Source organism: Phascolarctos cinereus, unplaced genomic scaffold (genome assembly GCF_003287225.1).
Source record: "Phascolarctos cinereus isolate Bilbo 61053 unplaced genomic scaffold, phaCin_HiC Scaffold_3;HRSCAF=262, whole genome shotgun sequence".
Lineage (NCBI taxonomy): Eukaryota > Metazoa > Chordata > Mammalia > Diprotodontia > Phascolarctidae > Phascolarctos > Phascolarctos cinereus.
The window spans coordinates 151,530,998-151,603,086 of record NW_027555736.1 but is presented as its reverse complement, the minus strand read 5'-3'; positions in this window follow the sequence as shown (position 1 = coordinate 151,603,086).

Here is a 72,089-nt window from a genome sequence, read left to right as displayed (position 1 = left end):
AAACCTGTGGGAGATGAGTTTCTGGGAGAAGGCATTCTACAGTTGAGTGCAATGTCTTTCCATTATCTTCAGATCCAGAACTGCCTGCATCTTTAAAACTGCCAGACTGGGACAAGTCTCTTTCTCTTTCAGGTAGAATCCAGGGATGGAGGGCTCATTCACCCATAGCATGGGCATCATTCACTAAACTGGGTAGGGAGAAAGGGCTACATTCTCCTTACCCTTAGGCTTCCTTACCCTTAGGCCTCCCCTTACCCTGTGGCCTTGAGAAATGGTGGGCTTTGTTCTGTTTTATTTGTCCTTTTCAGCTGTGGATGCAAAGTCCTGGAGCTAAGGGGTTGAGCCATGATGATCTAGGATCCAGGATTGCACCCAAAATGTTGTTCCCAGCCTGGTGTGGAGGCCCCAAGAAGCCAGAATGCTAAAACATAAACCCAAGGGGGCTTTGGACTTGGAATCTGGTAGGACTAATGTTATGTAAGAACTGAGTTAAACTGACCTAATCCCCCTCCCCTCCCCAGAGACAGGGTGTGTTGGGGAGAATAAATTATGTCCCTAGTTGTTAGGGGGGATGTATCTATGTTTGTTCTTGCTATACCTCTGACGTAAACATACCTTTTTTTTTTTATGAAGGCTAATATGATTGTTGGGTGGTTAAATGGAGCTGGGGTTCTAAGGATCCCTAAAATTGGGAGAACACAACCTGTATGGATTTGAATCAGGGGCAGAGTCTAGAGACACTCCAATCCGCTGGATACCAGAGAATATTGCAGAAGGTGTGGAAATGTAATGGACCTGATCTTCAGGTAGTATTCCGCTTACATCATTTCTCAGCTCACCTCTTTATAGTTTCCACTGATTGTTCTTCGAGGCCATATAGAAAAGTCTAATTCTTCAGGAAAACCTTTCAGATACTAATCTGGATCATCATGTTACCTTTAAGTCTTCACTTCCTAGGCTAAACATTATCATTCTTTTAAGTGACCCTCGTATGACTTACACAGGAGGCCTTTCGGCATCCCAGAGACCCTCCTTTGGGGAGCATCTTTGTTTTCTAATGTATTAGTGACTTAATGTGTTGCATTTGCATTTTAAGAGAGGAGTGTGGACAGGGCAATGTTGAACCAATAGAAATGCCTTTCCATTGGTGGAACATAATCCTGGACAAAAGGAAATATTTTTTCAGCTAGGGGACTTTATGATGTCTCCTTAAGTCATAGCACATAGGTGACTGCTTGTGTATAAGCTAACCCTGCCAAAAATTGGCCATAAATTTTACTATATTTTAGGAGGAAGATCTTCAGATAATTTTCAAGGAAAACCTGTAGAACTGGAGACCTGTCTAACAGAGCCACATTTATGAATTCTGGCAGCTAGGGGAAAATTCATTTTGAGGATAAGGATTTACAAACCAAGGACTTAGCCAGCCCCAAAGGGTGTTCAATCTTGAGCAGAGGGTGTAAAATAAATAAAAAAAAACTGCACTATTTAACTCAACAGACATTGGACTTTGGTGCTAACAAGGCTACATATGAAGTCTCAATGTGTGCCAACTTTTTAACCAAGCAAGCCACATACACTTAACTTACGTGAACGGACCATCCTCATCACTCTCCTCAACTTGGTTAAATTTAGCCGAGACATCAGATAGGGGTAGCAGAGGGGAGAAACATGGTGAGATCCTGGGAGTGTTGGAGTCAGATGAAGGAGTAGGCCTTGAACATAGTACAAGGATGGCAGAAATGCACCTCTACCTTTACTCCTATATTCCCTGAGAGGAGGTCCCATTCTACTTGAAACTCTGCAAGACATTAGCATTGTCGTTGAGTAGCCCAACCAGCCCTGCAATCACATTTAGGTCTCGGTGAAATACACAGGTAGGAATAAGCCAACTGCATGCCTGAGTACAAACATAAATCTCTTTCCCTTTCTCCTCCCCGAAAAGTTCTTAAGTAATTCATGTTAAGAAAACAACTCTGTGTTCCCTTTCTGTGCTTGCTTAGGAAAAACATCTCTGGACTTTTTCCATTGCAATATCATGTCTCCCTGCAAAGAATGATTATTTTAGTATCTTTCTATCCATCATAGAGCTTAAATTCCTGTGCTTTTGCCTCTCCATAACAAAGCCAAGGCCTGATTATGAGTGTTTTAGTTTGAAAAAAGTGAAAACATGGATAATTTGGCACCAATGTGGTTCAAAGCTGTTATTCCCTGGCTATTGAGAAGCAATTGGGGTAGCTAGTGTGTGAAGCGAGTGTTTTCAATAATAATAATGATGATGATAATAAACCTTTATGTAATAGTTTGTGAGACTTTGTATATCTTTTCTATTTAGTTCCTCAAAACAACCCAGTGAAGTGAGGAGTTATGTTCCTGTCTTTGTTTTCTTGACTAACATAATCCATTTTTCGTCTCAAAGTATGAAAGCATCTCTTCAGAGAAATACCCTGCTTTACTGGTTAAGATTCTGAAATGTGCTTCAGATACTTATTAGCTATGTTACCCTGAATAAGTCACTTAACTTCCCTGGGCCTCAGTTCCTTGATTTGTAAAACAAGAGGACTGGACTCCATCATCTCAAAGATCCTTTTCAGCTCTGAATCTCTGATTCTAGGAAACAAGATTGACCCAAGCATACATGCAAATGAAACTAAACTTTTCAGGAAATTTTATTTTTTGTTATTCTGAACTTGACAAACACCTCCAAAAACTGAACATTTCCATAAACAAAGAATAGAAAAAAGTATTTATATAAAACTGGATTTGCATTCTGTATGGCTTGTTTTTTAAAAATATCTAAGAAATTCAACATGTTAGTTCTAAAGCAATCTTTTTCATCTATCTGAATCTCCTTCTGCTCTCTTCTGTGCATTAAAACAATCTTTCACTGATATTCCTTTCTTTCTTTTCTTCTTTTTAAAATCTCATTACTACTACCTTCCTTCTTTATAATACTTTAAAAAAATTACTTATAACATATTGACATAGTCAGGTAAAACAGATCCACACATTGGCCATGTCCCAAAATGTATGTCTCATTCTGCACAGCTTGTCCATAATCTCTCTGTCAGAAGATGGGCAATGTGCTTCATCATTAGTTCTTTGGAAATATGTTTGGTCATTGCATCAATTGCAAATCTTAAGTCTTTCAAAATTGTTTTTCTTTCCAATGTTACAGACACTGAATAAATTGTTTTCCTGCATCAGTTCATAAAGGTCCATTCAGGTTTCCCTGAATCCATCCCTTTGATCTTTTCTTCTAGTGCAAGAATATCCTATTGCATTCATAAGCCTCAGTCATTGTTCAGCCGTTCTCCAATGGATGATCATACCCTTAATTTCTGATTCTTTGCCACAACAAGAAATATTGCTATGAATATGTTTGTATATATGGTTCCTTTACCTTGTTCTTTTTTCTCTTTGTGGTAAAGGCTGAGTACGGATATCACTTAGTCAAAATTTATGCCCAAAGTTTAATGATTTCAGGCATATAGTTCCAAATTGCCTTTCAGAATAGATGAATTACTTCACAACTTCACCAATGCTGCAATAGTATGCCTTTCCCTCTAGTGCTCCACTCCCCTTTTCCCAACAGTTGTAATTTTCCTTTTTTTTTTTTGGTCTTCTTTGCCAATATGGTGAGTATGAAGTAAGACCTTAGAGTTTTTTTAATTTACCTTTCTCTTTTTGTTGATTATTGGGAACCTTTTTCATATAGTTAATGACAACTTGGATTTCTTCCCTTGAAAACTGCCTATTTAAATCAAATGGTCAATATATATCTATTATGGAATGCCTCTTGTTCTTCTATCTTTGAATCAGTTTCCTACATTTCTTGGCTATCATATCTTTATCAGAGAAATTAGCTGCAAAGACTTTTCCTCAGTTAACTGTTTCCCTTCTAATTTTAGCTGCATTGAATTTTTTACATTAAAAAACTTTTGAATTTTATGGAATCAAATTAGTCTATCCCATCTCTTATAATCCTTCTTATTTTTTATTTGGCTAAGAACTCTTCCTCTATCCATGGTTGGTTATTTATGATGTGTCCTTTTATACTGAGGTCCTGAATCCATTTGGAGATGACTGTGATATACGATGTGAATGTTAGTCTACTCTAAGCCTAATATGTGTCAGATTGCTTTCCAGTTTTCTTGGTAGTTTTTGTTGAATATTAAATCCTTATTCTAGGTGAAGTCTTTGGGTTTATTGAATTATTGAATTCATTATGGAATTATTGAGTATTACTGTATTTGTTTGCTTCAGGGTCTTGTGTACCTAACCTGCCCTACTTATTGGTTTTCCTATTTTTTAACCAGTACTATAGTTTTGATGAATACTGCTTTGTAGTATAATTTGAAATCTGGTACATTTAGGCCCCATTTCTTCTCACTTTAAAAAAATTTTTTTCTTGAGGTTCTTGACAATTTGTTCCTCTAAATAAATTTTAATTTTTTTAATAGTTCTATAAAGTAACTTTTTGATAGTTTGATTGGTTCTACACTGTATAAGTAAATTAATTTACATATTGTCATTTTTTTTTATTGGTATGGTCCAACCAAGGGCAATTAGTATCTCTCAAATTATTTAGCTCTGTATTTCTGTAAAGGGTGTTTTGTAGTATTATTTATTTAATTGCTCTGTGTTTCTTGATAGGTAGACTCCCAAATATTTTATATATTCTGCAGTTATTTTGAATAAATATTTTCTATTGCTTCCTGCTTGATTATGTTGGTAACATACAAAAAGGCATAGATATATGTTTGTTCCATATCTTGATATTTTACTGAAGTTAATTGTTTTAATTAATTTTTAGTTAAATTTCTAGGGTTTTTAAAATAAAATATGATACAGTCAACAAAATGTAATAGTTTTGCTTCTTATGCCTATGCTTATTTTCTAAATTTTTTTTAAGTTACAGCTACCATTTCTGAGGCTACATCAAATAATAGTGGTGGGAATGGACATTCTTTCCTTACAAACTCTGATATTATTAGAAAGACCTCTAGCATTTCTCCATTACATATAATGCTGATTCTCAGCTTTGAATATATACTATTTATCATATTAAGGAGAAATCCATTTGTTCCTATGATTTTAAGTCTTTTTAGTCGAAGTAAGTGTTTACCAAAAAACATTTTTTTCTACATCTCTTGATATAACCAGAAGATTTTAATTTTGTTACTAATATGGTCTATTGTATTTATAGTTTTCCTAACATAAACCAATATTTTGCATTCCAAGTATAAATTCAACATGGTCATAATGTATCCTCTTTTTCATATGCTTCTACAGGGTTAAAATAGTATTTCCTTCATTTTGGGGGGTTGTTACACATTAGGGATATTGGTCTATATTTTCTTTCTCTCTTTTGTCACTCCTTGGTTTAGGTTTCAAGACCATTATTTTCATTATTGAAGGAATTTGGAAGCATTATTTCTTTTTCTGTTTTTAAAATAGTTTATGCAATATTTGAATTAATTTCTCTTTGAATGTTTGTTCTATTTAATGTCTAAATATACCTGGTCATAAGAGGTTTTCTACCCCTTCAGAGTTCATTTATGACCTATTCAATTTCTTCTCTGAGATTATAAGTATATTAAGTATATAAGTATATGTTAAGTATATATTAAGTTATATTTCTTGTTTGGTAAATCTGGATATTTTATATCTTTTAAAATATTGGTCCATTCATTTATTATCATTTTGCTGGCATGAAATTGGGCAAAGGAGTTTCTAATACTTTCCTTAATTTCCTCTTCATATGTTGTAAACTCTCCTTTTAAATTTTTAATGTTGGCAATTTGATTTTCTGCTCTTTTAAAAAAAGATTAATTAATTAATTTATTTTCACTTCCATAAGATTTTGAGTTCCAAATTTTCTCCCCCTTCTTCTTCTCCTCCCACCCCAAGATGGTGTGCAATCTGATATAGGCTTTACATATACATTCATGCTAAACTTATTTTTACATTAGTCATATTGTGAAGAAAAATTAGAACCAATGGGAGGAATCATGAGAAAGAAGAAACTAAAAAAAGAAAAGAAAGAAAGATAAAAAGGAAGAAAGAATAAAAGAAAGAAAGAAAGAGAGAGCGAGAGAGAGAGAGAGAGAGAGAGAGAGAGAGAGAGAGAGAGAGAGAGAGCAAATAGTATGCTTCGATCTGCATGCAGACTCCATAGTTCTTTTTCTGGATGAGGATACCATTTTCCATCATGAGTCTTTTGGGGTTGTCTTAGATCCTTGCATTGCTGAGAAGAGATAAGTCTATCAAAGTCAGTCATCACACAGCGTAGCTGTTACTGTGTCCAACGTTCTCCTGGTTCTGTTCATTTCATATTTTTGGAGCCTCATTTTTTTTTATTTCTAAATTGGGGGTGATAATACATGTGCTGTCTTCCTCATCGGGTTGTTGTGAGAATCAAATGAGATTGTGTATGCAAATCACTTTGTAAGCCATGATGTGCTATATAAACATCAGCAATGATTGTTATCATTGTTATTATTGTGCAAGCTATTAGCAAAGAGTTAATCTTTTCCTACCTTTCTTTGTCTTCCCTTGGCAAAATTCTCTATGTTCTTGGAATGTCCTAAAGAAATCAACAGAAAATAGATTCATGTTCCACAAGATGACTATAAATATCAAATCATTCGACATTAGTTCCTTATGTACACATTATTATTTATCCCAGCTTCAAGTTAGAAATGTTACATCCTTATAGCCCATGGCTGCAGGTTCCCATGGTGAAGGAGATTTGGCTGTCAGACAACTTAGCAATTGGTTTGAACCCAAGTTGGTAGTGCCCTAGGGAGACTTGGGGCAGCCTTGAATGGTGTATGGCATTACAACCATGTGCCTTTCTAACCTTTCAAATATTCTAGATCTGAAGGCCTAGAAGCCTTTTGAATTGATGATAGCTTCAAAAGCATTTCAAGATAGATGAATGTTTGAATTATCAAACCGATGTTCACATTGAATGAATGAATGCTAATAGCAAGACAAATGATTGGTAGGAAATGTTAGACGTGTTACATGGGCTCTTTTTTTAATCTAACCCTCCCAAGCCCCATTCCTATATATATGTACATAGATAGATAGATATAGATATAGATAAATATAGATATATAGACATAGATATATAGATATATAGATAATGATATAGATATAGATAGATAGATATACTTGCTCCTCCATGCCTCTTCCTGTCTTCCTGGGCTCTTATGTTCTCTCTGTGTGTGTGTGTGTGTGTGTGTGTGTGTGTGTGTGTGTGAGACTCTCATGTATAATTCTTATGTGTGCCCACTTTCTTCACAGAGAGCATAGATGTGTTGATAAATACACTTTAGATTCACGTGGAAAATGTTCCATTTTAACTCCTCGTACTATATCACTTCATTAAATAATCTTGCTTTGAATTAATTGGGTCTTATGGATGATAAGAGAAAAATCAAACACACCAGTGGGGTCTGTAATCTATGGTTGTGAGTACATGCAAACCCACAAAACTTCTTGAATTTATTTCATTTTTTTTTATTTTGTGAGGCAAGTGGGGTTAAGTGACTTGCCGAGGGTCATGCTTTAAATGAGCATCATGTGTCTGAGGTCAAATTTGAACTCAGGTCCTCCTGACTCCAGGGCCATTGCTCTATCCACTATGCCACCTGGCTGCCCTAGCTTCTTGCATTTAACAGAGCTATTCTGAGAACTCCTCGTGTTAGTAGGGAGTTGGTGCCCTGCATGCTATTGTTATGTGCTAGTATTTTTCCTCCCTTAGGAGAGAACCTATTTCTAGATTAAAGTCCTTCCTTACATTATAATAACCAGGTCTTGAGAAGTACATCCAGGATTTTAATGCTCTATACTTAGTAGGAAGGTATGCTCAGAAAATTTCAGGGCAGGGACCAAAAAGGAAAAAGAGTATGTGGTTTTGGACTAACTAGGAAATGGTCTGCATGGTTTTAGTGAATGCCATATTTATATCAAATTTCTGAGAATGTCTGGGGAATTACCACAGTTAAGATAAATTGAAGATAGTGTAGTTCACAAGTGACCCATGAGAGTTACATATTTATCTATAGCCTAAGAGCCTTGACCTTGGGAGAAGACATCTTTCAGCTTTGGGGGCATGGATGAAGATTGTGCGGGGTCTTGGTAAACTAAGCAGGATTCCTAGTATAAGAGGAGTGCCAGACTTGGAGTTATAAGAGAGTTTTGGTTCAAATTCTTCTGATATTTAGTAGTTATATGACCATGGGAACACATTTTGCCTCAGTTTTCTTATCTGTAAAATGGAGAGAACAATATTTATAGGCTCTACATTAAAAGGTTAGTTGTGAGGCTCAAGGGAGATAATATGTTTAGGTAAAGTGTTGTATGTCAGCTATTATTATTATTATTATTGTTAGCAGTATTTTATTTATACCCCAAAGCAGGAATGAAAGCTAGTTCTTCCCATCTGTCTCTAAAACTACTGCTTATTTGTAGTTATGGTCATTTGTATAAATAATTGACTAGTTACTTTTATAATAATGAGAATAATGAGATATGATAATGAGAAACAATAATGAGATTGTTTGCTATAGGTCATAAATTCTTAACCTTTTTTGTGTCATGGATTCATTTGTTTGTCTGATGAAGCCTAAAAAACCCATCTTAGGATAATGTTGTTTTTAAAAAATTTGAGATGGATAGAAATGCTAAATTTAAGTTAGAGGTAAGTAAAAAATAAAGATATTTTTATTCCTGGGGAATGGCTGAACAACTTGTGGTATAGGATCATGATGGAATATTGTTGTGCTATAAGAAATGATAGGCAGGATGCTACCATAAAAAACCTGGAAAGGTTAGAAAGTTAAGAAAAGGTAAGAAAGACTTACATGAACTGATGCAAAGTGAAATGAGCAGAACCAGGAGAACACTGTACATTGAGAACATTGTAATAGCAACCTTGTGTGATGATCAGCTATGAATGACTTACCTATTCTCAGCATTACAATGATCTAAGATAATTTGGAAGGACTTAAGATAAAAATGCTACCCACTTCCAGAGAAAGAACTGATGGAGTCTGAATGCACATTGAAGCATTTTTTTTTACTTTATTTTTCTTGGCCTTTTTTGGGGGGGTCTGTTTTCTTACATATGACTAATATGGAAATATGTTTTTCAGGGCCACACATGTATAACCTAGATCAAGTTGTCTGCCTTCTCAATGAGGGGGAAGGAAGGGAGGGAGAAAATTTGGAACTGAAATATTTTAACAATGAATGTTAAAATTGTTTTTTACATGTAATTGGGGGAAAATAAAATATTAGATAAGAAAAAAATGTTTTTTTCCCATTTAAGTTCATAGACTCCCTGAAGTCTATCCACAGATCCATTAAGAACTCCCACTCTAGCGGTTAGTATGCTTGAATTTCTTTGTGGTGCTGGCTTTTTTTTTTTTCCTGGCAAAAGATAGGATGCTATCCAACAGAACTCTAGAGAATGGATCTGCTCACACGTGTTTGTTTGGCAGCTTCTTCACCAAATCTTTCACAAATGGGATGAAACACATCTATTTTCTACATAGCAACTCTGGAGCTCCTCTGACTCCCTTCTTGTTTAGGTTTTGCTCCTTGTTTATAAAATCCCTTCCTAATCAGCTTTATTTCCCACTGCTCTGATATTTCTCTCTATTTCTGCAGGTTTACTCACTTTTTCTCAAACACACACACACATACATGTATGTATATATGTATGTGTGTATGTGTATGTGTATACACACATGCATGTGTGTGTATTTGTAGTTCTGCCTCAACACCTTGCTCATGTCTTTCCTGTCTTGGAATAGCTTTTCTCCTCTCTTCTGCCTATCCAAATCCTGACCATCCTTTGAGAGCTGGGTCGGAACCACCCCTTCCATGGACTTTGAACGTACCAGCTCACAGTGATCTTTATAAGAACTTGATTACACCCTCCCACCTTCACCCCCTCCCCAGACCAATAACCTAGAGAGTAGGAGGTGGTAGTGGTTGATATGTATTATGTTCCATTTGTGGCAAAAAATAGAGGAAGCAGTGGTGGGGCCATGAGAACTGGAATCCAGCCATAACCACAGCCTCTGCTCAGTCTGATTCAATGTGTCATTAACAAATGGGGGGGGGAGTAGAGGGAGAGAGAGAAATATAGAGAGAGGGAAGGAGGGAGAAAAGGAGGGGGTGAGGGAAAGAAGGAGAGAGACAAAGAAAGAGAGAATATTGTGATATTCTACCATATTCTCTGTCTCTTTTCAGAAAAGTAAGCTAGTCCTTTCTCAGAATGAATTTTGTCTTCTCCAGTTCTCAGCTTGAAGTATTCTCAAATCCAAATTACAAGGGGGAAGCAGTTTGGCCCATTCCCCAGCTATCATTTTGTGGCTGGACAAAGAAACTCAGAGAATCAAATGCCCCAACAAAATATATGTCTCTCTGTGATTCTATAATTTTATTTAGAAAGTTAATGAATGGTAGATCTGTAGGCTGCCTTTACAGGCACCCCATCATCCATATATCTATCAATGACCATGTTCAATTGTTCAAAAAGCCAAGGGTAAAGAGTCATTTGATCTGGTCATGCATCCATCTCCTCCCTCACCCCCTAATTGCCCCTTAGCTATTTGGTTTGGCTATTTCACTCAGCCACCTTCCACACTGACTTGCCAGCCAGTTGACTTGCCTGATTATAACCAGTAGTGAGTTCACAAGGCAATCTTGTGACTTCCCCATTGCTTAGCACATCATACACACTGTTCCACTCTGGCATCTTGCCATTGAGGATTTTGTCGCTATTATCTTGATGTCTTGATGAGTGCCTTGGAACACCGTTATAAATAATAGGCCGTTTGGTTTATAAGTGTTGTGCTTATGGACATGGCCCAACTCTCTCACCAAGTCTTCCACGCCTTTGGAACCCTTCAATGACTAGAAATTGGTGATTCCACATTTACCTTCTTTCCTCTGCCCTCTGCAACACATATACATACTTCTGTCTTTGAAAGAATTTGTTTCACCCCAGGAAAATTCATTTATAGAAAAATAAGTGAAAGGAATGGATGTTTAGGCCCACATGGTGCTCATTTTCTGGTTATTGCTTTAGCATGTCTTCATCTCCATCTGTTAAATTAGAGACTCTCCCTGCCAATATTACACCTGGTTTCAGCTGGAAGGGAAAGGACTCTGGCCTTTCATCTTTTGAGTCTTTTTGTTATTATTGGACCCAAGATTTGGCCATGGATCAGACAGCAGGGGTACAGAGGTGGCAGTACCTGAAAACCATCAGTGTGGCTGGTGTGGAGAGGAAGTCTTTAGAGTATTTTGGAATAATTGTGTTGAGTTTTTGTATTGGTGAGGCCAAGAAACCATTTCTCACATGAAGGCAGGTTGGATTTACCATTAGCCAGGTCAGAAAGAATAAATTATCAGTGTTTTGGGGTTTAAGGTTTTCTTGTTGACTCCAGAGCAATGAAAAAAAAAAGCCCATTGGAATCCCCTCATAATTACCGGGTAGATGTGATTAAGCTTAAGTAAGAGATGTGAAAAGCTGTGAAATAGCAAAGGGGCTGTGCACATAAAGCCATATGCTGAATTTCCTGGGTAGAAAGATTCCTTTTTCAGTTGGTTATAGGGTGGCTGTTAATATTTCCTGGAAATCTGGCTTCTTTTCTTTCCTTTCCTTTTTCTTTCCTTTTAATATAGCTTTGAGAGAAACCAAATTATGCTTTAGCGTGCCTAAGAGGATTTAGTCCATCATTTTTTTTTTCAGCATCTTTATAGTGTGCATATCTAGTGAAAACTTTCCCATAAAAAATGCCAGGGGAGGGCATTTCTATGGGATTTTAAGCTTATTTAAAATTAATTGCAGATTCATTTCACTGCACATTCATCGAGGATTTTTATTATTATTATTATTAATATGAAGAAATAGTGAGGTCTTTGCCAAAAATTTGAAAGAGAAAAAAAGTGACTGCTCATAAGAATTTCCTAAATGAAGCAGACATCTGCCTAAGGTATGCATTCTTTTGACTAACCAGGCTCATGTATGTATTTGATTAAATGGAACCTACCACATTAATCGGGATTTGGAGTTTATTTTCATTATTCCAACTCCCTTGGCTATTTGTCCTGTTTCAAACTTTCCTCTGATCTCCCCTATGGCAACTAAGTAAGGTACTATCTGTGGCCATTTTGGTCGAGTGATGAATGACTCATAAATATAAAGTGTGTTGGCTTTAGGAGGTAATTTAGGGATCACACGGTCAATGCCTCATTTTACAATCGAGCAAACAGAGCCCCTGAGGACCTGAGCAGTGAAGTAACTTGATTAGGTTCATGCACTGGTTTAGTGGAAGATCTGGAATTAGAACCCAGGTCTCCTGATTCTGAATCCAGCATTGTTTCCATTATTCCATGCCACTTTCTCTAACACAGGGTAAAACACAGGGAATAAGTTGTGGAGGCAGGAGACCTCGGAGAACCAGATGGTTTTTGGGAAAGGAAAGTGATTGGATATTGAGACAGGGAGCTTTGAAGAATGATTTACCAGCCAGAACAAGTTGCTAACTTTCATTCGACAAGCAGAGGGGTTAGACAAGAGTGAGACTGGCAGTTTGGTCAGCTATCATTTCTTCCTCCCCATGATGGAGCCATAGTTGATTTTTTTCAATGGCTTCCAGTTAGTGCCACTCCCTTGCTTCCCTTTCATTGATTTTTTCTTTTCAGCATCAGTTTGAAGTAATTTATAAGACCTCCATTGATTTTTTTTTTTCCTGAGACTTTAGAAACACGACCTTTGGGACTCAAACTTGCCAAATCCTTGGGGAAATCCTTTCTTGGAATAGAGGTGCATATGTCACTCCATTCTGAAGGAGACAAAAGAAAGAAGAGGCCAGGTTGCTGCCCTGTTAACTTTCTGGATTGTCAAGGGTGATCTGGCCCTTGTTCACAGTGAGTCCTGAGTTAGAGAGTCAAGAAACACAATCAAGAAATGTTCTTAAGACCACACATAACAGAGATGCAATCAGTAAGGAAATAACTCATTTCAAAGCACTACTGGCTTTCATCTCCTTCTTCCAAAGTTGGACCTACTGATGTTGACTTATCTTTGTTGCCTGTCTTGGCTGCAATAGGTTACCATTTGCATTGGCCGAGTTAGAGACTTGCCTTTTCCCCCCCACATCCTCCTTTCCTATCTCTAAGATAACATAGCATTGTAGTTGGCCAGTATGTTTCCATGTTCAATTCTCAAGAAAATGGAACTTATTGACTGAAGTATCGTATAATTTCGTAGGAGATGATTTCTGGATTACTGGGGGGGTTGGGCTTTGTTTTGGTGTTGAAGCAAAGCTAGAGGTGCATTTTTTATCAATTTCCTGTAACCAGCCAAGTGATGAGAGAACATGGTATTCTTGCTGCCTTCATTAGAAACAAGAGATAAGGGATGTAATGAAGAGGCTAGTGTAGAGATAAGTGTCTAAGTTATAACAAATAAAGGGTTCTCAGATTTGCATTACAGAATCACAGTAACAAAATTTGAAAGTTGGAAGGAAATTCATCAGTACAATACATACCCCTGAAAATCTCCACTTCAGCTTCCCTGACAAGTGATCATCCAACTTCCGCTTAAATACTTCCAAGGATGGGGAAACCCACCACTTCTTGAAGCAACCTATAATGCTTTTAGACAGCTGTAATTGTTATGTAGTTTTTCCTGACATCAAGCCTACCTTTGTCACTTTGCAACTTTCATCCCTGACTCTTAGTTTGCCTTCTGCTTTTCCTTCATCACCTTTTGTTAAAGTCCTTTCCTCCCTTAAAGATCTAGGTCTTTTGTTGCCTCCTCTAGGAAGCCTCCTGTGACATTTTCCTCCTTGTCCCAACAGCTGAACATAACCCAGTACCTAGCACAGTGCCTTGTATGTAGTATAAGCTCAATCATCATTTGTTGAACTAAATTGAATGGCTTCCACCCCAAATTTCCCATAGGACTTTGCTAGGATCTCACTTTTGTATATATATATATATATATATATATATATATATATATATATATATATATATATATATATATAGGCTTTGCATAGCATCTAGGGCTAGAAAGGACCTCAGAAATCATCTATTTTATGCATAACAAAACTGCAACATAGATTGGTAAAATGACTTTCCCAAATCACAGAGCAGGCAATTACCAAAGGCAGCATTTATGGTGTAGCAAAAAGAATGTTGGATTTCAGAGTAAAATTACCTGGGTTTGAATCATTCCTTACTACCTTTGTGCCTTTGTACAAGTCACTAATCTCTCTTGGTTTTCTCCTATGTGATAATAACTGATAGCTGTCTGCTCTTCCTTATACTTTATTCTCTTCTATGTACTTTGCAATCTAGTGCCATTAGTCTTGATGTTCCTTGAATATCATCTTCCAACTCTGTGACTTTGCATTGGTTTTCTCTCGTGCCTGGAATGTTCTCTCTCTCCTCACTATCACCTCCTGACTTCCTTCAAGAATCAGCTCAAATCCCACCTTCTGCAAGAGGCTTTCTGAGATTATTTCTCATTTCCCCTAATTTATCTTGAATGTACATAATCATTGTTTACATTTTGTATCCCTTTAGAATGGGAACTCCTTGAGAATTCCAACAGAGTTTTTGCCTTTCTTTGTATCCCCTGGGCTTTACATTATAAGCTCTTATAAATTCTTATTGTTAAAGGTCAAGAATTTCAAAGAAATGAAGGGGAAAAAATGTAAAGGAAGGATATTTTGCAGCACCAGACTTTAAACTATATTATAAGGCAAGAGCACTGTTAAAGTATAAAGTGAATAATTTTGGTTATTTGAAATTAAAATTTTCTTGTATAAATAAAACCAACAGAGCTAAGAATAGAAGGAAAGCTGAAAATTGGGGGAAAAAACTTTCATGGATAATTTCTCACATAGGATATAATTGTGTTGAAATACTGCTGTGATATAAGAAATAATGAGCTGGTTGATTTAGAAAAACATGGAAAGACTTGGACCTATGAAGGAAGATGGGCTCCACCTTCAGAGAAAGAAATGACAAGTAGAAATATGTGTAGTACAGGCTTATGTGTACATGTATGTATATATATATATATATACATATATATGAATATGTAGTATGAGTATATATGCTTATGTTTATAGATATCTATGTGTGTGTATGTATGTATATATATATATGCATATATATATATATATATATATATATATATATATATATATATATATATGTATCCACATTTAATTGTAGCCTTCTCTAGGGTGGGGGGCAGGGAGGAAGGGAGAGAGAAAAATATAAAGTAAAAAGTGCACAGCAGAGAACAAAAGAAAACCTAGAATGAAGCAAATGTCAGCTGGGTAGCTTTGAAAACAATGTGTAGTATTTATTAGATAGGTTTTCTTGAAATGGAAATTTATTGTTTTATATTGAATCGTCTCATGTTCTGCTATATACATGGAAATGTTCTTTTTTTCCTTTTATTGTTTTGCTTTTAAGTTTAAAATGAATAAAAAACTTACATCAAAAAAGTAAATTCTTGTTGTTGTTGATGGATGATATGACAATTAAAAGTTAGCAAAGTGCTTTACATACATCATCTTTTGAGTTTCTCTACTCCCTTCTTTAATAAGGTACAAGGGGAGTACTTTAACTCCTCAGGCTAGATAATAATAACCTTGAAAGGCATCTTGAAGAGATGAGATGTTGGATGGAAACTATTCATGGTATGTGTGGGGGAACATGGCACCAATAAATCCTAGATGGAGTGGTGGTTGAGGATAGAACCCACAGGATTCAGGACTTGGAGGAGGGACAGGACAACAGGATCATCAATATTGATCTTGGAACGACAAAAGCTTCAGCTCAAATCCTGCCTCAGCTACTAGCTATGTGACTTTGTCTGGTCATTTTACTTCTCTCAGCCTGAGTTCCCCCATGTGTAAAATGGGAATAATAATAGCACCTTCCTAAGGGGTTGTTCAATTGAGGACCAATTAAGACTACATAAGTAAAGTGCTTTAGGAATCTTAAAGCACTACATAAATTGTAGTTATTATTAAATGATGGGAATGAAAAGGGGGCGTGGAACTTTAGGAGTATAGACCAGTAGGGTTATGGGAGGATGCTGAAGGGGGCCAGGTGCCAAACACAGCCTTCCTTTGCTTCCAAGTTTTGCCCAAGGATGTCCACTGAGACTCTGCCTTTACTCTGTTCAACACGGATGGAGTTCCTCCTCCCCACTCCCACTCTGGACAGATGGAGAGTCACCAGGTGCAATCTTTTCCTGTACGCATAACTAGAATGTACCTGCAGGTGGCACTGTGAACACAAGCATTGCTGAGCTGTGGCCAAAAGAGGAGGAGGAGGTGGGGAGAGAGTCTGAGAGTCAGAGTACATGTTAACTCAGACAAGTAATCTGCTCGCTAAAAGGAATCACATCAGGCAATAATTGGAAGAAAAAGAAAGTTGTAATGAAAGAGTTTCCAAACTTCAAAGGAAGTGGGAAAAAAAAAGAAAAGTGGGAGGTGGGGAAAGGGAGGAGGAGGGACTTGTGTTTACTGCCTACCCAAGATGAAAACATTATGATTCAACAGTAAAAGCAGCTGAAATCAGAATCAGGCTTGTTAGGAATGCTGGCTCTCCAAAGACTCCTTCTATGAGCCCTGTGCTGCCTCAGGTTTCAGAACAAAGTCAGCCTTGGCTCCCATTCCATCTGATTGGGGAGTGAGGATAGGCTGGGAGGATCCTGGCTTTTTTTATGGGAGTAGAAGGGAGGGAGGAGGGTGCTGGTATTGGGTTTTTGTTTTTTAACTTTTAGGTTATGGCTGTGGAAGCTTTCCAGGAGATGCTTGGGTTTCAGTGGCAGGGCTGGGGTGGAGGGAGAGGCACAAGGAGGGAGGAAAAGTCAAAAGGTTTGTTTCATCTTCTGTATTCTGATGTTTGGGTTCTCAAAGCTACATGTTTACTGTCTTATGAAGACCCTTCAAGCTGGATTTCTGAATTTAGTAGCATTTAGCACATTTTCAGACTTAAATCTGCCTTAAAAAATGACATCAAAAGTCTTAGGTAGGAAAAATGATTTTATTTGTGAAAGTTAGAAAAATATTTTTGAGTTTCTTAGAGGAATACATATGTGTGTATATGGATACATAGTTAAGAATAGTGTTAGACCTCCCACCCATCAGATTGGCTAATATGACAGAAAAAGGAAAGTGATAAATATTGGAGGGGATGTGGGAAAAGTGGGATACTGTGCATTGTTGGTGGAGTTGTAAACTGATTCAGCCATTCTGGAGAGCAATTTGGAACTATGCCCATTGGCTATAAAACTGTGAATACCCCCTGACCTAGCAGTACCACTGCTAGGTCTATATCCCAAAGAGATCAAAAAAGGTAAAAGAACTTATTTGTACAAAAATATTTATAGCAGCTCTTTCTGTAGTGGCAAAAAATTGGAAATTGAGGGGATGACCATCAACTGAAGAATGGCTAAACAAGTTGTGGTATGAGATTGTGATGGAATACTATTGGGCTATAAAAAATGACAAGCAGGATGATTTCAGAAAAACCTAAAAAGACTTACATGAACTGATACAGACTGAAGTGAGCAGAACCAGGAGAACATCGTACACAGTAATAGCAATATCGTATGATGAACGTGAATGACTTAGGTATTCTCAGCAATACAATGATCCAAGACAATCCGTAAGAAGTATGATGGAAAAATCTATCCACCTCCAGAGAAAAAACTGATAGCATCTGAATGTAGATTTCCTTCCTTCCTTCGTTCCTTTCTTCCTTCATTCCTTTGTTCCTTCCCTTCTTTCCTTTGTCTCTTTCTTTCCTCTCCTCGCTTCCTTTCTTTCTCTCTCTCTTTTTGTTTGAGTTTTCTTATACAAAATGACTAATATGGAAATTTTATACATGATTGCACAAGCATAACCTATATGAAATTGCTTACCATCTCAGAGAGGGAGGGATGAATTTAGAACTCAAAACTTTGAATGTCAAAAATTGTTCTTACATGTAATTGGGTAAAAATAAAATATTTTAAAAAGAAAGAAAACTAGAAGAAAGAATAGTGTTAGGAGATGGCTTAGGAGATTGTTTAGGGAGTCAGATATATTTGGGGTGATGTAAACAAATACACAGATATAGTTCACTCAATTCTGCTAAGGTAGGCAGAGAGGCTTGTGGATCAGATGACCATAATTTCACCCTATGTGCTCTAGTATTATGCTAACTAGTAACTTTTCAGAATTATAACCTTCTCATGCATTCTTACAATTATTTCCCACCAGGCACAAGGATTTGGGGGAAGTCACAGATAGGTGACTAAACTGATGCTCAGGGTGGAAACATACACCCAAAGGAACTTGAATGATCACAATGCCCTGGACTTTGGGGACCTTGGTAGCAGCAGCAGGAAATGGTAAAAGAGCAGGAAAGTGAAATTCCTGAGAAGCTTGTACTCTGGACTATGACTGAATCAAAGTCACCAAAAAGAAGGACTAGAACAGGATTCTCCTCTTCCTTGCATTAGGATCCCTTTTGTAAGAAGGGGTGAAAATAGAAGCCAAACCTTTCCTCACAAACCTAGAATCACTTTCATTGCTGATTTCTGGTTAACTTGGGCCAGACTGGTTGGTTCTATGAGGTTAATGGTACCTGTCACTTGCAAGTTTCTGATTCCCCAGGGAAGTGTGGTTGATGAAGATGGGTGCTACAAAGTGATGCAGGAAATAGATGATTCGGGAATTTAGATTTAAAGAAGGTCTGGAATAGTAGAAGAATAGGGGTAAAGGGAAAGGCAGAGTGTCTCAGAAGGAAGTGCCTAAAAGAGCTTATAAGGACATGTCCTATGGGCAATGAAAAAGTATCTGTATAGTCACAACTTTTCCTACTAAGTATAAAGATCCAAAATGATGAGTCCTTGTATCTGAGCCCTGTTTTCTGTTCTCTTCTGCTCTGGGATGTTTCTCTGTGGCCAAGTAAGAGGCCAAACAGCTGAAGAGTTAACTTATTTTTCTCTTCTGTGAGGGAGGTACATTGTACACTTTTAAAAATAAAACTACGTTCAATTTTGTTCAGTTGTGCCTTAAAATAGTTGGTGTTGGGGGAAGTGTTTGACTCCTTTAAGAAGCTGCTGGCAAAAAATAGGTTAAAATGTTCACTGATGAAAGTACCAGGATGTACTTAGGTGTTGATACATACATACATATATAAAAACCATCAAAATCTATTAAATCTTGTTTCAACTTGCTTATTACTTTATGTATTCTTCATAGAGAGAAGTCGAATAATTGATGCTGTTGTTGTTTTTTTAACAAGGAGTGTAGTAAAAGCCCAAGAGGGCATAATGGGTTAATTGGGGCAATGACCCATGCCTAATGTTGGGTTTATGCAGACTAATGCAAAGCCTCACTTTTTACCTTGTGCCAGCCACCTGAATTGCAATCATAGTCCTTAGGAGCATCTAATCAGCCTCCATACCAATGGACCATTGCAAAACTAAATTTATTCACAATAAACATCTCTGATTCCAGCTTTGCTATTGCAGCAAATCCTTAGAGAATCCAATATTTTCACTTTATGTGATAAGTTTCTTTCATTTATAGCATGATAGCCACCCCCTATCTGTACCTCATAACAGAAAACAATGTACATTTATTCAATTCCCTAGAATGAAAGGAGAAAGGGTCTCTTATAAAGGTTACCCCATCTCCCCTAGAAGCATTGTCTTCCACCTGAGGTGCTGGAAGAAACTCTTTTGTGGTCTTCAAAGCACTTCAAAGCACTTCAAAGCACAAAGCAGGATAGTGCTTATAGTTATATTTTGATCTATAGCTCCAAGAGAAGCAAATGCTTTTGGGGAAACCCTAGGGAGTGGTGAGATTGGATATAGGATTGGGTTGGAGGGTAACTAATTTCTCCCATACTTGAATTATACTTTTTTTTTGAGAACCAGATGCTACATTGCTGATAGATATGAGAATATACTTTCCTGTCCCCAACCTAAATAAAATTATTATTCTAGGTATTTCCCTTTTGTATCTCCCCATCCCCCATGGCTCCAATACCCTCACGCTGTTATATCAGGAAGGAAGCAGTCTGATGAGTTCTCCTTCTGACTAAGTTATTAGGGATGTCAAGTCCCCTATCCCATTCCTCGGGGGTGCTGTCAGTTTTTAAAAGGACAAAGAGAGGTCCATGATTAATGCTAAGGAAATGAATGCTAATTGTGGAATCTCCTTATCAGTGGGAGGAAGACTTTAAAGGTGAGAGGAGGGATGAGGAAGAAATTTCTCAGTGCCCCTGAATCACACACTGGGTCCAGTCCCTGCTTGTTTTATATGTAAGCATGGCCCCGTCCAGCTATTAAAATTCTGGCTACAAAAATCTCTTAAGGGGTAATAACCTAACGTAATGGTCCAATACCTTCATTGATTCCCAGGCTCTGTCCTTGAAAGCACAGTCAGAGTCTTCAGCCCCTGCGAAATCCATGAAAACCTGTAATTAAAAACAAGACCCCAAATAAGAGCCCAGACAATCAGATTAAGATGCTGTCTTGCTCCCCAAGGAGAAGATGGGGGTGGGGACTGGGGAAAGGGAGAAGTGGGATAGGTCAGTAGTAATGTTATGAAGACATTTTCTAAATAATTTGGATTTTTCTTACCTCCACCCCCAATCTATTCTAAGTGCATGTGTGGGGGGAATCTATTTGCTAAATCAAATTCAGCCCAAGATTAGAGTTGGAATTCCATTCCCAAAGGGAGGCTTAAAGCTTTCTTTTATAGTTTCAGCTGCATATGATAACAACTAAGTCAAGCGTGAACAAGGCTGGAAGCAATTTCTCCATCCTTCTCCCCAAATAATGATCTTTACACTCATCATGCATCCTTACTGTTTCACAGACAGCGCCCTCTGCTGTTAGAGGGGGGTTACTTTTACCATAGGTGACAGATTTTGTCTTTCGAAGACTAGTCTAAGATTGGTCTTGGGACATTCCATTTATATTTAATGAAGAGTTAGGGGCTTTAAAAGGGCTATCCCAGTGGAAAAAGAAAAGGAAGAATATTCTATGACCTTCCCCCAGTTTATAAAGCCTTTCTTCCTCTAGTTCCTGGCTATATCTTCAAGGCCCAGCTAAACAGATGTTAATTTCTTCCAAGAAACTTTCAGTACAACTCTAGCACATGATAATTTCTCCCTTCATTAATTCTTTTTGTATTTATTATTTATACCATAGATTTGCTGCTTATCATTTGCTGTTTTATGCGTTTTCCATTTGTTCAAGATGATAGGACTTAGAGTTGGATGGTAACTTAGAGGTCATAGAGTCTAATCTCCTCACTTCAAAATTGAGGAGGCTGTGACTAGCCTAAGATAATATTCCTAGTAATAGGCAGAATCAGGATTCAAACCCAGGCCTCTCATTTGAGAGATAGACTTCTTTCCACTATACTGTGCCAGTCTTCCTACCTAAATTATGAGCTTTTGGAAGGCCTTTCACTGCCCAAATTTCCCTAGAAGTTCTCTTGTATCTATTGTACATACCCAGGGCATCTTTCATTTGCATTCATTTGTTTTCATAGTATATTGGATTAGTCATTCTTAAACTCTTTGGGACTGTAGGTAACTTTTAGAGAGGAGATTTTGAGGACCACTTACCCTACTCATTCCAACTTTTCACTGCCCTCAAAATGCCAAGAAAGATATGATAGTATTTGTAATAGTAGTCAGCTGCATAGTATCTCTAGCCCAGTGCTATTTCTTATTCTAAGAAGCCCATAAGGTGGGTTTTTTTTGGGGTACAAAACCTGGGAGCATCCCCTAATTCGAACAGTGGGTCTTTTACTCAAGGCTACTCTAGGTTAAGGGTACTCTCTGGGTTCTCATCCACTCAAACCATAATTCATGAGCCTCAACTGATGTATTATACTTTTTTTAGTCAAAGGATGTACTTGTTTTATATTGAATGATACAGCATTAATGAAACAAAATAGTAAAAAAAAAATCAATAAAACGATTTCTCCTCCAAAATCCCATATAAATCCATAACCTACAAATATACACATCAGTGAAAAGTGTGGGCATATATCTAAGGAATATGTGTGGTAGGACACACAAACAGAGAAAATATGTATGACCATGTACATGCAGAGGACTGAATATACAGCTAAGGCGCACTGGTGGAGGGGCAGCCCACATCTCTATTTGGCCTCAAACCTTCTGCTGACACTATCCCATCTAGCGTCAACCTTGTATTCTGAGGAAGTATTCTAGAAGGTGACATGATGTTCAGACCTATGGTGGTGCCAAAGCACTGGAGCAAAAATGGAGTATAGCCAGGCCCCTGACTCATGGTAATAACAACATAAAGGAATGAGAAGAAGGGTACCACATCATTTAAGAACAAATGAAAAAACAGAACCCTGGTTTGGGATGAGAAAGCTATGTGGGACACCATTGTTTCCCTGATACCTACTGCCTCCTACAGCAGTGAGTTCTTCCTCTGTGCTAACAACTTCTCTGGCTTAAGATCATTGTCCTACATTTTGTTCTTTGCTTTTGTGCTGCCCCTTGGATTTGTAATCCCACATCGCTGGCTGGACTCAGCAAACCTGGTCTCCGGTTTATTCCCTTTAATTAAGTCTTGGGCCATACCTTCTTTTGCCAGACAGTTCTTCCCTCCTGTCCTGATGATTGCCCCTGGAAACCCCTTTCCTTTCAGTCTGCTCTTGACTTTCCAGTTCTACCCAGGAGGCAAGGATTCAACAGTCTGCTTTTTAATTCTTCTGAATGAGATCCAACTCACTTAACTCTTAATCTCTGCTGCTGTAGTTTGCTCAGCTTTTCCTTTCTGGTCCCTAAATTCAGCCATTGTTATTCAGGCATTTTCAGTCACATCTGACTCTTCATGATCCCATTTGGGGTTTTCTTGGCAAAATAACTGGAGAGGTTTGCCATTTCCTTTTCCAGCTCATTTAACAGATGAGGAAACTGAGGCAAACAGGATGAAGGGACTTGCCTGGGGTCACACAGCTAGTAAGTGTTTGAGGTCAAATTTGAACTCAGGTCTTCCTGACTCCAGGCCTGGCTCTCTATCCAATGCATCACTTGGCTGTCCAAACTCAACTGTTGTTCTCATACTCCAACCTAGCTCTCTTCCCTTGTGTAATGAATAGTACCTTTTAAAAAGGTACTTTCATTGTGCTTGGATTAATCCCCCAAATGGTTGCTCTCCCATTTCAAGGTTGTCTTTTTTTTAAACAAAAGAAAATTTTTCTCCTGGTAATATTCCTTTTGGACCCTATAACCTTCTGTCATCCTATTGTCTGATCTAATTCCTCTAAAAGCTCTGTTTTTCTCTTGATCCTTATCACTAATCAGTTTCCACATTTGGGTCTCTTACTCTAGCCTCCCCGTCAAAGGGGATTTAACTTAAATACACATATTATTATTTAAATCCTATTTATTTTATATTTACTTCTATCCTATCAAGATAAGGACATAGATTTAGTTTCACATATGTTTTGATAAAGTCTCCCCTACAGTTTGTCTGGCACTTAGCACAGTATTTGGTCAAATACATGCTCTTAACTTGCCTTATCCAGGGTGGATAAACTGTTAACAGAGAGAAGAATAAAGTATTTTACCATACTCTAATTCCTCGAGTCTTCTGGATATTGGTTTAACATTTATTCTTGGGCAAAATTGGGGGCCCTCTCTAGGGACCTAGCTGGAAGATTCTTTCCAAGGAAATCCAATAGCACATGGCAATGGGTAGCCCATACGAAGTTGGAACAGCTGGAAACTTGAGAGACTGTTATATATCCTTCTTGTGCTGTCCCACGCTGACCACCAAATTGCAAATGACTTGGCCTCTCTATGCTCTCTTTCTCCTCCTCCCCAATTCATACAGCAATGTTATCTCCTTAGAAACAAAAGTTCTGAACATTTGGTATCCACACTTAAGGAAAGTGAAATGGTTTGGTTTTTAAGTGTGAACATGCTGGTTCACACTCCAAACACATCCATTTTGTGAGTGTTCTTTTCATATCTTAGGGCCTTGCCATTGGAGATGACTAAAATCAGTTTGATGGTTCAGAGGAGAATAAACCAAAGGAGAATCCTCAGACTGGCCTTAGGGGAAAAAAATTGAGCTGTGTCTCTCATATACTCCTTTGTCTCTCAAGTCATGGCACAGAACTGGCCCCAGCTCTTTCTCTCAGACTTGATGGAGGGCCCCCAGGTGGTCTCCACTCTCGTGTGTCTTGCCCCCTCCTTCTTCCTCAGTTCTCCATCCCAGTGGCACAGAGAGCTGTCATGTCTACTATTATGGCAGCCTGAAAAATTTCTGCCATTCTGGAATTTGGATCTCTGCAGTATGCTGAGAAGAGGAAGGGGCTTGAGGGGTGGGACTAGATCTGGAGATAAGCTCAATTGCAAAGGAGGTGTCCTGCCTGGTTCCCTCCATTCTTCAGATCTTCTGCACAGTTCTCTTATGACTCCTTAACAGAACATTGCAAAGGGTCTGTGGTGACCTGAATATATTTCTGCAGCATCTTGGAGTTTGGATCTACCTAGCATTTAGGATGGGGAGTGTGGGGGTCTGGCAGGAGACCTGAGCTTTCTTGGTGGACAGTTGAGTTCTTTTGCAAGCCCATGGATTTGGTCAGCTGCTACAGCCCTGCTACCTATGGCATGCTGGGCCATGGGGGAGGGAATGTTGAGTGAGTGCTTCATTAGGAGTCAGGAAACATCAGCCTTTTCTGCTGTTAGTTCATTGAGTTTTTAACTTGTTTGCATTCTTGGTGTCCTCAAGATTGTGGAGACAGCTAAAACTGCATTATCTCTGGTGCATAATTCTTATTTTGGAGAGATTTGAGAGGTCATGAGGATTGGAGAAAAAATGTAGTCTTCTGGCTTTTGTTGGTCATGTGACCCAGAAGTCTTTGCATTCTAACTTCTGCTTTGGGAAATAGGGGTAGTTCAGGCTACAAGGTACCAAACGAATTTCCCTAGCTTTCCAGGCTTGGACTGCTTTCCTTTGGGTATGCATAAAGGCTGAATCCCAAAGCCAACAGTTTTTGCTGGAGGAGACCCCAGATTCTGCTGTTCCCCAAGCTCAGAATTTCTGATGTGCCCAACCACCAAAGTTCTGCAGCAATCTGTATCAATTATTAAACAGACATTCCAGGAAAAGCCTGCAGTGCAGCAGAGAAAGAGGTATTACTGCGGGCAGGGATGGGAGGGGGAGACATGCAGGCTGGTGAGTTGTAAGTGGAATAAGGTTTCCTCCATGTATGAATGTATTTGAGATTAATCTCTGAAGGTATAAGCCTGGAAAAAGTGGGAAGTTATCAGGAAGCTGCTTGGGATTGTCCACCCTTCCTCTAAATTTCTCCCCCTTTTTTTGAGTTTTATCACCATTGATTTATCCAGGAGCCAAGGCACTCAATGAGCTTAGCTATACCTTAGTTTCTTACTTTTCTGCAAAAGACTAACCATCATACCTAATTTATGTGACCCAAGCTTCATTCAGGAGAGCCACCGAGGAGCTCCTAATTGCCAAATCTTGTCTAAATCCTCATCCTTTGGGCCTTTTTCTATAGCACTTGTCTATGTTGACTCCTCCCTCCTCCCTCATAAAAAAAAATAAAATAAAACTGGGCCTCCCTATCTCAATCAGGCTGGAAGTACTGGGGCTACTCATGGGCTGGATCCCACCACTGACCAGTATAGACCCAAGCCAACCTACCCCACCCTAGACGTCCTGGTGGCCCCCAGTTCCCAAGGGCTTATCTTATTAATACTAAACTTACCATAAACACTTGATCAGCAAGCTCCCTTCCCTCCCTCTGCAGATCAGAATTTCTGAGCTCAAGAGATCTGCTGACTTCACCTCTACCCTTTCCCATGAGCTGGGATTGCAGGTGTTTGCCATTATGTCCAGCCCCCTCTTTCATAACTGTTGCTCTTTGGTTTTCTTTCTACCAATCTGTCCACTTCTCATTTACTGGTTCTTCTTGTTCCAATCTTTTTTAAGTATGATTGTCACTTAAGGTTCTATTCTTGGCTCTTTTCTCTCTATTCTTTCTTTTAGTAATTTTGTCTAGTTCAACATCATCATTTATTACCTACCAGTAGATGCCACCCAAATCTACACCTGCCCCTAACATTTATCAGCTATAGGGCACGCTCACAGTCAACCAAAATGCCTAGAGATAGGTATATATTTCCTGCAGGGTATAAAACAACTTGCTCATTCATCTCCTTTTTTATGGCTACAGGGTTCTAATCATGCATTGTCCAATCATTAGATCTCTACAACTGTCTTAAACATCTTCAGATTTTTCTTTGACCATTGCCCCTCAAAAGACATCTCAATAGAAGGGCATACATGCTTTCGTGGTGATATAATGCTTTGTGGCACTTGATGTTCAATGTCAGCTGGGTGCCTAAGACTGATGACAGCACACCAACTTCTGGCCAAATTTAAAGCAAAACTGGGCAGGTGGTCATAATTCATATTATGACTACCCAAAGAGTAACCTTTTCTCCCAATCATTCCTACCAAAATAAACGCAATAAAAAGGGCATATAGTAATTATTAGTACAGCCTCTAGTTCAGCATCCTGTACTCTGGGAAATACTTTAAATCCCATTTCTGCCGTTATAAGATAGAATGAGCCCTATATAGCCATTAGGCTGCACCACTACCCAAAGCAGATAGATGATACGGGTCTTAGTCAAAGATAGAGAGAGAGTCTAGCAAGGCATGGGGATGGCTAGGCTGGGAACCCAGAGGACATGAGTGTGAAAAATTTTAAAACATATATTTGAAGTTTGTCAATCATTAATCCTTGTGAAAATCTTAGTTATTTTAAATCTGATCTCCATTCCTATTCTGGGTGCTTCATCATGATGTGCAGGTAAACCTAAGTGCTTGAAGGTTATGTTGTTTTTGTTGTTTAATTTTTTTCAGTTGTGTCTGACTCTTCGTGTGGTTTTCTTGGCAAAGATATTGGAGTGGTTTGACATTTCCTTCTCCAGTTCATTTTACAGATGAGGAGCTGAAGCAGACAAGGTTCAAGACTTGCCCAGGGTCACACTGCTAGTAAGTGTCTGAGGCCAGATTTGAACTCAGGAAGATGAGTCCTCTTGATTTCAAGCCCAGTACTCTATCCACTCTACCACCTAGCTGCCCTAGGTTATATTAGCAGAATATAAACTTGCACAGGTCTTATAAATCTGAGGAAGATATAAATGAATGGATGAATGGATAAAAAATATTTATTAAGATCTTACTACAGTACTGTGCTAAGAATTCACGATAAAAATACAAAATTTAAGGCAGTTCCTGCCCTCAAGCAGCTGACATTCTGTTAGCACATATAGTGGTAAGTGGGGGTGGTATTTTTATTTGCCAAGTTACAGGGATGGTGAGTGGAACTGAATTGGGGAGTAGATTGATACACCATTTCCAGAAGTAATGTCAACATTAATTTGCTCATAGTTACAAAACTGGAAAGGTAGAGAGGAAGAGTTAAGTGTGGGTGACAAGATGGCTGGGGAGTAACAGATCTAAGACACCATTTGTGTTTGTTGTCCTAGGATGAACCTACTCAATTTGAAAGGCTGGTCACCAGAAAATGAATTTATTTGGTCACAGAAACTCACAAAGACCATCTTTTAAGTTCTGATCTTCATTAGTGGAGGGGATATCCACACAGCTGAAATAACGTATAAGGAGGATTGACTTATTTGCTTAACCTCACTCCAGTTTAAGTGATAAAATTCCCAATCAATAAATCTTTCTCTCAAACAAACTGTGAACAGTCTTTGAAAGTCATTTGTTAAGTGAAACATCACAAGACAAGAATTCTGTTCCAATTGGCTGTGGAATTTTGTCATATCCTCTGAATCCTGCATAAAAACATAGAATTAGCTGGAAGTGGCAAGCAGGAGAGATCTTTCAAGCACACTCTTGAGGAGCAAAGATGGCAAAGAAAGGAGGAGTTGAAGAGGGTTATTGGCTTTAAGGGTATCTCAGTTCAGAAGATCTGGGCTGAGGGAAGTCATGAGACAAGGTTAACTCTTTCCTCAACTTCTCATCTCACGCCCTGTTCATCATAGCCACGGTAATTTAATCTGCTGTTTTATCACCCACATGTTTTCAGAATTTTGCCTGAACCACAAAGAGGCCAGAGGTTAACTACAGAGAGATATAAATGTAAAGTTAGACAGAGACCTCAACTTTTGCCTAAATGTTAAGAATTTTCCCAACTGGGGACTTGGTATGATTGTTATTGAACTCATAACTTCTGTCTAAAATAAATTGCCTAAAGTTGAAGAGGAAGGAAATGCATGGACCTTAGGGGCCATTATGTTGCCCCTATGCTAAAAATGGGCTAATTACTGTGGCAAAGTATTACAAGTAGATTATTGAAGTATGGAAATATATGAGGCCTTAGAAAAACATATAAACAAGTGATTGCTTGCTTGCAGTATTGTAAACATGGATTTTATATCAACAAAATGCTCAAATGGATCTGTGATTTCACTAATGTGGGTATTTCCAATATGAAGCAGATCGCAATCAATTCATGCTAGTATCCTGGCAAATTCTCATCCACATCTTCCCAAGTCCACCACAGGGGATTGGGCCAACATGTCAGGGCTCTTCTCAGTCTTCTGACATTGCAACGATACCAATGGAACACATGGGCCACCCATTGTTTATCTCTGGCTCATGCTACATAAATGAAACATATTCTATTAAAATCAGTTAGTAAGCCAAAAAGTATTGAAGTGCTTGTACTAAACCCTAGGAATTTGAAGAAAGGCAAAAATAGAGGTAGCTGGGGAGTTCATTGGCTAAAGCCCTGGACCAGGAGTCAGGAAGACTTGAGTTCAAATCCAGGTTCAATCACTTACTAACTTTATGATCCTAGACCAGTCACTTAACCTCTATTTGCCTCATTTCTCATCTGTAAAATGGGGATAATAATAGGACCTACCTCACAGGGTTGTGAGTATAAAATGGTAATTATTTGTAAAATATTTTGCAACCTTAAAGAGTTATATAAATGCTAGGTATTATTATTCTTGTTATTACAAACAATGCCTGCCCTCAAGGAGCTTCTATTCAAATGAGGGAGACGACAATAGCCAGATGCATAAATGATACATGCAGAGTAGATGGAAGCTATTCATTCCCTGCTTATCCCCCGGCACACTTCTTCATTGCCCTCAATGAAGTGATCTTCAACATCACTTCTTCAAGGACTCCAGTTACTGTTTCACGGCTTGCAGGCATTCAACGCCACCAGGAGAATATTAGTTTTTAAAAATGGGCCTTGGTTTCAGATAGAATCTTAGGGTTATTAAAAAACATCTTCATAATTTCCCATATTTGATCCAGCCCATTCTGTTTAATTCTGGGCCCTGCTCTTTGTCCATTTACAGTTAAAGTATATATAATAGACAGGTCTGTATGTCGTCCATCCAACAGTTATCATAATCTAGACTATATGCATTCATCCTATTGGTTTTTTCCCCATGTGGATAGTTGGGTCAAACTCTTTTGAATAATTATGAATATGAATTAAGGGGCTCTGCAGCACTCTGGGAACTGATGCAATCAGCACCATGTCATCCATTTGTTAATGGGGCATCTAGAGGACCTCCCTTCCTCCAGAGAATTCCTCTTCTTCCCTTTGGACTCTATCCTAGATTTATTTCATGATAATAGCAAACACTTTTGATGACGATACATCTCCCTGTTTTGGGCAGAAGGTCATCAAATGAGGTAATATCTTCTATAGTTCAAGGAATCTTGAATAATTTTGATAGCTTGTTTGGGGTGTTCAAGGAGGACTAGCACCTTGCTGAGCCTTTTTCATCCACCTTTGAGGTTCACCTTTCATTCATCTCTCACTTGTGGCTCCAAGGAAACTGTAGCATGCTCAGTAGCCACACTCCAGTAAAACCGTTTTGGCAGATGGGCTAACTAGGTTGAGGGTAACTGACAGGCTTCAAACCCATCAGTGAGTTGGGGGGGAGTGTCTACCCCAAGCACATGAAGATTTCCCCTGGTGGAATGGGTGGATGAGAACAATTTCTTCTAGTGGCTATGAAGGTGGCTGAAGCAGGCACTGTGGAGCACTTAGAGCTTGGTCAGACATCAAAGATGCCAAATCACCTGTTGTACCCCAGGCCTTCACCAGTCATTTTGACTTTTGTCTTGCCACTGGACTTTGATGACTCTGGAACAGTGGGGCTGATGACTCTGTGTAACTCTGCCTCACTTAAATGCAATTCACGCACAAGTTAAGACATCACTCTGTCATCAGTCCTGTTTGATGAAGGACAAACAATAGAATGTTACTATATTCATGAGAGACTCTCTATCGGAGGAGAGTCTTAAAGGTAGTGTTTTGCTCAAATGATTTTTATAGTTAACATCCAACAAGTACAGTGATGACTTATATTTGTTCAAGTCAGCAATTCAGTAAACGTTTATTAAGTTCCTACTGTGTGCTAGGCATGGTGTTAAGCACTTCAGCACCTTGCCTGGTACATAGTAGGCATTTGATAAATTTTATTCACTGATTGATTGAGAATACAAATAATAATAAGAAAGACAGTCCCTGCCCTCCAGGAGCTTATGATGAAGTGGGAGAATACAACACACAAAAGGAAGTTGGAAAGAGGTATCTCCTTCTGCACTCCCATCTCAGAGGAAGAGATGGCTCTTCTCCTCACCCAGCCCAGCCCTTCCTTCTGTGCATGTTCTTGATTCCATCCCTTCCTAACTTCTCCAGCAGATTGTCCCCTCTGTCATCTCTGTCATTAATCTCCCTATCTACTGGCTCCATTCCTGCTACCTACAAGCAAGTTTCTCCCAACCTCAAAAAGATGTCCCTTGATCCATTCATGCCCACTCACCATCAATGCATATCTCTCCTACCTGTTCTAGCTAAAAGTCTTGAAAATCATTGCCTCCATTTCTTCTCCTCTCACTCAATCCTTTGCCATCTAACTTCCAGCCCCATCATTCCACTGAAACCACCCTCTCAAAAGTTACTCATGATCTTATAATTGCCAAATTTAATAGCCTTTTCTCGGTTGTGATCCACCTTAATTCTCTATAGTGTTTGACACTGTGGATCATCTCTCTTCCTGATTACTCTCTTGTCTCTAGGTTTTGGTGACATGTTATTTTTTTTCCTGGTTCTTCTGTTTGACTTCTCCTTAGTCTCCTTCAATGGATCTTTATCCATGTCATGCCCACTAACTGTGAGTGTCCCCCAAGGCTCTATCCTGGGCCCTCTTCTCTTTTTGCTGTATACACTCTCACTTGGTGATCACATCAACTCCCTTGGCCTCATTTATCATCTCTATGGAGATGATTCACAGATGTAAACAACCAGACCTAGTCTCTCTGCTGAGTTGTATCTTCAAATGCCTTATGAAGAAGTCATAATAGCTGTCCCTCCCACAGGCATCTGAAAGTCAACATGTGCAAAACAGAACTCAGAGTCTTTCTCCCACTACCCTTTTCCCTTCTGACCTTCACTGTTACTGACAAGGGTACCGCCGTCCTCCTGGTTACTTGGGAATACAAATTTGCCATCATTTTCATTTTCTTACATTCGCTGCACAGATCCAATACGGTGTCAAGTATTGTCATTTCTACCTATACAGGAGATCCATATGCCCCCTTCTTTCCTCTTACTCAGCCTCTCCCCTGGCACTAGTCCTCATCACCTCACCCTGGAACTATTTTAATAATCTTCTGCTTCGTCTCCCTGCTTCAGATAACTCCCCATTCCAATCCGTTCTCCACTCAGTTGCCAAAGGGATTTTTCTAAAACTTAGGTTAGATCATATTGCCTCCCACCAGCCCCTCCCCAACAAACTCCTATGGCTCTCTGTTATCCATAGGACCAATATAAAGTCCTCTATTTGGCATTTAAAATTCTTTCTAGCCTTTTTATACTGTGTTCCCTCCATGGGCCCTATGATCCAGCTATACTTGCCTTTCTTTTCTTTTTTCTTTTCTTTTTTTTTGCAGTTCCTGGAGCACAACACCCTGGCTGTCCCCTATGCCTGAAATGATCTACCCCTTCACCTCTGCATCTTAGTTTCTTTGGCTTCTTTCAAGACTTAAATCTTACCTTCTACAAGAGGCCTTTCCTAGTCTTCCCAGTTGCTAATTCTCTCCCTCTATTCAGATTATCTTTATCTATTCTGTATATATTTTACATGCACTTAATCATATACGTGTCTTCCCAATTAGAATGTGAGCTCCTGTAGGGAAGGGACTATTTTTTTTCCCCACCTTTCTTTATACCTCTACAGCTTAACACAGCGTCTTGCACATAGTAAAAGCTAAAGAAAATGCTTCTTGACTCATGGACTGACTGAACCTGAGTTCAGAAGTGCCATTACTCTCTGCCTGTCTGCCCTCCTTCCTTGTAATGTGTTGTCCTTGACTTTGATGAAACAGATCACAGATTTTTCCAACCCTCTCAGGAAAGCTATTGAAAAACAAAATGCTATATGTTGTATGAATGTCTTTAGTTTTGAAAGTTGGGAGCAGCAAGAGAAAGAAGTGGGAGGCACTACCCTTTGTGTCTGAGGGAAATGTTTTAACAAGGCAAAGGGAGTCAATTCCTGCTAGTTACCAAACCCAGCCCCATGCCATTTTCTTTTTGTGTTTCTGTTAATTGATTTAAAGTGACAATATTCCCAGATGAAGCTGTAAATTAGTTTCAAATGGGGGAGTCGGGCCACCCACTTCCATGGGATCATATTGCAGCAACAACATTAAAACTTGAACAAACCTCAACCCAAGGTGGGGGGTGGCACAGGACTCTTCAAAACCTCAAGTAAAAACACATTTTCAACTCCATACGCTCCAGCTCTAAAGAAAGTGGAAACAGATGGATGGTGGCTTTGATAACGAGAAAGGCAATCAACTTTAAATATATGTATTAAAAAAAACCCCCAAAACAAAATACTACCAAAAAGGGATGGGTCTGTTTAGCAGTAAAACCCCAGATGTACAGCATTCCATTTTAAAGGCTGCTGACATGTTAGAGGTTAATAGAGAGGGTTCTGAGGGAGAGTATTTTACATGCCTGTTGTTTTCTTAGAAGTCTCTCTTTTTCTTGCCCTAAAAGTGAAACTTTGAGATCTTTAACTGAAAATATTAGCAGCATCTCTCTTGTATCTCACATCCAATCAGCTGCTCAATCCTGTCAATTTTACCTTCATAACATCTCTTGTTTTATGCCCTCTTCTTTCCTCTGTGACTGCCACCGCTCTGGTGCAGACCCTCATCTCTTTAAGCCTGGACAATTGCAACTTCCTGCTGGTCTGTTTCCCTGCCTCAAGCATCTCCCCACTCTAGTCCATGCTACACTCAGCTGCCGAATTGATCTTTCTAAATTGTGGGTTGGAGACAGTTAGGTGGTTCAGAGGATAGGGCTCAGGAAGATATGAGTTCAGATCTGGCCTCAGACATTTACTAGCTGTGTGACCCTGGGCGAGTCACTTCACCCTGTTTGCCTCAGTTTCTGATCTGTAAAATGAGCTGGAGAAGGAAATGGCACACCACTCCAGTATCTCTGCCAAGGGAACTCCATGGATAGTATTGGTGGGCTATGGTCTATGGGGTCATGAGGAGTCAGACACGACAACTGAATAACAGCAACAGCAACGGAGCACAGGTCTGACCACATTACCTCCCCCTTGTCCTGGCCGTTTAATAAATTCCAGTGCTCTTTATTGCCCCCAGGATCCAACATAAAATCTTCCACTTGGCTTTTAAGGCCCTCCAAAGCCTGGCCCCTTCCTTTCTTTCCAGTCTTAGCCCCTTGCTTGCCTCCACTCTGGAATCCAGTGCCACTGGTCTCCTTGCCGTTTCTCTCCCAACATGCTCTGTCTCCTGATCTTGGGCATTTTCTCTGACTGCCCCCATCCATAGAATGCTCTTCCTTCTCATTTCCAACTCCTGGCTTCCCTGGTTTCCTTCAAGTCCCAACTAGTCTCATCTACAAGAAGCCTTTCCCAGTCCTTCCTTCTGAGGCTACCCCCCCATTTATCCTGTATTTGCCTTGTTTGTACAAAGTTGTTTGCATGTTGTCTCCCTCATTAGACTAGGAGCTGCCTGAGAGCAGGGACTAGCTTTTGCCTTTCTTAGAATCTCTAGTACTTAGCACAGTAGTCATCCTGATCTATGTCTTGCCACTGGACCCAGATAGCTCCAAAGGAGAAAGTGAGACTGGTGACTTTACACAGTCCTCCCTCATTTAGATCCAATTCTCTTGCATGTCATGGCATCACCTCCCTGATGTCGTGGTCCTCTTCAAGAACAAAGGATAGACAACAAAAACAGCAGCAACAACAACAACTTAGCACAATATTTGGTGCATGTTAGATGCTTAATACACACTTGTTGTCTTGGTTGGTTAACTATGATCAGATTTTCAATATAGTTCATTGAGAGAGGATGAGAATGTAAGCTAATAAATCAGGAGCATTGGTAGATGCCAGCTGATCAGTGGGTTACACTGGGCATGGGCTTAGTGGGGGAAGCAGCCCTGCTTGGTTTTGCTGCTTTAGCCTTCAAGACTACTAAGGATTGGAGAAAAGAAAAACAAACAAACAACAAAAAGAAAACACAAAACCAAAAACTCAAGTATAAAAAACAAAACAGAAAAAAATCCCAACAGTAGCAGCAACAGACCCTCAGCCAGTATAGTATTCGGGTTCTTATTCTGGTCCTAGACTCTTTGGGACTCAACTTCCTTATCTTTTCAGATAGAGGGATAGTAGCCACCCACTTCACAGAGTTGCTACAAGGTTCTGATGAGACTGTATATGCAAAAGAGCTATGTAAAAATATAAAAAGGTCTGCCCAAATGTAAGGTCACTTAATTATTATAATGAAATCTACCTCTCTCATGCTCCCTGCAGAATTCTTCTGTAAATGGAGGAAGATGAATAAATTGCTTTTCCTTTATCCTGGAGATTGAAACCATAAAGAAAGGAAAGATTAAAAGTGAATGGAATAGTGTCTCAGACTGAAGAATATTTGGTTGCTTCTATTCAGTGTGTTTAGAAAATGCGTGTATTTGGTTTCAAACTAGCTTCTCTCTCTCCTTTGGATTTTGGTTCATTTTAATGTATGTATGCATGTATGTATGCACATATATGTTTATATACACATATATGTATGTGTGTATATATGTATACACACACATACACACACACACACACACACACACATATATATATATATATATACACACACACACACACACACACATACATGTTTGTGTATAGGGTTCCATGAAGGGTTTGGCAAAATTAGTGTAGTGTGTTGTTGTTTTTATTTCATGCTTCATTTAGTGCAAGTCTCTGAAAGAGAAAGCCAGAATGAAGCAATGCTTAGACATCTCCAGTGCCAAGGTGGTCATTAGATTTCTGTGACCTCCTTGAACAGAGAGAAACTCATCAGAATCATCTCAGTGCACCTCTCTCTCTCATGGGAATAGGTTTATTAGCAGCGTGGGTGGGCTTAGTTATTCATAATCCTCCAATCTGGCAGCTCAGACCCTCTTGGAAAATTTTTTTTACAAAATTATTATTTTGTATTCCTGGAGCCTAGTTACATACATGGCCTTTGATGTTAGGAAGAAGAGAAATAGCTAAACCTGTAGCTTCTGTGTGGTTCTGAGTTTTTAAAACTCTTCCTAAATCAAATGATTTCCCCAGATCCAATCTGACTTCAATTTACTGACTTTTTCTTATACCACTGTTAACTTGGCAGTTTCTAATATTATTTCTGACAAGAGAGTTGTTTACTTTCTTGGTCAGTAGGGGTGGAAGTGAGACCAAGAATCAGCCTTGCTGTCAATGAGGTTGATGTCCTTTAAATCCTTCCCTTTGAATCAGACTTTAATGGGCTTGCCTGGCACCTATTCCAAGACTCCCTGGGAAGATGGCAGCTGGGAATGTGCCAGTGGTGACATCTTTCTGTAAGTGCAGCTGTGCAAAGTAGCAGCTGGCCCACCTTCACCCAAGAGAAATTAAGCTTAGGATAAGGGAAGTCAGGCATTGGGCAAGAAGGGATTTTATTAAACTTAGAAAATTGAACCCTTGGTGATAATACTTACCCTACTGGTTACTTATGACCAACCATTTACAATGCTGTTCTTCCCTTGATTTTAATAGCAATTAGATCTGCAGCTTTGACTCAGCTTGGAAATTAAAGAGATATTATTGGAAATTCTTTGCATTGCTGTGTCTTCTACTCACCACCCTATCATCTTAAGGAGATATTTCAAGTCACCTTTAGTTGTTGTTCAGTTATTTTTTCAGTTGTGTCTGACTCTTCATGAGCCCGTTTGGGGTGTTCTTGGCAAAGATCCTGGAGTGATTTCCTTCTCCAGCTCATTTGACAGATAAAGAAACTGAGGCAAACAGGGTGAAGTGACTTGCCCAAGGTCACACAGCTAGTAAGGGTCTGAGGCCAGATTTGAACTCCAAAAGATGAGTCTTCCTGACTCTAGGTCATCACTCTACCCATCATGCCACCTAGCTGTCCCTATACAAAGCAGTTTATCTGACATCAGAGTAGGTCAGGAAGCAGCTGGTAGCACAGTGGATAGAGTGATGGGTCTGGAGTCAGGAAGATGAGTTCAAATTGAACACTAGCTATATGACCCTGGGCAATTCACTTAACCTCTGGTTGCCTCAGTTTCTTTAACTGTAAAATGGGGAGAATAATAGCACCTATCTCACAGGCTGTTATGAAGATCAAATGAGATAATATTTCTAAAAGCACCTACAGGACCTGATACATTGTAGGCACAATATAACTGTGTATTCTCATCTCAATGGGAGATGTCTATGCTCTATAGCATTGCATTTTGGATTAGTATACTGCATGGGAAGAGACATCGGAGGTGGTTCTCATTTCCCTCTCAGTTACTTCTATTTCTCTGGGAATGTCTATTGGATGAAGAAGGGGCTTTATGTGAGAATCATCAAAGATGGCTCAGGTCATCTACTCACTCCCTGTGTGCCCAGTTTTGTGCCAAGCACTGTCCAGGTGGGGCTTAGGGAGAAATACAAAGAAAAAAATACATCTCATAACCTCGATGGCTTTATAGTCTAATCTATTTACAAATAATGATAGCTCACGTTGATAAAGCATTCTCCTCAAAATAGCCCTGTGAGGCAGAGAGTGAATATATTATCTTCCGCATTTTAGAGGTGGGAAAGACAGGAGCATGGTCTAGTGAAGAGAGTGCTGGCTTGAGTCAGGAAGAACTGGCTTCAAATCCTGCCTCTGACCCTTACTACCTGTGTGACCATGAACAAATCTCAACCCGAGTCTTGGGTAATTAATTCTCTAAGACTGTAAGTTATAAGTGGGATGTTAGCTGTGCTGGTGAAGGGAGTTCCTGAAAGATTCTTGATGCTGACATGAAGATGTGGAAAATATGGTGGCTTGGAGGGAATAAAGTGATGAGCTCAGTTATGCAGTTAATAAGAAACTGAATCAGGACTCCAACCCTAGTCTTCTTACTTCAAGTCCACTGTCAGTCAGTTTGTATTTATTAAATACCTAAAGTGATCCAGGCACTGTGCCATGTAAGGACCAGAGATGCAAATAAAGGCAAAAAAAAAAAAAGAGAGCTCTAGCTCTTAAGGACCTCAAAGTCTATACCTGCTGAAAAAGAATGTAGTCATGTGAAACAACTAGAGAAGCAATCCCTGTTTACAACAACAACAAAATAAAATCCAGAAACAAAAAACTCCGAAAAATAAACACAATACAAGCCAGCCCCACACAAATGGTATAATTAAAGCTTCAGAGCCTAGTGTTAAGGGAGTACAAAGTAAAGAGATAGTATAGAATGACCATAGGCAGAAAATGAACATGACCATCAATCAATAAATCGATCACCATTTATTAGCACCTACTATGTGTTAGGATTTATACTAAGCACTGAGGATGTGAAAAAAAAAAGACAAAAAGACAGTTCCTGTTCTCCAGAAACTTACAGTGATTTTAGGTCTAGGCTAATCTCTCCAAGTATTCTAGGTAAGGTCACACTGGTGAGTGAGTGGGTCAATTTTGTTGGTATTTGGAGAAACAGTAGGATGTTGGTCCTAAGAGTCAGGAAGATCTGCATCTGAATTCTGCCTCAGAAACTGACTAGCTTTGTGGTCCTAGACTGGCCATTTAATCATACTGGGCTTCAGTTTTCCCATCTGTAAAATGGGGATAATAAGACTATCTGCCTCCTCAGTTTTCAGACAAAGAAATCAAAGCTATCTATAGTCATATGAAAAAATACTCCAAATCACTATTGACTAGAGAAGTGCAACTTAAAACAACTCCAAGGCACCACCTCACACCTATCAGATTGGCTAATATGATAAAAAAGGAAAATGATAAATGTTGAGTGGATGTGTGAAAACTGGGACACTAATTTCACTGTTGGTGGAGATGTGAACTGATTCAGCCATTCTGGAGAGTAATTGAGAGCCATGCCCAAAGGGCTATAAAACTGTGCATATCCTTTGATCCAGCAATACCACTGATAGATCTATATCCCAAAGAGATTTAAAAAAAGGAAAAGGACCTACTTGTACAAAAATATTTATAGCAAATCTTTTTGTAGTGGCTAAGAACTGGAAATCGAGGGAATGCCCATCAATTGGAGAATGGCTGAATAAGTTGTGGTATATGATTGTAATGGAATATTATTGTGATAAAAGAAATGGCAAGGAAGATGGTTTCAGAAAAACCTGAAAATACTTACATGAACTGATGCAAAGTGAAGTGAACAGAACCAGGAGAACATTGTACATGTATGATGAATAGTGAATGACTTGGCTATTCTCAGCAATACAATGATCCAAGACAATCCCAAAGGACTAATGATCAAGCAGACTGTCTTCCTCCAGAGAAAAAATTGATATTGTCTGAATACAGCCTGAAGCATGCTGTTTTTCACTTTATTTCTTTCATTCTTTTTTGTTTGTCTTCTTGTACAAAATGGCTAGTATGGAAATGTTTTACATGATTGCACATGTATAACTTATATCAGATTGCTTGCTGTCTCAGGAGGGGGAAAGGTAGGAAGGGAGAGAATTTTGCACTCGAAACATAAAAAAATGTTTAAAAATTGTCTTTACATGTAATTTGGAATAAAATAAGATATTATTTAAAAATATACTACCTTCCTCCCAGAGTTCTTATGAAGATAAAATGGCAAATTGTGGATAAAGCATTTTATAATCCTTAATGTGATATGCAAATGTTAGCTATTATTATTTTGTTATGTTTCAGTTTCTTTTTTCTTTTCCTCTCCCAGCAGAAAATTAGTTGCTGGAAAAGATAAAGACATTGGAATTATGAATCACATTTATTTGGTCTTCAGATTGAAATCTGACTGTAGGTCAGTGACACCCTTCAGGCATGGAGGCAGTAGCTTTCAGGGCCAAAATAATAGCTATTATTTACATAGCACTTGAAGATGTGCAAAGTGTTTTATGTATTTTATCTAATTTTATCCTCACAACCCTCCTAGGAAGGTGCTATTATTACCCATTTTACAAATGAAGAAACTAAGGCAGAGAGAGATTAAGTGACTTGTCTAGGGTCACACAGCTAGCGATTGAGGAAAGATTCGAAAGTCTTCATTTACGCTCTTTAAATGCCAGACTCTATGCTTTGGACACTATTTACTTGCATTGGTAGATTGTCAGTGTCAGTGGCCATGTAAATTAATCAATTTCTCAACATTAATTATTGGGTCATCTGCACTTTCTCTTTTTATCTACATAGGTCTGCCTGTTTTCAATGATAAAATCCTTAAAATCAGGGAGTAGATATGCTAATTCACTTCACCTAGTGCTCTATGCAAAAATATTTAATATTTGCTTCTTAATTATCATGCTCATAGCCCTTTGACTTAGCCTAGAAAACTTTGGACAGCTACTTGGGAAGTTTACTATCTGTCTCTTATTCTTGGACAAGATTTATTAGTATATATACTGCTCTGCTTATTTGAATAGAAAAGCAAATAAGGTGATGTATTTAAAGTGCTGGGTGGTCATTGATGACCTGATTGATTAGACAGTCTAACAGTTGACTTGCCTTATTTTTTTAAAGATCAGTTTTTATTGATGTATCTTTATATCACCATAATTTCCTCCAGCATCCCTTCTCCTCTCCTCTCAGAGAACCATCCTATGCAACAAAGGAAAAAAAAAGAGGGAAAAATCAGCCTGATTAAATACATACAAAAGTCTTAAAATACGTGCAGGGCACAGCACTTGTAGACCTCCCACCTCTGCAAAGAGGTTTGCTCAGAGTGTCTTCTTATGTCTCTTTCAAGCAAAGCTTTTCTTGGTAATTGTGTAATATTGTCTCTTGATTTTTTTTGTGTGGCTGTTCTTTCCACGTACATTGCAGTTACAGTGTATGTTGTGTTCTTGGCTGTGCTCTCTTTACTCTGTACCAGTTCATATAGATCTTTCCACGTTTCTTTGTATTTATCACACACATCATTTCTTGCAGCACAGTAATATTCCATGACATTCATAAACCACAATGTGTTTAGCCATTCCCCAAATTCATCTCCCTTTCAGCAAACACTTATTGTCTACTATCTGCCCAATTCTTGCCTGTGCTTGAATACTTCCATTTGCAGGGAGCTCAGTACCTCACAGCTGGGGGTGGGGGTGGGGAGTAGGGCACTTGAACATAAGATGTTGGAAAGCTGGATAAACAAAGCCAGGCACCAACATTCCCATAGCATTTGTCCGAACCTGAAGGTAACTAATTCCTTTTCATCTCTATTCTTTGATTTTAGTTCCCATTCATATTCTCTGGATCTCTTTTCAAACCCAGAAAGCACACACTCTTAATTTATTAGTCAGTTCCCTCTGAGCTTATATGGGGTGTCTGAAGTCTTGGTGTAGTTAAAAACTATTAAAGCTCAAATATTATTATTAAATTTAATATCATTATTAAAGTTTCAATGGCTTAGATATAAGCTCAGACTTTTGGGACACCTTGTATCTTCTCTCCCCCCAGTGGTATATTACCAAAACTTTGCTAACACCAGACAATAACACATTTTCATTTTAGGACAGTTTTAATTGGTAACAAGTCCTTTATGTCGAGCTGAAATCAGCCTCCCTGTAACTTCCACCCACTGGTCCTATTTCCGACTTCTGTAGCTACACAGAATAAGTCTGATCTTTCATCCATATGACAAGCTTGTCCAGTATTCAAAGACAGCTATCATGTCCCAACTATTATTTTTGTTTTGTTTTGTTTTGTTTTTGTGATTTTTTTTGGAGGCAATGGAGTTACGTGACTTGCCCAGGGTCACAAAGCTAGTAAGTGTCTGTTTTGAACTTAAGTCCTCCTGACTCCAGGGCTAGTGCTATATCCACTGCATCACTTAGCTGCCCCCCAGCTATTTTTAAAATTTTTGCTGAACTGAATATTATGAATGTAGCAAGGGCTGTAAATCTTCCTCACTTTGGGGATGGGCATTTGCATGCTTATAGCATCATTGCCTTCTCCTTCCCCTTTTTGAGTAGAAGCCCCTGGATAATTTGAATAACCTGTGCCAGCTGACCTGGAGGAAAATGAAAAATGGGAAAGGAAGCAGGGAGAGCACAGAAGTGTCCCTTAGAACCTCAAGTCTCAGTGAGAGGTAATGCCATGTGAAAGAATAGTTATTGGCAGTGTCTGGAGAGAGCTGCCAAGGAAAGAGCAATGCATCAAAAAGAAAAGTTCTTGGAGGGGAGCCCCAAAGTGGAGAATGACCCCCAGATTCTTCCCTTTTTGCAGACTCATCCAGGATACTGCTCTAAGTCATGGAAGCTATATTGGTCTTTGGAAGAGAAGGTATTCATTCCACTGGGGCTCTCTTGATTATCCATGGCCTTAGAATGATGTCTTCTGTCCCTTAATTTGTTAAAAACAAAACAAAACAAAAAAACTATTTTGTTTAGAGCCTTGTGGACTTCAATGTTGCTTTTGAGGGGAACTGGTAGCTAGCATTGAGGAACTGCCAGATACTGACATTTCCAGATTACAACTAGCTGGGGACAATGAGTCAGAGAAGTGAGAGGTCCTGAAGCACCACCAGCCTTCCATGTTAGGAGAAATGATTTTTATTTTAAAATACAAGCTTTTTAAACTAGCATTAGTAGTGTTGGAACAGCACCTTGAAAAGCACAGATGCCCACCTGAGCCTAGGAGCATAGTATAATTGTGCATTGGGATGTTCCTATGCTCTAGACAAGCTAAAAAGTCTTTTTAAATACCCTTAGTATGCAGATGAGTTTGAGCTGGAACAAAAGGTAAACTCTGGAGGCAGGTACATTGTTCTCCACCACCTAGCTCCCGTTCTCACCTTTATTATGCATATTTGTCAGCCAAAAGGACCCAATTGCTTTGCTATTGTCTTTGGTCAGCAAAAAACTGGGTTGTCTTCTTACAATTTCCCCCAGGGAAGAATTTGTATTATTAGCACATTATCCAATTTAAACATGTATATCCATTATTGTACCTTACAACACAAAATGACAAAACAATATACAACTATATACTATAGCATATGTACAGATACCTAATAAATGGCATTTATGGTATAACTGCAGAAGGCTAGAGTTAGTGCGTGCACAAAAATACTACATAGCATATAATCAATAGCGTAACTGACAAGTTATCTATTCAACTAAGAGCACAAATCTCAATGCAGTAGAAAACACATAGCTTCCCGTAACAGAGTTGTGTTCAGTAACTAATAATTGTCCATAGAGAATATGAAACACAGCAATAGTATGTGCGTAGTAATATGACATTGCCTATGAGTATTTATAGCAATGAGAGTCAACAGAGTAATAAAAGTATCATTGTACAGTAAATACATAAATCACATGCAACTCAAGTATAGGGCTTGACATTTCTTCCTTTTAAATTTCACCGATTTTGGACTATCATTCTCTCTTTCTCTCTCTCTCTTCTCTCTCTCTCTCTCTCTCTCCTCTCTCTTCTCTCTCTGTCATTTGGATGAAGCAATCAGGGTTAAGTGACTTGCCCAGGGTCACACAGCTACTAAGTGTCCAGTGTCTGAGGCCAGATTTGAACTCAGGTCCTTCTGACTCCAAGGCTGGAGCTCTGTCCATTGTGGACCATCATTCTCTAAAGTTTTACAGTGGATAGAACCTGGAGTTGAAGACCTGAGTTCAAATTTGGCCTCACAAGTATACTAGGTATTTGACCCTGGGCAAGTCACTTAACCACTATCTGCCTCAGTTTCCTAACTGTAAAAATGGGGATAATAATAGCACCTACCTCACAGAGCTGTTGAGAGGATCAAATGAAACAACATTTGTAAAGCACTTTGCACAGTGCCTGGTGCATAGCAGATGCCTAATAAATACTTGTTCCCTTCCCCCTTCCCTCTTCTGTCAGAGTAATTTTGAATCTTTTTTCTGCTAACCACTATATTATCTATCTCCTTCAGCTTTGTGTCATCTGAAATGTTGAGCAGGATATGGCCAAGGACAGAGCTCTGTGGCAAGGTACCATACCACTGTGATACCAATCCATTAATCAACATACTTTGAATGTATTAATTTAGCCAAATTATTATTTGGTGCCATTAGATTGTAAGCTCCTTGAGGTCAGGGAGTTTTTTTTTTTTAAGGGTCACACATCTAGTAAGTGTCTGAGGTCAGATTTGCACTCAGGTCCTCCTGACTCCAGGGGCGGTCCTCTATCTACTGCCCTACTTAGCTGCCTCAGGGACTGTGTTTTGATTCCTTTCGTGTCTCCAGAGCTTGGCACATAATAGGCACTTAATAAATGTTTATTAATTGATTGATTGGTGAACTTAACTATATTATTATTATCTGAAATTTCTTCATTGTGTCAGCAAGGAAATAATGAACATTTTGTCAAATGATTTGCTAAAATCCAGATCCAGTAAAAGCGGGAGGACTTTCTTCTGATCAAGCATTCTAGCACATCTATCCAAAAAGAAAACAAAAAGGAAAGGAATAAAAAGAAAAGAAAAGAGCTTCATTTGTGTGATTTGTTCTTACAGCCTTCATTCATTTCTAGTGATTACTGCTTCTTTTTCTTCCTGTTTACACATTGTGTTTCATATATAGTTCTAGAATTTTTCCAGGTTTCAGACATTAACCTCACCAATCTCTAGTTTCTGAAATTTACGTTTCTTCTTATTTGAAGATTTGGGCATTTGCCTATCTACACTCATTTGGTACCTCATTTGGCTTTTCAACATGACTCTCTATGAGTAAAACGATAAGTTCTTTCAGTATTCTGAAATAGGATTTGTCTGGACTTGTAAGCAGAGTTCTTTTCAAGTAGCTATTTTACTCACTTGTCTCTTTTTACTATCTTCTCACTCATGTTGGGCTTTAATTCTCTATTAATCATGTTTGTTTTACCTTTTTACATTTGAAGATCTTTCTTTTTGATAGAGAAGATGAAAGTAAATAGTTGAGTAATTCTGTTTTCTTTATCTCTATCATTTGCTAACAATATAGTAACCATCTTAAGCATTGTGGTGTCCTTTCTTTTTTGTGGTCCAAACAAAAAAAAATTAACACCTTTGGTATCTTGCACAATTTTTAATTCATTTTCTGGGCTAAAATTTAGCCTTTTGGACACTATTTTTAGAAATATTTTTATACTCTTTTACAATTAGTCCTTATTTATGAACACCTTCCATCTTTTGTACAGGTCCTTTCAAAATCTGAGCTCATGTACTTTCTTTATATATTTCCCTTTTCTCTTATCAAGATGATTTGCAATTGTATCACCAGAATTCCACTTTTTGAAAGCCTCCCATCTCTTATGATCTAATTTCCCTTTTTGAGTTTCTGGGCATGATATACTACATCCATTCTTTTTGAACTTTCTCTAAAAACGATAATAAATAACTGTGTCTGTACTGTTCTTTCAAATCTTTTCAAAGTTGTTTGGAATATATTATCAGTGCTAGGCAATGATAGTATGAAGGTGAGGGTCAATTGGATCCACAAATCAACCATCCCCATACCATTTCATATCACTAAAAAGATATTTGACATTCTGATACCTTTCTCAGGTGAGAATGCTTCTAAGGAAACAAATGATCAATCACTCAATCAAAGACATTAAACGAGATATGGGAAAGTTTTCAATCAATTTGGAGGTAGTGAAAGCCATTAGATAAAATGAAATGATGCCAGCCAGGAAGTAACTTGGGATTGATTGAAGAGACTCAGTCATACACTGTGGTCCTGTGATAAAATAGCAAGATGGGCCTTTCTAGTGGTGGGCCAGACAAGTTTTGGAAGCAATTCTAACCAAGTGTGTAAGAGAGGAGAGAGCCTTTGTCCATTTCCCTGTCTCCTTGACCAGAGAGAGACCTTGTGAACCTCAAAAGGTCAGAAGCCTTTGGACTTGCCATGGATATCCTGACAGTGTCGCTACAATAATATTGGCTTATGGCCGTGTCTGCACTGGTAGACATACTCAAGAAGAGCAGCTTCAGGACCCTAAAAGTAACCCAGCAAAAACTCTAACATAATTAGGGGGGTTTTATGAGGTAGAGAAAAAGACTTTTTTAGTGACAAGGTGCTATGAATCACCTCTTTGTCATATGTGCTCTCTGAGCTTAAGTCTGCTTTCCCTTGGACTATGAATGTATTTGTGTGTGTCCCTGGTTTGGGGAGTATGTGTTGTATCAATTTTTCTTACAGCATCACTTTAACTGATGAACTCACTGTTCTCTTTGACCAATATTTCCCCACCCCTCCCCATTCTCCTCATAAACTGGTTGGCTGTTCAAATGCCTTTGTGAAAGGAGACTTGAAATATTGGTACTCTGTATTTCATAGAAGTAGTTTCTGGTATGTCTTGTAAGGTGATGGAGGGAAGCCTCATGTCTTATCTGAGATTGCAAATGCCTTTAAAAATGGGTATCTGATGCCTTTCCTTGTAAAGTATGGGATGGTTAGAGTTCAAAGTCCTCTGAAGTCTGCAGTTTCTAGGGTCTTTGTTTCAATAGATCTTAATATATTTTCGAAGTATTAATCACTTCAGTGTAGAATCTCTTTTATTCATTTTAAAAAAAATAAGTTCTATTAAAATTATTTCTTATGAAAAAATATTTAGAAATATCACTATTTCTAAAAAGACAATTAATTACATTTGACTAGCTCATTGAAATCAACTGAAAATCAGTGGAGAGGGGGCAGCTAGATGGCTCAGTGGATTAAGCACCAGCCCTGGAGTCAGGAGGACCTGAATTCAAATCAGGACTCAGACATATAACACTTACTAGCTGTGTGACTTGGGGCAAGTCATTTAACCTCAATTGCCTCACACAAAAAAAAAATCGATGGAGAGCATCCCAGCAGGGACTCACAAACTATATATAGTATTAGGAAATCCCAGTGGGGATCTACCCTGCCGCTACAAATGAGAGTTTAGAATAGTGCCTTCTGGGTATGGTCTATAGCAGGCACATAATAAATATTTTTTAAATGAACAAATGATTCCTTTTGATCATCATATGTAGTTAGGACATTTTGTGTCCATGGAGGTCTTCCTGAGCATCCTAGACCACAAGGATCTCTCCCTTGTCCTTGTACTACATATTGTCTTTTCTACCCATTTGGCACCTTGTCTATGCTACCTTGTATTGTTATCTTTTTATATAGCTGTTATATCTCCCCAACTAGATCATAAATTCCTTGAGGGTAGGAATTATACTTGCAGTTTTTTGTACCTTTGCATGGAATGAGGTCATAGAATCATAGATAATAGAATCATAGTTTTAGAGCTGGAATGAACGAATGAAAAACCACTTATGCAGCAATTACTATGTGCCAAGTATTATACTAAGTTCTGAGGATACAAATATAAAAGCAAGGTAGTCCCTGCACTCAAGGAACTTGTATTCTAAGAAGAGGAGACAATTCATATAGAACCTTCTATTCAAAGTCTCTCATTGCCTCCCCCCAGCTGCTGGTGCATTCCCTTCCAAAACTAACTTGCATTCATTTTTTTTAATGTTCTGTATGTGCTTATGTATACATGTTGTCACCCCCATTAGAATGTAAGCTTCTTGAATATACAGACAACTTCACTTTTTTTTCCCTTGAGGGTAGGTACAGTTTCCCTTTTTTTCCCCTTGAAGGTAGGGACAGTTTCACTTCACATCTTCTGATTGATAGCAGTGCCTATAAGTTCTTAGAGCACCACAACAGGGCAAATGGTAAGGCCTGGTGGTCTGGAGAGTATGAGGGCTATTAGAAATCCCCTCTAGGGATCTCTAGTCCAATCTCCTTATTTTATAAATGTGGAAACTGAGACCTGGGAAGGGCCTGGGTCCTCAGTTCCCCAAGGTTATATGTGAAGCAAACATCAGAGGTGGAATTTACTCTCAATAAATATTTTTGAGGGTAGTAATAATGATCAGGTTCAATCTCCGTTTTAGAGATGAGAAAACTAAAACGTGACATGCTTGTCACTTGCCTAAAGTCACAGATGTAGTAGAAGAGTGGGAAAGTTATGATCTAAACCCAGGTCTTCTAACTCCTAGCCTGCCACTTTTACAATTTCCATTTTTTTGGGTGGGTGGTGGGAAGCTGTACCTGTGATTTCATCATTGTGGACAGTCCTTGGTATGGAAGCTCAGAGGGGCAACTCTTATGTAACACAGTCTTGGAGAGTTTCCTAGGGTAACAAGAAGCTAAATTAATTAATGTGACATAGGCATTATGTAGCAGAGACAGGGCCTGGACCCAGGTCTTCTGGACTTCAGGGGTTAGAGGATATCCCTCTAACCTCTACACCCCATTGCTCCTCACTTTGCACTAGTACATAGGCTCTGAATAGCCCCTGTTCATTTAAAGTCCAGTTGCTCTCTGACCACACTTGGATTTCACTGGAATGCTTACACTCTGGGCTGTAAAATGGCCAGCATCTTGGCATCAGTTCATTTTTCCCAAGATTTAGCCCTGAAGATTTATAGCCAGGCTCATAGCTCTTACTTGCAATCTCTCCACCTGTAAGTTATTCCACCTGTAATTAGATTTCTTTCTATTGTAGGAAGCCAGGCTGTGTAAATCCAAGGGAACATGGGATTGGATGATATAAGGGTCACCTGAGCCTCCACACTGCCTAAAAAGCATCTTCCAGGAAAATGATTTCTACGGGTACATAAGTTACTGTAGTCCCAGGACAGCTATAGCTTAGATTCTGACCATTCCCATAATATTGTGTTCAAGTGATGTAGTGTTCATGGCTCCCCCGATGAGCTCACTTTCTTCCTCCTGCTCTCTTGGAGTGAAACTATTCTCACCATCACCTGCAGTTGCTGGATATAATAAAAATAAAGTGAAGGAGGGCAGAGGGAGAGAAGGGTGCTGTTTTCCTACCCTCTTTCCTTTTCCTCCTTTTTCCTTCCTCTTCTTCTCTCATCCCTGTCCCTATGGCTACATCCTTCCTTCTGTTTCCTTTCATCCTCTCCCTCTCTCTTGTCATCTCCATCTGCTTTTCCCTCTTCATTTCTCTCTCTCTTTTACCCTGCTTTCCTGGCCAGAGGATGCTATGGGCATTCCATTGCCATTGATTGTTCTGTGATTTCTTTGATTTCTTTCTGATTCAGTGTGTAGTGTCCCTTCTGGGCTACCCCAACTTGCCCCCAAACCCTTACTCAGTGTTTAGGTTCACTGAAAGGAATGACTATCCTTAGGTTCAAGGTATCTTGTGAATATATATTCTTAAAAACTAAAGCTCACAAGCCCCTACTGGTGTGCTTATATTTATTAGTTGTCCACAGGACACACTTAGCACGAAGCAAAAACATTAACTGAGCTAATGTCATAAAAGCAATAGCTATAATAAAAAAAAGTTAACCCATAAGCCTAGGGTGCATTCTCCCATAAATACACATACACATACTTACACATCAGACACAGACACAGAGTACACTAGTAGAGAGTATACACTTGGGGCGCACATGTGGCCCCAGTAACTCACACTTCTGGCAGTGCTGGGCTCTTTTGTCTTTTTACCTTTCTTACTGCCCTTGTAGTGTTCTTCTGGACGAAGCGTCTTGTGCCTTTTCTCTCTGGGATTCTTGCCCCACTGATCATACTACCATTACTTATGTTCTACTAGGTGAGTATCTCTGCCGCAATATACCATGACCAATGGGGCAGGGGAGGGAGAAGAGGAAAGAGAAATTAATTCCTCCCCTTCCCTCCAGGTGAGGAACAATTCCCTCTCAAGGGAGGGGTTCTTGACTCAGAACTGTCACTCCTTAGAGCTGTCTTCTCCTTTCTGACTTTCTAGAGGCAATGTGTTTTGTTTATTTTTTAAATCACTGAAGTCCTGGTTGACCTTTTTGTCTAGCCAATGGCTGGCTGCCTTCAAATTCCTTGACTCAAGAACTTCATGCTTTGTAAGGGTATAACAAGATGTAGATATTTATTTTTACATGTTTTAAGACCTTAAAACATTATTTTCTCTTTTTTATTGCCCCTTGCTTTCCATAATTTCATCAGCTGGGTTGAGGGGAAATCAGTTGATCAGAGGTATTCTGATCAGTTCTACTCTAACCTTTCTTCTCACCCCCCCAGTGCCTACTAGTTGTTCTCAAGCTTTTGGGAGTGATCAATCAGCTTCTTTGGGGGCAGAAGACCCTGTGGAACATTAACTCCTCAGCTTACTCTGATAAGTTAACTGCCAAAGATCAAGCTTTCTGGAGAGAGATTACAAAGTCACATTGGAGGACTCTAGGAGTCCTCTAGGAGATCATGGAAAAAGTGCTGGATTTGAAGCCAGGGGCCCTTGGTTCATTTTTGGGCTCTGCTACTTACCATGCATGACTCTGGGCAAGTCATTTAATCTCTCTGGGCCTCAGTTTCCTCATTTCTATGTTGATAGTACTGAACAGGATTACTTCCTTTCCAGCTCTTTTTAAAAGTCTTATTGCTGTCTTCTTAAAATTCCGGAGTCACTTCCTGAGATGTATGACCTCACCTTTGAACCTCTTTGGTTGTTAGTTTCCTCATCTGTAAAATGAATGTGTTGGATTAGATGGTCCCTGAAGTCTCCTCCAGCTCTAACTTTATGGTCCTAAGTAAATGATTATTTCAAGTCAGAAAAAAAAATAGTCATAGAAAATCAGGTCCTAGATTATATTTTTAAAAAGTCTTATTAAAAAAAGTCATATTAACCTATGCCCAAAGGGCTATAAAAACTGCATAGCTTTGATCCAGCAATACCACTGCTGGGTCTATATTCCAAAGACATCCAAAAAAAGGGAAAAGGACCTATTTATACAAAAATATGTGTAGCAGCTCTTTTTGTGGTAGCAAAGAATTGGAAATCATGGGAATGCCCATTAATTGGGGTGTGGCTTAACAAGTTGTGATATATGATTGTGCTATAAGAAATGATGAGCAGAATGCTCCCAGAAAAACCTGGGAAGACTTACATGAACTCATGCAAAGTGAAACGACCAGAACCGGGAAGTCATTGCACATAGTAATAACAATGTTGTAGGGTTATCAACTGTGGATGACTTAGCTATTCTGATCAATACAATGATCCAAGACAATTCCAAAGGACTTATGATGGAAAATTCTATCTGCCTTCAGAAAAAGAAGTGATGAAGTCTGAATGCGGATTGAAGCATACTTTTTTTAAACTGTCTTTATTTTTCTTGGGGTCATTTATTTTTTTTGGTCTTTGTTTTCTTTTGCAACATGGCTAATATGGAAACGTGTTTTGAATGACTGCACATGTATAATCTATATCAAATTGCTTGCCTTCTCAAGGAGGGAGAGGTAAAGAGGGAGGGACAGAATTGAGAACTCAAGATTTTTAAGAAAACAAATGTTAAAAGTTGTCTTTACAAGTAATTGGAAAAAAATAAAATATAAAATAGCCCTCAAAAAAGTTAACTTGTTGCCATTTTTGTTTATACACATGCATACATGTATGTATGTGCATACACACACAAACATATAAAGTCACATAAGCAAACCTTTCTTCAAACAATGATAAACGGTTAAGCAAGACTGACAGATGGAAAGATCTAGACTTGATTCCTGACTCCTACTTATGTGTCCATGGGGAAGTAACATTGCCTCTCTGGGACTCAGTTTCCTTATCTGTAAATTGAGGAGGTTGAATTTGATCACCTCTCACCCCCCCCTCCCCTTTTTTAGCTCTAAATACGTGGTTTCATGATCTTAAAGAAAGCAAGCACTCTTGACAGAATATGCAATGTTCTGCGCCCATGGGTTACCCTCCCCCAAATCTTTACTGAGGGGGGAAAATGTGTTTCACCAGAGATACTATATAATATTTTAAGAGGTCAGCCTATGGACCAAAAAGATCCCAATTTAATAATCACTACTCTAAATAACAAACTACTTTGAAAAAGAATGCAGGGCTCACAAAGCAATGTATATTACATACTTAATTTACCTGTACATACATTTAGCTTGTGTATGTTCTCTCTGAAGAGAGGACTGTCTGGTAGGTACGCCCTGGGTCTCTTCTTTCCCTGGTTAAAGCTATAAGGTGTCATTAATATGACAAGTGTTGAATCAATGGTGTTTGGAGTTCTCTGAATTTCCTCAGAATCATACATTATCCCCACGGTTAGTGGCAGGTAGGTTCCCTTTTGTTGTTCAAGCTACCTTTTGAGATAATCACACGTCACTCCTCTTCACATACTCTATGAATGGAGCAGGTGCATACAGTGTGAGCTAGTTGTGTGAGCCCACACCCTATGAATGTGCACTATGCCTGTGCTTCAGCCAAACCGGCCTTCTTGGGATTCCTCACACATAATCTTTCATTTTTCCTTACTGTATAAAAACACAGGCCATTCCACATGTTAGTAACATACTCACTTCTTGATTCCATCCCTTGAAACTCCTAGCTGCCTTCCAAGCTCTGCTCAAAGGCCCCAGCCTGCATGAGACCTCTTTGAATTACGCTTCCTGTCCCCATCTTCTCATGTACCCCAGCCAAAATTATCTGGTACTTTCTTTGTGTATATTTTGTATGTAATTCTAAGTGTGCATGCTGTTTCTCCCTATGGAATATAAGCTCCTTAAGAATAGGGACTAGGGCAGGTAGGGTTGCAGTGACAAAAGCACTGGCCCCGGAGTCAGGAGGAAATGAGTTCAAATCTGGCTTCAGACACTTCCCAGTTGTGTGACCCTGAGAAAGTCACTTAACCCTGATTGCCTCAAAAAAAAAAAAGAAAAAAGAAACCAACAAAAAACCAACCAAACAAAAAACAAAGACTGTTTCTTTTTCATCTTTGTAGCCCTAGTATTAGCATAATGTCTTAATAAATATTTGTTGATTGATTGATGGATTGATTAGGTCTGTTTGATCTCTGGGTTGGCATAGTGAGCTCTTTCAGGGATGATGGCCCAGGGTTGGGATTGAGGTCTACACCGTTCAACATTTTGCTGCTATTGCTGCTTGCCTGGCATGCCTTGCTGACTATGAGGATCCTTCCACTTTCAGGGTACTTCTTCTTCTTTTCTTTTTTCTTTTTTGCTTTTTGGTGAGGGTTAAGTGACTTGCCCAGGGTCACAGAGCTAGTGAGTGTCATGTGTCTGAGTCTGGATTTGAACTCAGGTCCTCCTGACTCCAAGGCCAGAGCTCTATACACAGCACCACCTAGCTGCCCCAGAACCTTTTTTTCTTGAGGTCTTAGCATGGTGATGATATTGGTTGTCTGTGTTTTGGGTACCAGAGGTGGCAGAGGTAATCTGAGCTCTCCTTCCACATTCCTGAAAAATACTGTTGTTGTTGTTGTTGTTATTGTTTTTTTGCAAATACCAAAGGAACAAACTCAACCTTTTCTTGATATACTGTCCACCCTATGATCAAATGAGATCAAATGAAATAATAATAGTAAAGTACTTGGCACAGTGCCTGGCACATAGTAGGCACTTAATAAATACTTATTTCCTTCCACTTCCCTTATCTTCTCTTAGGGGAGTTGAGGAAATAGGGTGTGTATTTTGCGCAAATTGTTTCCTCTATCATCTATCATCTGCTAGAAGATGCTCTATATTTTAGGGGGTCTTAACCTAGGGTTGAAGAACTTATTTTAAAAAATACATATTTTTCTCACTGTATTTCAATAGTATTGATTTCCTTTGAAATCCTATGTATTTGATTTTAAACATTTAAAAGCATTCTCCTGAGAAAGGTTCCATAGTCTTCACTAAACTTCCAAAGGGTTCCATAATTCACAAAAAAAGATTAAGAACTCCTGCTCTACTTGCTTAAATATCTATGCTAAATTGATGGTGACTTGGCACTGTGCTGGGGAATTGAAGGGAGGCTGGGTTAGTGGCTGGCAGCCTCTGATCTTGACCTGGCTGGCCTAGGGGATCAATAGGCAATCAATCATTATCACCTGATTGGAGACCTCTGACCTGATAACAGCAGTGGACTTAACTCAAGCAGCAGCAGAAATTTGACTTGGGTAGGGGAAAGAAGGGGAGGAGTTTTTGTTGGGGAGCCACCATTTAATCCCAAATCCCACCCTTCTGTGATCTTTCTTTTGCTCTGAATTCCCCTCAGCACTGCCATCCCCAGAAGGATCTTGCTTTTGCTTATATATTGCTTTAGAATCTTTCTCGTGTGATTCCGAGTACATACATTTTTTCTTATAAGGCTGAGCTTATTAAAATTCGCCCCAAAGGTTCATGATCAGTCTCCTAAACCTAGCTCTTTCTGTCTGATTCATTCATTCAGAGTGACGTCTGAATCATCCTCCTTAATCAAGCAGCTCTGTACCTGCTTTGAAGAAGAAAGGCTCAGGAAGCATTCAGGGCATCAAATGGCTCTTCCAAAGCAATGTTTCAGTAGTTCAGTAGTTCAGTAGTGATCATGCATATATAACAGGTGAGCGATGTTTTCCTTAAAGCACTCTTGAGGAGTTATAAGTTAAAGAAGACAAAGAAAGCCTTTGGTCTGAGTGCTTTTGTAGTGTTCATCAGCCAGAAAATACTTGAAAGTCATTGCAGATATTCTTTCCCATGCCCTCCTGGCTGGCCGGCTGGGTAGACACTGGGGAGTAGGGAACTGAAAATCAGAACTTTTGTGGTTCCATTTTGAAATCTCTCCACCTCCAGGAATGACCCCCTTCCCCAAACTCCCAACAAAAGACTTTGATCTAAAGAGAACACAGTGATAGCAGTAGAGTCAGATTGTTGTAAGAAGTTCAAGGTTACTTTTTAGAAGTAGTGAGATAACTGACTCATGTGTTAGTGGGGAACAAGGACAATTCAAGGTGATGAACCTTATGAGGAACTCAAAACACTCATTTTATCCCCAATTTATGCTTTCTTGATAGATCAGGAATTTAACCTAGGGTTTATGAATGTTTAAAAAATATTTTGATAACTGCATTTCAATATAATTGGTTATCTTTAGATTTCTTTTGTAATCCTATCTTATAGTATGCACTGAAATTTTATTCTTAAAAAGGGGGTCCTATAGCCTCTAGCAGACTGCCCAGTAGGTCCATGACATGGAAAAGGTTAAGAACCCATGCAAAACTACAAACAGGTTTTGAAATGGATGAATTTATTCCTTTTTTCTCTTTTTCCTTCTCATTCTGGTAGAACAGTGGCATGGTCAAAAGAGAGAAAAGAAGGAGGTGGAGAAGCAAGGGACCTGGATGATCCACAGACTGGATAATTGGCTCTTAAATAATGGAGAATCAGCTATGGTTCCCTGGGTGGTCATCTCTTTGCTCTTTTCTGGGACCATTATTTTCTGCTAAAACTATGACCCACAGGGACAAGCAGTTCACAGCACTTGGAGATGCAAAATGTGAAATGAATCTGAAAATGAGTAGTCAGCATCTCATGATAACTAGGTTACATTAGAAGTTTGTTGAGGGCTGGGACTTGCTTATTATCCATGGACAAAGCCAAAATATATGTGGACAATATGTCCAATGGGACTTTGGAAAACCAGTGACAAATCATTGTAATTTCCTCTTCATCCCCTAGTGGGGAAATCTATGGCCTCTGGGTAACCACCTCGGCTTATGGTGATGATGCAGGAAATGGGATCTGAGGACTTGCCTCGCCCCACACAAAACCCCCTGCAATCTCTCTGAGGTCTTATAAAATTATATCCATTGACTTGGACCACAGACATTAAAATCCCGCAGTGTCGGGCACATATTCTTAGCAAAATGTTTGCATATGTGCTGGGGCTTGCATAGTTCTCTTCTCTGCTCAATTTCCCCTGATACAGACTCTTTATTTTGGAGAAAGGGATCAACAGTCCCTTGCTTTGCAACCTTAAATACTTCCCTGCAGCATACCAAAGAAAATGCAGACTCTATAACCTAGCATTTAAGACCCTTCCCAATCTCACTTTGACCTTCTTATTCAGGCTTACATCATGGTAGCATTCTTCATATACACCATGTCAAGACACTTTGGCTACTGGGCTAGCTTCTTTAAGAAGCTGGAAGGATATGCCTTCTGCACTGATGCTTCTTCGAAAGGAGCCCATGAGTCATTCTTCAGCAGCCAATTATCCAGTTTGTGGATTATTTTGTTGTAGGACAACGTGTCCAGCAGTGACCATTGATGGTTTTACCCAGGCTACTTCCAGTTCTGGTTTTCCTTTTTCCCTTTGATGACAGCTTCATTATCTGTTCATCTCTCACTATGACTGACTTGGATATTCTTATGTCCTTTTGAGTTAATACCTCTGTTTGCCCAGTTTTCTCCCTACACACAGCACCAACTTCTTAATAGTGACAACAGCTGGCAAATTTGACTTCTTTGGAGTATTGGTACTAACCTTAGCTAACTTATATCAATGGTTCAGTGGGTTCCACCCAACATGGGCTTGGCTTCCTTTTGCCATCTTGGAGGTGACATCATTTTCAGGGCATTGAAGGATCTGTCTTCAAGGCAACTGATGGAAGGCAAGACACCAAAAGGGTGGTAGAAAAATGTTAGGCTATTCTTCTTCTCAAAAGATGACTGAGAGCCTACCAATTACTGCCATCCCGTATGCCTCCTTTGCCATCTATTTTAAGTGTTAGGAGAATAATCTGTATATGCATCAATGGCATCCTTGATGATAGCATTGAAATAACAGTCTGTCTTTCACGAGTGATATTTCATGGTCGATTACTTTTTTACTATTGCACAATTGACTGAAAGATGCAGTGAATGCACCCCCAGGTCATTCTCCCTTCTTTCCCAAGAAGTTTGTTGTTGTTGTTCAGTCCTTTTAGTTGTGTCTGACTCTTCAGGACCCCTTTTGGAGGTTTTCTTGGCAAAGACTCTGGAGTGATTTGCCATTTCCTTCTCCAGCTCATTTTACAGATGAGGAAACTAAGGTAACAGGGTTAAATGACTTGCCTAGGGTCATATAGCTAGTAAGTGTTAGAGGCTGAATTTGAACTCAGATACTGGAGTCGTTTGCCACTTCCTTCTCCAGCTCATTTGACAATGAGGAAATTGAGGTAAACAGTGTTAAGTGACTTGCCCAGGGTCACATAGCCAGTAAGTGTCTGAGGCTGGATTTGAACTCAGGAAGATGAGTCTTTCTGGTTCTATCCACTGTGCCACCCCTCCCCAGGATTTTAGTACATGGCTATGTCTTCACCTTAACTGCTGTCCTCATACTAGGTGACTTCAACATATATGCTCTCTTAAACAAATTGTTTTTTGTTTTTGATGAGGCAATTGGGGTTAAGTGACTTATCTAGAGTCACACACCTAGTGAATGTTACATGTCTGAGGATGGTTTTGAACTCAGGTCCTCCTGACTCCAGGGCTGGTACTGTATCTACTGTGCCACCTAGCTGCCCCGACAAATTGGTTTTCTTCAGGTCCAGTGACCTATGCCTCCATTCCATTGTAAATATGCCAGGGCAGCCATACCCGAGGTTTCATCATCACCCCACCCATAAGTATTCTAGTCCCATGGTCAAGAATTCTGAAATTCCTTTATCTAACCATCACCACTGATCATTGCCTATACTTCTTCCATACTAAACCAATTCTTTGCCCTCGCTGTGATCTCTATTCCTCCCTGTCCCTCAGTTATCTTACCCACTTGAGTGTTGCTGCTCTTGTCATATCATTACTTATGTCTTGCCAAACCACAAAGGTAGTTTCCTTTTTCAGAAATTATTTTTCATTTTCATTCTGAATTTAACAAATGGCAAATAGAGTGGGCATTTGCATATGTATAGTAGAACAGAAAAAAATTATTTGCTAGCATTAATATAACACTTTAATGTTTGCAAAGCACCTTGCAAATATTTTGTTGTTTCGTTCTCCCAACAACCCAGGGAGGTTGGTGTTATTATTGTTCCCATTTTATAGATGGGGAAACTGGAACAGACAGAGGATAAATGACTTGCCAAGGAGAATGAAGCTCTTAAGTGTCTGAGGCTGGATTTTAACTTAGGTCTTTTTTTGTTGTTTGTTTTTTTGTTTTTGTGTTTTGCTAGGCAATGAGGTTAAGTGACTTGCCCAGGGTCACACAGCTAGTAAGTGTCAAGTGTCTGAGAATGGATTTGGACTCAGGTTTATCTGATTCCAGGGCTGGTATTCAATCCACTGCCCACTTAGCTGCCCCCTGAACTCAGGTCGTTTTGACTCCAGGCCCATCACTCTATCAACTGAGCCACGTAGCCACCTCTGAGGTATACAGCTTGTTTTTCTTTTTCTTTTCTTTCTCTTTCTTTCTTTCTTTCTTTCTTTCTTTCTTTCTTTCTTTCTTTCTTCTTTCTTCTTTCTTTTCTTTTTTCTTTTTTCTTTTCTTTCTTTCTTTCTTCTCTTTTTCTTTCTTTCTTTCTTTCTTTCTTTCTTTCTCTCTCTCTCTTCTCTCTCTCTTCTCTCTCTCTCTCTCTTCTTTCTTTCTTTCTTTCTTTCTTTCTTTCTTTCTTTCTTTCTTTCTTTCTTTTTTTTTTGGCTCTTGGGGTTAAGTGACTTGCCCAGAGTCACACAGCTAGTAAGAGTGAGGCCGTATTTGAACTCAGGTCCTCCTGAATACAGGGCTGGTGCGCTATCCACTGCACCATCTAGCTGCCTCTTGTTATTCTTTTAAAGTGTATGATGATATCAACCTATAGATTTCAAAGCTGTCCTGCTTGTCTATGATTCTTTCTGGCCTTCTTCCTTCAGTTTTCTGCTTTAAAAAAAAGATATCTTAATGGCCTTCTGCTTTCCACCCCCAATCCTATTCCTATATATATATCCCTATGCCTTCTCATCTCCCTTTCACTGGGGAAAAACAAAGCCCTTATAACAAATATGCAGAGTCAAGCAAAACACATTCCTACATTCATTCATCCAACAAACATAAATACCTATTCTGTACCAGACACTGTGCTAAGCACTGGGGATACAAAAAGAGACAAAAGATAGTCCCTGCCCTCAAGGAGCTTACAATTGAATATATATGCATACACACACACACACACACACACACACACACACACACACACACACATACAGATGTATGTGCATATATCTGTAGGTATGTATAGGATACACACACATAAAGCAAGCTATATTCAGGATATATAGGAAATAATTAACAGAGGAAGGCACTGAAATTAAGAGGGGTTCAAGAAGGGATACCAGATCATCTTACTTGTCTCCTGAAGAACCTGTATGCCAGTGAAGAAGCAGCAGTTAGAACCAAACATGAAAGAACTGATTGGTTTAATATTGGGAAAGGAGTAAGACAAAGCTGTATGCTGTCACCTTATTTATTTAACTTGTATGCAGAATACATCATGTGAAATGGCAGGCTGAATGAATCAAAAGCTGGAATTAAGGTTGCCAGGAGAAATATCAACAATCTCAGATATAAGACAATACCAGTCTGGTGGCAGAAAGTGAAGAGGAATTAAGAAGACTCTTGATGAAGGTGAAAGAGGAGAATGTAAAAGGTGGCTGGAAGCTTATCATAAAGAAACCAAAACACTGAGTTTTTGGCAACTGGTCGCATCATTTCCTGGCAAATAGAGGGAGAAGAAATGGAAGCAGTGTCAGATTTTATATTCTTGGTCTCAAAGACCATTACATATAGCAACCACAGCCATGAAATTAAAAGACACTTGATCCTTGGAAGGAAAGCTACGGGAAATCTGGACAGCATGCTAAAAATCAGAGACATCACCTTGCTGACAAAGGTCTGTATAGTCAAAGCTATAGTTTTTCTAATAACAATGTGTGCCTCTAAGAGTTGGATTGTAAGGAAAGCTGAGTGCACAGAATTGACTCTTTCAAATTGTGGTGCTAGAGAATACTTTTTTTGTTTGTTTTTGTTTTTGTGTTTTGCTTTTTTGGTGAGGCAATTGGGGTTAAGTGACTCATCTAGGGTCACACAGCTAGTAGCCGTCAAGTGTTTGAGGCTGGATTTGAACTTGAGTACTCCTGACTCTAAGGCTGAAGCCCTATTCACTGTGCCACCTAGCTACCCATGGAGAAGACTTTTGAGAGTCCTTTGGACAGCAAGGAGATCAAATCAGTCAATACTTGAAGAAATTAGTTTAGGTTATTTACTGGAAGTCAAATACTGAGCTGAAGCTTAAATACTTTGGCCACATAATGAGAAGATGGGACTCATTGGAAAAGATCTTGATTTTGGGAAAGAGCAAAGTCAAAAGGAAAAGAGGATGGCAGAGGATGAGATGGATAGATAGTGTCATAGAAGCGATGAACATGAGCTTGCACAGACTTCAGGAGATGGTGGAGGATAGAAGGATCTGGTGTGCTATGGTCCATGGGAGGTTAAAGAGTCGAACATGACTGACTGACCAAACAGCGACAACAAATAGAAAGCTTCGTGTAGAAAGTAGGGTTTAGGTTGGGACTTAAAGGAAGCCAGGGAGGTCAGTTGTTGGAGTAGAGGAGGGAGAGTGTTCCAGCAATGGGTGACAGCCTGAGAAAGAGATGCAATGACTTGTTCATGGAACAGCCAGGAGGCCAGCGTCATTGGATTGAAGGATACCTGTCAGAGAGTAAGATGTAAGAAGATTAGAAAGGGAAGACGGGGCCAGGTTATGAAGAGCTTTTAATGACAAAGTATTTTGCATTTCCTCCTGGAGGCAATAGAAAGCCACTGGAGTTTATTAAATAGGAGGATGATATGATCAGACCTGTATTTTAGGAAAATCACTTTAATGGGTAAATGGAGAACGGTTTGGAAAGGGGAGAGATCTGAGGCAGGCAGACCCACCAGCAGGCTATTGCTGTAATCGTCTTGTAAGGTGATGAGGACCTGCACTAGAGAAGTGACATTTTTTCATATCTCAAAATGTATGTCTTGTTCTGCTCCTTGGGGCCATCACCTCTCTGTCAAGATATAGGTAGGTGGCATGATTTGTCATCAGTCCTCTGGAATCATGGCTGAACGTTGCATTGATCTGAGGTCGCAGGAGAAGGGATGATGGAATGAGAAGCTGAGAATAGTGGCAAAGACCCTGAAGCCCAAATATCTCTTTTCAGCAGGTCGCATAGCAATTTATCAGTCTCCTGAGGCTTTGAAAACACCCACTAAGGAGAATAGCATTGGGGGTGAAAAACTATTGGTCCAGAAACTGCTTCATGGATGTGATGGGACTATAGTAATATATAATGTTTATAATGTTGTTATTTTAGAAATCATTCTTCTGGTTCTGCTCGCTTCCCTCTATATCTGTTCACACACAGGTGTTCTCAAGTTTTTTGGAAAGTATCTATTTCCTCATTTTTCTGATGGTGGTTTTGTTCTTCCTATCACAAGGTGTCCTTGTCCCTTTATTGCTGACCTGAAGCAGAGCTCTATTTGTCCCATACTAAGTTATGACTCTGGCTTAGGACTTAACATTTGCTCAGTACAATGGGGGTGAATTTGGTATTGCTCTGGGGTTCACAGAGTTCTGATGGTGATTGGGAGAAAATGACCTCTCAATACACAAAATATGAAATTTCTCATTCATAGGACTCAGATACTAGAATAGGTCTTGGACTTGTGGGATGGTTGAGAATGTTGAGATAAAATATTATTTCGAGAGAGAAGAGGAAACATCTCAGTGGGCATCATGGGAAGATGTCAATGTCCTGCAGAATCATTAAGCTGTCAGACCTATAAGAGATTTTAGAAATTATCTAGTCCAAACTTTTCATTTTATAGAGAAGGAAACTTAGGCCCTAAAAAGGCAGCAATTTCACCTTCCTGTCCTCAAAAGAAGCTAGTTCAGTGCTGCTGAGGATACTTAGAAAGAATAAGACATTATTAAATGCATGATTAAGGATAATAAAGGAAGGGTCCATTCTCAAGATATGAATGGAATTTTATATCTTCCCCTGCACTTAGCACAGTGCTTTGCATAATTAGGCACTTTATAAATATTTGTTGAGTTGAACTGAATGTGGCAAATAAGATGAAATTTAATAAGAATACATATAAACTCTTGCATTTGGGTGGGAGTAGGGTTGGACCTCTGATTTTTATCAATAAAGGGAACTTAGATTATTAACTCACTTAGAATTTTTTAGAGTCTCAGAGAGCTCTCCAAGAACAATGAGAAGTGGTCATCTAGTGAGTACATGCAGGAAGCAGGACTTGAACCCAGATCTTCACAACTCTAAGGCTGGCCCTCTCTTTACTAAGTCATGCTGCCTCTTCTTATATAATTAAGCAAGATAAAGCAAACCACCTAACAATTTCATTTTATTTCTGGTTCTAGGAAGCTTTGTCTCTGCTTGCCTGTTTCTATTTTTCAGACTATTTCTTTTTTTTGTACGTCTCTGTCTCTCTGTTAGTATTTCCTCCTCTCGGTGCTGAGCCCTGCACCCTTTCCTCAACCATGTTCCCTCCCCATACCCCAATTGTTAAGGGTTCATTTTGCATGTAACTTGTATTTGCTGTCTGTGGACACTCTAAGTTTCTTGAGACCTTATTTTTTTAATTTTTATCATCAGTGCTTAATATAACTCCTGGCACATATAAAGCGCTTAAGAAATGCTTGTTGATTGATTGATTAATTCTGCGTAGTGGCTCCCAAGGATATCAATTACTATAGTCCCATCACATCCATGAAGCAGTTTCTGGACCAATAGTTTTTCACCCCCAATGTTATTCTCCTTGGTGGGTGTTTTCAAAGCCTCAGGAGACTGATAAATTGCTATGCGACCTGCTGAAAAGAGGTATTTGGGCTTCAGGGTCTATACCACTATTCTCAGCTTCTCATTCCATCATCCCTTCTCCTGCCTCTCTGTTCAGAGTGATTCTCTGTCTTTGTGACTTACAAATTAGGATCTTTCTCCATCTGCGTGTTTCAGTGACAGCCATCAGATGGCTGGGCCTGATTTTTATAGTAACTCATTAACCTCTTGCCGTCCTATAATTAAGAAAGCATTTAATTGCCTTTTCTCAAGCCATAATATGAGTGACTAAGACAGCTTGATTTTTTCATACGAGCAGATTTATATCTAGAGCTGGAGCCTGAACAACTCGGCGTGGTGCGAATCAGGATGAAGTGAATTTTCATTGCTGCTCAAGCTTGCCGTTTGGGAAGAAGGATGGATGAATTGATGGATGGCAGGGAGGAGGGCAAAAGATACCACTATGAACTAGCAGAGCTAGTCCAAGTCTCTCCTTTTTACAAATGAAGGCTTGAGGTTCAGAATGGTGAAGAGATGTGCCTGTGGTCATGCAACTGGTTATTAGCAGAGCTGGAAATAGATGCCAGCTCCACTCACTCTGATTCTGGTACCCTTTCCAACATACCAAGCTGCTTTGCTAGCATTATGAAGTGGACAGTGTTTTTAGCCTATGGCACATAGTATTTCCTTATTATCCCTAGAAATGCATGTATGACTTAGCATGGAATGGAGGTGATCCTGGGCCCTAGAAGCCTGTGCTAATGAATCCACAAGATCTAGAATCCTACCCTTTAAATCCCAACTAAAAATCTCATCTTTTTCAGGGAGACTTTTGTAACCCCTCTTAATTCCAGTGCCTGCTCTATTTTTTCCTATTTATGCCATATGCAGCTTGTTTGCATATATTTATTTAGATGTTGTTTCCTCCATTAGATTGTGAGCTTCTTGAGGGCAGGGACTTTCTTCTGCCACTTTTGTATCCCCAGGACTTAGCATAGTGCCCAATACATAGTTGGCACCTAATAAATGTTTATTAGTTGATTGATTGGAAGGTCACCCTAAGTTAGAAAGACTTTGAGTTTGGGCCAGGTGATGGAATATATGTCTCTCATCCAAGGACCAGCTTAGCTAAGTGCAGAGAGGCTCATTACCAGAAGGTTAACAACAGGGCTATTGATTGTTTTTGCCTATCCCAGAACTGAAGATAGCTCTCAATCTCTAGCAGTCCTCTTTTTTCAAAATGGTAGAAAGAGGCACTGGACGCTAAGAATCTCACAGAGCAAATGAGAGTTTGCTTATGTATAAATATAAAATGTGTTTGCTTATGAATGAATGTATCTACCTTTATAGTCATGAAAAACATTTTGCTAAATAATATTCAGTAACAGTTGTATTAGGTAAGGGAAGTATGAGATGATAAATGATTTGTTCCAAACCACATAGTCAGACATTGACAGAACTGGGAGCAGTACCTAGGCCTCTCTTGCTCTTAATTTATGTTGAAAAAAATTAGGCAGTGCTGAGCTATTTTACTGGCACGCTCAGGTAAACCCTGCTATATCTCTGATAGGCATACTTTAATTGGATAACTGTGACTGGTCCTTTGTGCCTGTGCCTCAAAAGTATTGGACAAGTCAGGAAGACCTGAGTTTGAATCCTGTATTAGACCCTCAGTTAGCTGTGTGACCCTGGAAAGATCACTTAACTTCTCTCACCTTCAGTTTCTTCATCTATAAAATGGGTATAATAGCACCTATATCATATCGTAAATGCTATTAATATTTATAACATTATTTCCCAACCCAAATGTGACTAAAGACTGATAAAATATCTGATTTCCTACCTCAGACAGCTATGCCTCTTGTAGTAGCAATTAAGTAAATTCATATTATCTTCTCTCCTGTCCCTAGTGGACGGACAGTCTAGTGCCCACAGAATTTGAGTCATATCTGGAGATCAATGGCAAGATGAAACCGTGGTGGGCTAATCTCATTAGATCATATTATGTCCTTCTCTCTTGGATGCTTGTAATATGAATAATTCTAATGGCTCCTGTATGTTTAATATGTTATGTATTACCTCCACATTGGGGACAGAGGGTCTAGTAGCCAGGGAAGTATGAGGAGATAACTGGGAGTGAATGGTAAGGAGAGGTAAGGTAGGCAGTGAAATCAGTCCCCCCAACAAGCATTTATTAAGCTCTTACTATGTTCCATACAATGTCATAAGCACTGGGGACATAAATATAAGCAAAAAAAAAAAAAGACAGCCCTTAACCTCAAGGAGCTTTTGTTCTAATGGAGAAAGACAACATATTAAAGGGACCTGAAAGGGGGAGGAGGTGAAGGTACCCAAGAGGTGGCTGTGAACTCTGAAGAGTCAGAAGCAGAGGTTGGAGAGGAACGAAGGATGGCTGGCCTGGGGCCTTTCCTCAAAATAGAAGTTCCAAGAAGAACTTACCAATGGGAGAAGGAGGTTACATGGGTAAAGGAATGTCCAGGGTGAGAAGAGAGTGGAGGCATGGCAGGAAATTCTGGAAAATCAGAAGCTGAGGCAGTGTCAACTTTTAGAAGTTGAGCCGGCAGAATCAGAGGGAAAAGGAAAAGGTAATAAATAATTGGATTTCTGCTGCTTGTGGATCACCTGTCTCTTTCTGTCTGCATTTGGTTATGGCAGGAATGTACTTACTGCTAGTTGAAAGTAGCTGAACAGATTATATTGCCCTATATCCAGAAATTAAATTAAATAAGCATTTATTAAATGCCTGCTACTGGCACTATGATGCTGTGGGTTCAATGATCAAAATAAAAGTAGTACCTGTTCTCTAAAAGCTTATAGCTTATAGCCTAGCCTAAACACATTAAGCTTTACTTTGGAGCCTCCAGTGACTGATCCCTCAGGACAGAGAATGGACCACAATTATTGACAGGTATTAGACAAAAGAACTGTGAAAAAGAAGATAAAAGATTCTTGCTTCAAGCTAATATGAGGGTCCAGGGGAATTTCCAGTTACCTGCAGAGGTGGTGCTATGTTTTTTATTTCTATCAGTGCTGAATAACCCTTGTATAATCACAAAATGCAAATTGGTCTCCATCCTAAAAGAGAAAATGGAAGGACTATAAGAAGTTATAGGGTCACAATTCATTCTAGAAAGGACATTAGAGGTCACTCTGTGAAGTTCCTTCATTTTACAAATGAGGAACTAAGACCCAGACCAGTTAAGAGTCTTGCCCTAGGTCATGTTTAAATGAAGGTCCACTGACTTGTTAACAAGCACTTTAATATATCATGATGCCTGCCTACTCTCCAGGTAATCAAAGAGAATGAAGTATTCCTTGGACGAATGAATGAAGTGCTTCAAGGAGGAAGCAAGAAAAAAAAAGACATGAAGAGGCAGAGAAGAATTCTTACCTGCATCAGTAGGTTGACAAGTAAAAAAAGTGACATTGGGAAGGAAAGAAGAAAAAGGACTCTTGGGTATCTGGAGTTACAAAAGGCTGGGTAACTTCATTACTATTGCTGACTGTAGGTATGGAATTCAGAAGAGAGCAAGAGTGTATCTGAGAATGGGATTTGAACTTCCAGATGATGGCTTAAAATAGAGGAATGCACTCATAGGTTCACAGTGATGGGTCCTTGGCCAAAAGTGGAATAAATTTAATGAAGACTAGAAAAACATTTGACTGGAGTCTTGAAAATATTATCAAGAGGACTTCAGATTGAGAGGAAAAAAGATGGGATAAAAATGTCCACATAACCCTGCCAAGCCTAGTCTCATTATAGAATAGCAGGTATAACATAGGAAGAAGAATGCCAGAAGAGTGGACCAGTAATTCATGGTGCACAATACCCAAGGAAAAAAACAACAACAACAATGATTTAGATCTCTTTATGTAGTTTGGTAAAGCATAGGAAAGGAACAGAGTGAACTAAAGACCCTGACACAAAGAAGAAAATTTACTTTTTATGTATTAATGAGATTGGGTGGGAAAGTACTATATGTTTTAAAAAAGACTTATGTGAGAGAATCTTGTAACCTGAAGGAAGGAAATATGGAAAAGAGTATTTGATTGATAATCAAAGGAGAGAAAAAGATCACTAATATTGCTGATGCAGTATATTTCAGACAATCTGGACAAAAGGAGGAATTAGATGAGGAGTTGAGGAAATGGATAATGAACCAGGTATGATATTTTTGTGGTGAGGACTTCAATTATCTAGATACTTGCCAGAGTTCTCCCTCTGCCGAAGTGGATTACTTGATAAATTTGTAACCGAATAATTTATCATTCTTTTAAAAAATTAATTTTTTTCTCAATTACATGTAAAAATAGTTTTCAATGTTCATTTTTTTAAAATTTTGAGTTCCAAATACTCTTTTCCCTTCTCCTTCCTTGAGAAAGCAAACAATTTGATATAGATCATCTATCATTATGCTATATAGAGATGCAGATATAGATGATCTATATCTAATCTAATCTAATCTAGATAATCTATCATTCTTCAAGAGATGGTGAGAAGTCACATGGGAAATGGATACTCTGGACATGATTCTGACAAACAAAGAGGAATTGGTTGCTGAAACAGAAATGACTGAAACCTCTTAAGAGCAGTGAACATGCCATCATAGAGTTCCTGATAGAGCAGGAGAAGAAAACCAAACATAGTCTGATGGACATCATGCTTTCCCTCTGCCCCTACCCCTATTCTGCTTGGGATCAAGAGAAGTCTGTGAATGGAAGTGATGCAGGTTGACTAAGAAGATGACTAGACATTTAATCTAGTCCTCATAAACTCTCAAAACTTTTAACATAAAAGTTATGCACAAGAAGTTGTTACAGATTTCTCCACAGACCAAGACGCCAAGAACTCTAATGAAGTAACAACCTTATAAATCAATAGCAGAGAAGGCTAATTCCTTATGTGTTCACTCAGCACCCCTTCGCCAACCTGCTCTCAGCTCAGGTAGAGCAGCACAACTGCTTCCATGAGCTTTTGCTCTGAGATGCTCTCAGCAATTTTCATGCTGTTGTTGAGGTGTATGCCAGATCTCTCTGCTTCTGCCCTCACCTCAACATTCTGGCTTGCAAGCAGCAGATTTCAATGCGTGAAGCCCTTTTCTTGCCTCTCCCCCACCCAGTGCAAAGGAAATGGAGATCTAGGAAAATGGAAACATGCTCTTTCTGGGGGTAGTGGTATACTGCACTGCAGCAGCACTCAGACAGTGAATTAAAGAACAGCAAGAACTGGGGCAGGGCACCGGTGTGAAGCTCCACCAGTCCTGAAAGAAAGGGGACAGACATCTAGATGGGGCCAGTTCTTTTCCCCATGAAGTAATTTGGAGCAAGGATGGAAGCTGATAAAAAGTGGATTCCTCAATGTGGGAGGAGGCTGAGACAGTTCTGAGATCCAACCTGGGTGGGGAGGGGGGCACCCACTATCAAAGGGAAAGAGCCAGAAAATGAAAACTAAAGAAACATAAGGAAAAAAATACTGACATTATCAAAGATGTCAAAGGAGAGAAAACCAGTTAAAAACCTTGAGCACAAGTAGATAAATCAACAAGTTAACGATTTGTGGGGTATGATTGTTTTCCAGAATGGCTGAATCACTTCATGGCTCCACCAACAGTGTATTAATATGCCTGTTCTTCCACATTCCCTTCAAAAATTGTAATTTTCCTTTTTATTTGTAATATGTTACTATTTTCTCCAAAATATTCCAAACCCAACATAGTCACTAATTATTTAATACTCTACTTAATACTACTTGCATTTGCCTTCTTTGTATTACCTATATTTATCCATCTGACTTCTTAATCCAGTATGAAATGTTCAGCTTTCCTTAGCTTGACTATTTAACTCATTAGTTTATCTGTGTCTAGTACTTCCCTTGCAGTCAATTCAAATGAACAAGCACTTATTAAGCACCTGCTATATGCCAAAGCACTGTTCTAAGTTCTGGGGATACAAAGTAAGGCAAAAACCCAATTCCCACTCTCAAGTAGCTCAGTCTAATGAGGGGCACAACATGCAAACAGCTAAGAACAACAAATTAATTACAGGATGAATTGGAGATAATCTTAGAGAGAAGACGTTAGCATTAATGGTGGGTTGGAAAAGACTTCTCACAGAAGGAAGGATTTTTTCTGGGACCTGAATGAAACTAAGGATGCCAGGAGACAGAGGTGAAGGGGAGAAAATTCCAGGTGTGGGAAACAGCCATAAAAAAAAAAGAATTGGAGATAGAGCCAAGATGATGATGGAGTAGAGGCAGGAAGTCACCTGCCGTTTCCTAACACTCTTCTCCAAACAACTTTAAAATGATTCCTCAAATCAAATTGTGGAGCAGCAAAACCAACAAAACAGTTTTCTAGCCTAAGACAACTTAAGAGGGCATCATGAAGGGTCTCTCATATTGGGGTGGTGGTTGGGCTTGCAAGAAAATCATTGAACTCATAAATAAAACTTGTGGCTGGTTGTATGAAAAAAATAAAATAGACAAACCATTGGTTAATTTTATTTAAAAAAAGAAAGAAACAAATTGCAAGCATAAAAAATGAAAAGGGTGAATTCACTACCAATAAAGATGAAATGAAAGTAATTGGGAAATATTTTGCCCAATTATATGCCAATAAATCTAACAATCTAAGTGGAATGGTTGAATATTTATGAAAATACAAATAGCTTAGATTAGCTATAGAAGAAATAGAATACTTAAACAACCCAATCTTAGAAAAAAGAAATCAAACAAGTCATAAATCACCTTCCTAAGAAGACATCCCCAGGACCAGATGGATTTACAAATCAATTCTACCAAGCATTTATGGAACAATTATATAAACTATTTGGAAAAATAGGCGAAGAAGGAGTCCTACCAAATTCCTTTCATGACACAAATATAGTGTTGATACCTAAACCAGGAAGAGCAAAAACAGAGAAAGAAAACTACTAACCAATTTCCCTAATAAATATTGATGCAAAAAGTGTAAATAAAATACTAGCAAGGAGTTCAAAAAGATAATACATTATGAGCAGGTGGGATTTATACCAGGAATGCAAGGTTTGTTCAATATTAAGAAAACTGTCAGCATAATTGATTATATCAATGACAAAATCAACAAAAATTATATGATTATCTCAATAGATGCAGAAAAAGCTTTTGATAAAATACAACGCTAGTTCCTATTAAAAACTTTAGAAAGCATGAGAGTAAATGGAACTTTCCCAAAAATGACAAATAGTGTCTATCTAAAACCATCAATAAGCATTACCTGTAATGGTGATAAGCTAGAAGCCTTTCTAATAAGATGAGTGGTGAAGCAAGGATGTCCATTATCACCACTATTATTCAGTATTGTACTAGAAATGTTAGCAATAGTAGTAAGAAAAGCAAAAGAAATTGAAAAAATTAAAATAGGCAATAAGGAAATAAAACTATCACTCTTTGAAGATGACATCATGGTATACTTAAAGAATCCTAGAGAATCAACTAAGAAACTAATTTAAACAATGAACACCTTCAGTAAAGTTGCAGGATATAAAATAAACCCACCTAAGTCATTAGCATTTCTACATACTACTAAAGAAACCCAGCAGGAAGAAATAGAAAGAGAAATTCCACGTGGAAAAATTGTAGTCATTATAAAATATTGAGGAATCTACCTTCCAAGAGAAACCCAAGAACTGTATGAACACAAATAGAAAGCACAAATAAAGTCAGATCTAAACAATTAGAGAAATATTAATTGCTCATGGGTAGGCTGAGCCAATATAATAAAAATTACAATTGTACCTAAATTAATTTATTTATTCAGTGCCATACCAATCAAATTAACAAAGAATTATTTTTATAGAGCTTGCAAAAGTAATAACAAAATTCATCTGGAAGAACAAAACATCAAGAAGATCAAAGGAATCAATGGGAAGGAAGGTGATCTAGCAGTACAGAATCTCAAACAGTATTGTAAAGTGGCAATCATCAAAACAGTGTGTTACTGGTGGTACCAGTGGAATAGATTAGGTACACAATACACATTAGTAAGTAGCCATAGTAATCTAGTATATGATAAACTGAAAGATCCAAGCTTTTGAGGTAAGAACACAACATTTGACAAAAATTGCTGGGAAAACTGGAATGCATTTTGGCAGATACTACATGGACCAACATTTCATTCCATATACTAAGATAAGGGGAAATTGGGTACATGATTTAGACATAAAGGGTGATATCATAAACAAATTGGAGGAGCATGGAAAATTTTACCTTTCAAACCTATGGATGAGGGAAGAATTTATGACCAAAGAAGAGCTAGACAGCATTATGTGACATAAAATGCATAATTTTGTTTACATTAAATTAAACACAATTTTGCATAAGTAAAACCAATGTAACCAAGATTAGAAGGAAAGCACGAAACTGGGAAAAATTGTACAGCAAGTTTCTCTGACAAAAGCCTCATTTCTCAAATATATAGAAAACTGAGTCAAATTTATGAGTACAAGTCATTCCCCAACTGATAAATGGTCAAAGGATATGATCAAGCAGTTTTCATAAGAAGAAATCAAAGCTATCTGAAGTCATATGAAAAAATGCTCCAAATCACTATTGATTAGAGAAATGCAAATAAAACACTTCTGAAGTATCACCTTACACCTATCAGATTGGCTAATATGACAGAAAAGGAAAATGACAAATGTTAGAGGGGATTGGAAAAATTGGGACACTAATGCACTGTTGGTGGAGTTGTGAACTGACCCAATAATTCTGGAGAGCAATTTGAAACTGTGCCCAAAGGGCTATAAAACTATACACAACCTTTGACCCAGCAATGCCACTACTAGATCTGTATCCCAAACAAGTCAAATAAAAAAGGGAAAGAGCCTATATGTACAAAAATATTTATAACAGCTCTTTTTGTGGTGGCAAAGAATTGGAAATTGAGAGGATACCCATCATTTGGGGAATGGCTGAACAAGATGTGGTGTATGATTGTGATGGAATACTATTGTGCTATAAAAAATGATAAGCAGGGATGATTTCAGAAAACACTGGGAATGCAGGTGATGCAAAATGAAGTGAGGAGAACCAAGAAAACACTGTACATAGTAACAACAATATCATATGATGACCAACCATGAATGACTCAGCTATTTTGAGGAATACAATGATCCAAGACAATTCCAAAGAACTTATGATGAAAAACATTATCCACCCACTGAGAAAGAACTGATGGAGTCTGAATGCAGATCAAAACATACTTTAAAAAAATTTTTTTTTCTTTCTTGCTGTTTTTGGTCTGTGTTTTCTTTTGCAGCATGGCTAATATGGAAATATGTTTTTCATGAATGCATATGCATAATCTGTATCAAATTGCTTACTTTCTCAAGCAGTGGTGAGGGAAGGGAGGAAGGAGGAATTTGGAACTTGAAATTCTAAAAAATGAGGTTAAATTATTTTACAGTAATGAAGAAGTAGTTAATGAAATAAATAAAATATATTTGAAAACAAAACAAAACAAAACTGGGATGTGCAGTGTCTTATGGAAGGAATAGTAAGGCCATCAGTGCCTCTGGATCATGGAGTGTGTGGATGGGAAAAGGTATAAGAGGACTCAAAAGTTAGGAAAGGATTAAGTTATGAAGGCCTTTAATAAGCATACCTAGAAGTAATAGAGAGCCACTGACTGGGGTGGGGAGGTGATATGGTCAGACCTATGCTTTAGTAAGATCATTTTGATAGCTGAGTGGAAGATGGACTGGAGTGAGGACAG